The 72,089-nt window shown below is 41.3% G+C and overlaps 1 protein-coding gene across 1 annotated transcript; it reads left to right on the top strand.

Annotated features, from left to right (window-relative positions):
• Positions 1 to 33,694: 33,694 nt before the first annotated feature.
• LOC138869784 (uncharacterized) lies at positions 33,695 to 49,949 on the top strand. Its single transcript, XM_070147455.1, has 5 exons — positions 33,695 to 34,324; positions 34,430 to 34,480; positions 34,607 to 34,706; positions 34,821 to 35,045; positions 49,705 to 49,949. Exons 1-5 carry the CDS (start codon positions 33,695 to 33,697, stop codon positions 49,947 to 49,949), a joined length of 1,251 nt encoding a protein of 416 aa, XP_070003556.1.
• The last annotated feature ends 22,140 nt before the right edge of the window (positions 49,950 to 72,089 follow it).

The raw sequence follows: 72,089 nt of genomic DNA, 5'->3' as shown, positions 1-72,089 counted from the left end.
ATATTATTTTTGTTCCCTTGCCGGGATGTCTTGTAATTTTGTGATGACTTGTATCGGGTGGTATGCCTACCACAATATATAATGAAATGGGAGCAGGCGGTACGCCTACTACAAGATCGATGAAATGGGAGCGGGTGGTATGCCTACCACGAGATATAATGAAATGGGAGCGGGTGGTACGCCTACCAAAAGATTGATGAAATGGGAGCGGATGGTACGCCTACCACAAGATATATTGAAATGGGAGCGGGTGGTACGCCTACCACAAGATATGAGAAATGGGAACGGGTTGCACGCCTGCAACAAGATGAAACTGAAAGTGAAAGTTACCTTATTTCTTTATCCGTGTTAGAAGTTAAATTGTAGTTTCCTTATTATTCTTTGATATTCTGTTTTATCTGCTACCCCGAAGCATGTTCCCTTTTCCCAACTTGAATTGCTTATTACCTGTTTACTTTTTCTGCCATATATTATATAACTGCACAGGTTTATCTGGAGTCTGGTCCTAGCCTCATCACTACCTCGCCGGGGTTAGGCCAGACACTTACCAACACATGGGGTCGGTTGTACTAATACTACACTCTGCACTCTATGCAGATATCAGAGTAGCTTTTGGTCAGCAGCAGTAGCTCGGGAGCCAGCCTTCAGTCCACCAAGACACCGAGGTAGCCTCGTAGGCGTTCGCAGGCCCGACGTCTCCTCTATCTTATTTCATATTCTCTTATCTCATGTATTCGAGACAAACAGTGCTATATTTCTTTCAAACGATTGTATTTAGTACTCTTAGTAGTCCGTGGATATTGTGACACCAGGTTCTGGTTAGAGGCACGTGATGGTCTTTGAGATATTTTCATTTTCTACTTATTTAAGACTTTCGCTAAATTTTATATTTCGCTGTTATTTAACGGTTTATTTCCTTGTTATTATAATTGGTAAGAAGTTTTAAAATAAAGGAGTTAATGATTTCTAAGTTCATGGCTTGCCTAGTTTCTACGAGTAGGCGCCATCATGACTCCCGAGGATGGGAAATATGGGTCGTGACAAGTTGGTATCAGAGCTCTAGGTTACATAGGTCTCACAATTCAAGGACAAACCAGTAGAGTCTGAGGGATCGGTACGGAGACGTCTGTATTTATCCCCCAGAGGCTACAGAGTTAGGAAAATTTCACATTTGTTCTTTCCTGTTGTGCGGTTTTGTTTCTCAATATTGATTGCCTTCCTACTCTGTTCTTTCACAGATGGCGAGAACACGCACTTTCTCATCTACCGCTCAGTAGCTCGAGCCCCCAGTAGCAGCTCCTACGAGGGGCAGAAGGTGAGGCCGAGGCCGTGCTAGAGGCCGAGGTAGGGGCAAAACTCAGCCCCGAGTAGCAGCACCAAAGCGGAGCCTCAGGTTGATTTTGACGAGGAGGTTCTGGCCCCAGCGGTTTCGGTGGGCCCAACTCAAGTACCGAAAGGGTATATTGTTACCCCAGTCCTTCAAGATGCTCTTGTCCGATTAGTGGGCCTCATGGAGAGTGTCACCTGAGCGGGCTTGCTTCCTGTAGCACCAGCCGTCTCTCAGGCTGGAGGAGGGGCCCAAACTCCTGCTACTCGCACTCTGGAGCAGGTAGCTCCTCAAATTCAGACTCCAGTGGTTCAGCCAGTTGGAGTAGTTCAGCCGAGTGTAGTAGCTCAGACCGGTGATGGAGTGGCTATTTCTGCCAATGCTTTGTGGAGGCTGATAGGCTCACCAAGCTCTTCACTACTACTTTCAGTGGTGCTTCTTCTAAGGATCCCTAGAATTTTCTATACAGTTGCCACGAGGTTCTCAGGAACATGGGTATTGTTGAGACCAATGGGGTCGATTTTGCTACATTTCGCTTGTCTGGATCCGCCAAGACTTGGTGGAGGGATTATTGCTTAGCTAGGCCAGCCGGTTTGCCAGCCTTGACTTGAGAGTAGTTTTCAGTGTTGTTTCTAGAGAAGTTTCTCCCCATTACTCAGAGAGAGGCCTATCAGAGGCAGTTTGAGCGCCTCCAGCAAGGTTCCATGACTGTTACCCAGTATGAGACCAAGTTCATTGATTTAGCTCGCCATGCTCTTGTCATACTTCCTACCGAGAGAGAGAGAGGGTGAGGAGGTTTATTGATGGTCTGATTCTGCCGATTCGTCTTCAGATGGCTAGGGAGACTGGGAGTGAGATCACCTTTCAGGAGGCAGTCAATGTGGCCCGCAGAGTTGAGATGGTTCTGTTGTAGGGAGGTGGTCATGGGTCGGATAAGAGGCCCCGTCATTCAGGCAGATTCAGTGGTACCTCGTCTGGAGGTAGAGATTTATATGGTAGAGGCCATCCTCCTAGGCCCTTTCAGTCAGCTCTTCAGATTTCTCACAGTGCTTCAGGTAGCCGTGGTCCTCCGATGCGGTATTCTGATCAGCAGTCCTTCAGTACACCACCAACACCTATCAGTGCACCACCGCTTCAGAGTTTCTAGGGTCGTCAACCCCAGCAGCTGAGGTCTTGTTTTACTTGTGGCGACACGAGGCACATTGCTAGGTATTGCCCTCGAGCTTTAAGCAGTTCTTCGCATCAGGGTTCTCGTGCTATGGTTCAGGCACCAGGTGTTCCACAGGCCACCCAGCCAGCTAGGGGTGGGGGTAGAGGTGCTAGAGGTGGAGGTAAAGGTCCTAGAGGTGGAGCTCAAGCCGCCAGAGGTGGAGGCCAGCCAGCAGCAGGCCATCCCAGAGAGGTAGTTCAGGGTGGTGGGGCCCAGCCCCGATGTTACGCCCTTCCATCCAGGCCCGAGGATGAGGCTTCAGATGCAGTCATTATAGGTATTATTCTAGTTTGTGATAGAGATGCTTCGGTGCTATTTGATCCAGGATCTACGTACTCGTATGTGTCGTCTTATTTTGTACCGTATCTGATCATGCCTAGTGATTTATTAAGTGATCATGTTTATGTGTCTATATCGGTGGGTAATTCTATTGTGGTTGATCGAGTCCATCGTTCTTGTATTGTGGTGATCGGGGGTATTCAGACTCGTGTAGACTTGTTGCTTTTAGACATGGTTGATTTCGATGTTATATTGGGGATGGACTGGTTATCACCTTACCATGCTATCTTGGATTGCCACGCTAAGACTGTGACCTTAGCTTTACCGGGTATGCCTCGTTTAGAGTGGAGAGGAACTCCTGGTCATTTTACCCGTAGTGTTATCTCGTATGTGAAGGCTCGGTGTATGGTCGAGAAGGGGTGTTTGGCCTATTTGGCGTATGTTCGCAATTCTAGTGCTGAGGTTCCCTCTATTTATTCTGTACTTGTTGTTCACGAGTTTCCTGAGGTATTCCCTTCAAACCTGCCAGGGATGCCACCCGACAGAGATATTGACTTCTGCATTGATTTGGCTCCGGGCACTCAGCCCATTTCTATCCTGCTGTATCGCATGGCCCCGCCAGAGTTGAAAGAGTTGAAGGAGCAGTTGCAAGACTTGCTTAAGAAGGGTTTCATTAGACCCAATGTTTCGCCGTGGGGTGCGCCGGTGTTGTTTGTTAAGAAAAAGGATGGGTCAATGAGAATGTGTATCGATTACCGGCAGTTGAACAAGGTTACAATCAAGAATAAGTATCCATTGTCGAGGATTGATGATTTATTCGGTCAGCTTCAGGGTGCCAAGGTATTTTCAAAGATAGACTTGAGATCTGGCTACCATCAGTTGAGGATTAGGGCCTCCGATGTCCCTAATACGGCTTTCCGCACTTGGTACAGGCATTATGAGTTCTTGGTTATGTCGTTCGGGTTGACAAATGCCCCAACAGCCTTTATGGATTTGATGAACCGAGTGTTCAGGCCTTATTTGGACTTGTTCGTGACCATCTTCATTGATGATATTTTGATATATTTCCGTAGCCAGGAGGAGAACGAGTAGCATCTCAAAGTGATTCTTCAGACTCTGAAGGATAGTCAGTTATATGCTAAGTTCTCAAAATGTGAGTTCTGGTTGAGTTCAGTTGCATTCCTGGGTCATGTTGTGTCAGCAGAGGGTATTCAGGTTGATCCGAAGAAGATTGAGGCAGTCAAGAACTGGCCTAGACCAGCACCAGCTACAGAGATTCAAAGTTTCTTGGATTGGCAGGCTACTATCGTCGGTTCGTGGAGGGGTTTTCATCTATTGCAGCCCCGATGACTAGGTTGACCCAGAAGGGTGCCTAGTTCAGATGGTCGGACGAGTGTGAGGCGAGCTTTCAGAAGCTCAAGACAGCTCTGACTACGGAACCGGTGTTGGTTTTTCCCACAGGTTCAGGGCCTTATACAGTTTATTATGATGCATCTCGTATTGGGCTTGGTGAAGTGTTGATGTAGATGGCAAGGTCATTGCCTATGCTTCGAGGTAGTTGAAGATTCATGAGAAGAACTATCCGGTTCATGATTTAGAGTTGGCAGCCATTGTTCGTGCATTGAAGATTTGGAGGCACTATCTGTATGGCGTGGCGTGTGAGGTGTTCACGGATCATAAGAGTCTTCAATATTTGTTCAAGCAAAAGGAGTTGAATTTGAGGCAGAGGAGGTAGTTGGAGTTGTTGAAAGATTATGACATCACTATCTTATATCACCCAGGAAAGGCCAATGTGGTGGCCGAATTCTAGAGTAGGAAGTTAGCCAGTATGGGCAGTCTTGCTTATATTCCGGTCGGTGAGAGACCGCTTGCCTTGGATGTTCAGGCTTTGGCCAATCGGTTTGTGAGGTTGGATATTTCTGAGCCTAGTCGTGTATTAGCTTGCACGGTCACTCTTATTCTTTATTGGAGCGTATCCGTGATCGATAGTATGATGATTCTCATTTGTGTGTCCTTAAAGACATGGTGCAGCGTGGAGGTGCCAAGCAGGTTACCTTAGGTGATGATGGAGTTCTGAGATTGCAGGGTCGAGTTTGTGTGCCTAATATGGATGGGCTTCGAGAGTTGATTTTAGTAGAGGCCCATAGTTCCAGGTGCTCTATTCATCCAGGCGCCGTGAAGATGTATCAGGATTTGCGGCAGCATTATTGGTGGCATAGAATGAAGAAGGATATTGTTGTATATGTGGCTCGGTGTTTAAATTGCCAGCAGGTTAAGTATGAGCATCAAAGGCCTGGTGGATTGTTTCAGAGGATTGAGCTTCCCGAGTGGAAGTGGGAGTGGATCACTATGGATTTCGTTGTTGGGCTCCCGCAGACTCAGAGGAAGTTCGACGCAGTATGGGTCATTGTTGATAGGCTGACCAAGTCAGCGCATTTCATTCCTGTGGCAGTCTCCTATTCATCCGAGAGGTTAGCTGAGATCTATATCCGGGAGATTATTCGTCTTCATGGTGTGCCTGTGTCTATCATTTCGGACCGAGGTACGCAGTTTACCTCGCGTTTCTGGAGAGTAGTTCAATGAAGGTTGGGCACTCAGGTGGAGTTGAGTACAACATTTCATCCCCAGACGGACGGCCAGTCCGAGCAGACTATTCAGATTCTGGAGGATATGCTCCAAGCTTGTGTCATTGATTTTGGAGGCTCGTGGGATCAGTTTTTGCTTTTAACAGAGTTTGCCTACAACAACAGCTACCAGTCGAGCATCCAGATGACTCCTTATGAGGCTTTGTATGGTAGGCGATGTCGATCTCCGATTGGATGGTTTGAGCCGGGGGAGGCTCGGTTGTTGGGTACGGATCTGGTTCAGGAGGCCTTGGACAAGGTCAGAATCATTCAGGATGGGCTTCGTACAGCTCAGTCGAGGCAAAAGAGTTATACAGACCGCAAGGTTCGAGATGTGGCTTTCATAGTTGGTGAGCGAGTATTGCTTCGAGTGTCGCCTATGAAGGGTGTGATGAGATTTGGGAAGAAGGGCAAGCTTAGCCCTAGGTTCATCGGCCCGTTTGAGATTCTTGATCGAGTGGGAGAGGTAGCTTATAGAATTGCATTGCCACCGAGCTTATCAGTCGTGCATCCAGTGTTTCATGTGTCCATGCTTCAGAAGTATCACGGCGATCCATCCCACGTGTTAGATTTCAGCACTGTCCAGTTGGACAAGGACTTGTCTTATGAGGAGGAGTCGGTGGCTATTCTAGACCGACAGGTTCATCAGTTGAGGTCGAAGAGTTTCCCTTCTATTCGTGTTTAGTGGAGAGGTCAGCCTCCTGAGGCATCGACCTGGGAGTCCGAGTCCAATATACGGAGCCGTTATCCCCATCTTTTCCCCGACTCAAGTACTTCCTTCTTCTGTCCGTTCAAGGACGAACGGTTGTTTTAGAGGTGGAGAATGTGATGACCCAAAGGATCATCACATGCTTTAATTGAATTCTGTGCTTCCAAGGCCTTGAAAACCTCATTTAGAGCTGCCTCGGTTGGCGTACGTAGTCCAGGCACGTAGCTGGAAAGCTTAAATATGAAATTCTGTGAAAAATGATGAAATTTGAGTTTAAAATGAATAAATTTGACTTCGGTCAACATTTTGGGTAAATGGACCCGGACCCGTGATTTGACAGTCCCAGAGGGTCCGTAGGAAAATATGGGACTTGGGCGTATGCCCGGAATCGAATTCCAGGTCCCAAGCCCGAGAAATGAATTTTTAAGTAAAATTGTTTTCTGAAAATATTTAAGGAATTTTGAAATGAAATCTGATTAGAAAGCGATGGTATCGGGCCCGTATTTTGGTTCCGGGGCCCGGTACAGATCTTATATATGGTTTAAGTCATTTCTGTAAAGTTTGGTTGAAAACAGAGTCCGTTTGACGTGATTCTGACCTAAATTGCTAAAGTTGATGTTTTACGAAGTTTGAGAAAAATCCTTTGATTTTGAGGTTTGATTCATTGTTTTTGAGGTTATTTTGGTGAATTGATCACACGGATAAGTTTGTATTAAGTTGTTGAGTTAGTACGTATGTTTTGTTAGGAGCCCCGAGGGCTCAGTTTGTTTCGGAAAGTTTTGGACTTAAGAAAAATTGCAGAAACAGCTGATCTAGTGTACTGATATTTTCTTCTTCGCGTTCGCGGGAGAGCCCACGCGAACGCGATGCATTAATTGTTCCTGAAGGAATTTCCTTCTACGCTAACGCGTATCTCAGGTCGCGAACACGAGGCACGTATCCCTTCGCAAAAGCGGTCCTGGACACGCGAACGCGAAGGCCAATCGAGCGTGGGCAGTGGTTGGGCAATTGTCTTATGTTAACGCGACCCTTTGGACGTGAACGCGAGGGCTCGAGGAGATGACTCTCCGCGAACGCGAGTCCATTCACGCAAACGCGAAGGTCTATAGGCCTGACCCATTGCAAACGCGAAGGGTCTGTCGCGAACGTGAAGGGCATTTTCGCCCAGTGATTTAAAAAGGCCAAAAACAGAACACTTTCAGGATTTTATAAAAATTTCACAAACCTCTTCTTCTCCAAAGCTCTTAGGCGATTTTTGAAGCTTCTCTTCACCATAATCTCTTGGGTAAGTAATCTTTAACTTGTTTTATTCATTTTCCATCAACACCCACTAGATTTTTAGGCCTAAAACATGTAATTAAGGGTAGAAATTAGGGATTTGGGTAGAGTTAGGGTTTTTTTTTATTTGTGATTTAGACCTCGTTTTGCGGTCAGATTTGAAAACAACTTATACATTCGGGCTCGTGGGCGAATGAGTGATCGGGTTTTGGTCCGAACCTCGTGTTTTGACCAAGCGGGCCCAGGGTCAATTTTTGAAATTTTGGGAAGAATGATTGGAAAGTTATAATTGAACATTGGAATTGGATTATTAGCACTTATTGATGATATTGAGTCAATTATGTATAGATTAGATTGGGTTGGAGCCGAATTTGAGAGGAAAAGCGGTATTCGAGGCTTGAGTTGGCCGTAAAAGTTCGACGTAAGTGTTCGGTCTAACCTCAGCTCGAGGGATTAGGAGTTGAGACCTATTTGCTACTTGCTTCTTGTTGAGTGCGACGTATAGGCATGGTGATGAGTATCTATACATTCCTGTCGAGCATGACCGTGAGTCTTAAATTTGAACGTTGTTTTGCTATTAGATGGCACTTCGGATGCTTTAATTAATGATCTTCTATATTGAGTAAAGATTGATTTTATCCTCGTAGATCTTAGTTATGATTGAGTATTGTCACTAATTGAGCTGAGTACAAAATGAGTTAGGATTTGGTTATAGCTGATTCTCCCTTGCCGGGATGACAGTTTCAATATTGTTGTTCCCTTGCCGGGAAGTTATTATATTATTTTTGTTCCCTTGCCGGGATTTCTTGTAATTTTGTGATGAAATGTAAATGGGAGCGGCCGGTACGCCTACCACAAGATATAATGAAATGGGAGCGGGTGGTACGCCTACCATAAGATCGATGAAATGGGAGCGGGTGGTACGCCTACCACGAGATATAATAAAATGGGAGCGGGTGGTACGCCTACCACAAGATCGATGAAATGGGAGCGGGTGGTACGCCTACCACGAGATATAATGAAATGGTAGCGCGTGGTACGCCTACCACAAGATATAATGAAATGGGAGCGGGTGGTACGCCTACTACAAGATATAATGAAATGGGAGCGGGTGGTACGCCTACCACAAGATTTGAGAAGTGGGATCGGGTTGCACGCCTGCAACAAGATATAACTGAAAGTGAAAGTTGCCTTATTTCTTTTATCCGTGTTAGAAGTTAAATTGTAGTTTCCTTATTATTCTTTGATATTCTATTTTATCTACTACCTCGAAGCATGTTCCCCTTTCCCAACTTGAATTGCTTATTACCTATTTACTTTTTCCGCCATATATTATATAACTGCACAGGTTTATCTGGAGTCTGGTCCTAGCCTCGTCACTACCTCGCCGGGGTTAGGCCAGACACTTACCAACACATGGGGTCGGTTGTGCTGTTACTACACTCTGCACTCTATGCAGATACGGAGTAGGTTTTGGTCAGCAGCAGTAGCTCGGTAGACAGCCTTCAATCCACCGAGACACCGAGGTAGCCTTGGAGGCGTCCGCAGGCCCGATGTCTCCTCTATCTTATTTCATATTCTGTTATCTCATGTATTCGAAACAAACAATGCTATATTTCTTTCAAACGGTTGTATTTAGTACTCTTAGTAGTCCGTGGATATTGTGACACCAGGTTCTGGTTAGAGGCACGTGATGGTCTTTGAGACATTTTCGTTTTCTACTTATTTAAGACTTCTGCTAAATTTCATATTCCGCTATTATTTAACGGTTTATTTCCTTGTTATTATAATTAGTAAGAAGTTTTAAAATAAAGGAGTTAATAATTTCTAATTTCATGGCTTGCCTAGGTTCTACGAGTAGGCGTCATCACGACTCCCGAGGGTGGGAAATCTGGGTCGTGACACATTATCCCGAGGATCTCTTAGAACCCTCAATATATATCAGGGATCTCTTGGTATCCCAAGGATCTCTCGGTATCCTCAATATATGCTAGGGATCTCTTGGTATCCTCAATATACGTGTCAGGGATCTCTCAGTATCCCGCACCTTAGTTCAAATCATAAATACGTACAAGGGATCTCCCGGGATGTCGTCCCGTAGTCCCAAAGTAAAACACACAGCGGCAACACAAGAATACTCAATTAAGCTCAATTTCGTATCAAGTAAGCACAAAATTCTAATCTAACATGCTTCACCTAATTCAATTAAGGCAGTTTAAGCAAATAAACAGTTAAGTCAATTAGACATGCTTTTTCTAAGCTAATAACAGTTTTAAATTACAAGTAAAATGAATCAGGAAAAAGGAACACAATGGGGATTACTTAAAGAAAACTGGATTTTCAACAATTAGCTCAAGTACGCACTCGTCACCTTACGTACAAGGTATTTCAAATATCAAATATATTGAATCCTAGGGGAAGGTCCCCCACACAAGGTTAGACAAGCCACTTACCTCGAACCGACTCAATAATCAATCCGAAATCACGCTCTTGCCACGAGTACTCGACTCGAAATGGCCCAAATCTATTCAATTCAATTACATAACGTAAGTAACACTTCAAGTAACTGATTCTACAAAGAAATTCTAAGCTAATATGCGAAATTAGGTAAAATAACCAAAATGCCCCTCGGGTCCACGTCTCGGAATCGGGTAAAATTTATATTTTTAGAATCCTCATACTCTCACGAGTTCATGCATGCCAGAATTATCCAAATCTAAGGTCAAATTCCCAACCAAAAGTCAAATTTTAGGTTTAAGAACTTTCTTCCAACTTTTCCCCAATTTTCATCCCCAATCCGAAATTAAATGATGAAACCAACTATATATTGATGGAATATAACTAGAAAGGGTTAAAGAATCGTTACCCAATGATTTCCTTTTCAATTTTCCTCTCAAAATCGCCCTCTCCCGAGCTCCAAATCGCTTTTCCAATTTTTGAAACTAAACCTTCGAAATTACATATTTCTGCCCAGCTATTTCCGTATCTGCGATCAAGGGACCTGTGACTTTTCACTTAAAGGTCATGTTCCGCATCTGCGACTCCCAATCCGCAGATGCGGTACCGCTTCTGTGGAAGTACCACCGCTTCTGCGGTTCCTGAAGAAATTCCCAAGTTCCGCTTCTGCGACCACTGAGCCGCTTCTGCGGCGCCGCACCTGCGGAACCCAAACCGCAGGTGCAGTTATGACAGAACCAGCAGCTGAAGCTGCAACTCTAACTCCAAAATCTTTCCATCAACCATATGAATTCATCCCGAGGCCTCCAGGACCTCAACCAAAGGCACCAACAAGTCACAAACCACTACCCAAACTTGTACCAATCCTTAAAATACCTAAAACAATATCAAAACCTCGAATTGACCATGGATTCAAGCCTAAGAACTCCAAAATTTTCAAAATACGCTTTCAATCAAAAAGTCTATCAAACCTCGCCCGAATGACTTTAAATTTTGCACACACATCACATTCAACACTACGAAGCTACTCCAACTTCCGGAATTCCATTCCGACCCTCGAATCAAAATCTCACTATCGGACCGGAAACTTCAAAAATTCAACTTTCGGCATTTCAAGCCTAATTTAGCTACGGACCTCCAAAACACAATCCGAGTACGCCCCTAAGCCCGAAATAACCCAACGGAGCTAATGGAACCATCAGATTTCCATTCTGAGGCTGTCTTCACACTGTTCCGACTACTGTCAACTTTCCAACACTTAAGCTCTCATTTAGAGACTAAGTATCCCCCAAAACTCTCCGAAACCCAAAATCGAACATCTCGATAAATCAAAATAGCAGAAATAAACTCGGGGAAAACAGTTAATAGGGGATCAGGACGTTAATTCTTAAGACGACCGGCCGGGTCATCACATCCTCCTACACTTAAACATTCGTTCGTCCTCGAACGAGCATAGAGACATACCTGAAGTAGTGAAAAGATGAGGGTAACGACTGCGTATATCCTGCACGGTCTCCCAGGTCGCCTCCTCGACCGGCTGGCCCCGCCATTAAACCTTAACTGATGCAATGTTCTTTGACCTTAGCTTTCTAACTTGTCTGTCCAATATTTTCACTGGCTCCTCAACATAAGATAGATCATTATCCAACTGGACTGAACTGAAATCCAACACGTGCGATGGATCACCGTGATACCTCCAGAGCATAGAAACATGAAATACCAGATGAACTCCTGCCAAGCTGGGAGGTAAAGCAAGCTCATAAGCAACCTCCCCAACACGCATCAATATCTCGAAAGGGCTAATAAACCTCGGACTCAACTTCCCTTTCTTCCCAAATCTCATAACGCCCTTCATAGGCGAAACCCGAAGCAGAACCCGCTCTCCAACCATATAGGAAACATCACGAACCTTCCGGTCCGCGTAACTCTTCTATCTGGACTGGGCTGTACGGAGTCTATCCTGAATCACCTTAACCTTCTCCAAGGCATCCTGAACTAAGTCTATGCTCAATAATCTAGCCTTACCCGGCTCAAACCAACCCACCGGTGATCTACACTACCTACCATATAAAGCCTCATACGGTGCCATCTGAATGCTGGACTGATAGCTGTTGTTGTAAGCAAACTTCGCCAATGGCAAGAACTAATCCCAAGACCCTCCAAACTTAGTCACACAAGCACGAAGCATATCCTCAAGAATTTAAATAGTACGCTCGGACTGTCCGTCCATCTGAGGGTGAAATGTTGTGCTCAACTCCACCCGAGTATCCAACTTATGTTGAACGGCTCTCCAGAACCGTGATGTGAACTGTGTACCTCTATTTAAAATGATGGAAACCGGAATACCATGCAGACGAACAATCTCCCGGATATAGATCTCCGCCAACCGCTTCGAGGAATAAGTAGTACACACAGGAATAAAGTGAGCAGACTTGGTTAGTCGATCCACAATCACCCAAATAACATCGAACTTTCTCAAAGTCCGTGGGAGCCCAACTACAAAGTCCATGGTGATCCACTCCCACCTCCACTACGGAATCTCTATCTACTGAAGCAACCCACCCGGTCTCTGGTGCTCATACTTCACCTGCTGACAGTTAAGGCACCGAGCTACAAATCCAACTACATCTTTCTTCATCCGCCTCCACCAATAGTGCTGCCTCGAATCCTGATACATCTTCGCAGCACTCGGATGGCTGGAATACCGCGAACTATGGGCCTCCTCTAGAATCAACTCTCGAAGCCCATCAACATTGGGTACACAAATCCGACCCTGCATCCTCAATACCCCGTCATCACCAATAGTCACATCCCTGGCATCACCGTGCTGAACTTTGTCCTTGAGGACAAGCAAATGAGGGTCATCATACTGTCGCTAGCTGATACGATCAAATAAGGAAGACTGAGAAACCACGCAAGCTAGAACCTGACTAGGCTCCGAAAGATCCAATCTCACAAACTGGCTGGCTAAGGCCTGAATATCCATCGCCATAGGCCTCTCCGATGCTAGTAAATAAGCCAAACTCCCCAAACTCTCCGCCCGGTGACTCAAAGCATCGGCCACCACATTGGCCTTGCCCGGGTGATATAAAATAGTGATGTCATAGTCCTTCAGCAACTCTAACCACCTCCTCTGGCGCAAATTTAGATCCTTTTGCTTGAACAAGTGCTGCAAGCTCTGATAGTCAGTATAAATCTCACAGGGAACCCCGTATAAATAATGGTGCCAGATCTTTAGGGCGTGAACAATGGCAGCTAACTCAAGGTCATGAATAGGGTAGTTCTTCTCATGTATCTTCAATTGTCTGGATGCGTAGGCAATCACCCTACTGTCCTACATCAACACCGCGTCGAGGCCAATCCTCGAGGCATCATAATAGACCGTATAAGACCTCGAACCTGTAGGCAATATCAAAACTGGGGTTGTAGTCAAAGCTGTTTTGAGCTTCTAAAAGCTTGCCTCACACTCCACCGTCCACTGAAACGGAGCACCCTTCTAGGTCAACCTGGTCATAGGGGCTGCAATCGATGAAAACCCCCCCAAAAACCGACGGTAGTAACCCGCCAAGCCAAGGAAACTACGGATCTCGGTAGCTGAGGATGGTCTGGGCCAATTATGCACGGCGTCTATCTTCTTCGAATCCACCTGAATACCCTCACTCGATACCACGTGGCCTAAGAATGCCACTGAATCCAACCAAAACTCACATTTCGAGAACTTAGCATATAACTTCTTCTCTCTCAGTGTTTGAAGCACAGTCCTCAGGTGCTGCTCATGATCTTTCCGACTTCGGGATTACACCAGAATATCATCAATAAAGACAATGACGAACGAGTCAAGATACGGCCAAAACACACTGTGCATCAAATGCATAAAGGCTACTGGGGCATTGGTCAGCCCAAATGACATAACAAGGAACTCGTAATGACCATATCGAGTCCTGAAAGTAGTCTTCGGGATATCTGGCTCCCGAATCCTCAACTGATGGTAACTTGAGTGCAAATCGATCTTAGAAAACACTCATGCACCCTGAAGTTGGTCAAATAGATCATCAATACGAGGCAAAGGATAATGGTTCTTCACTGTAACCTTGTTCAACTGGCGATAATCAATACACATATGCATAGAACCATCCTTTTTCTTTACAAACAAGACCGGAGCACCCCAAGGTGATACACTAGGCCGAATAAAACCCTTATCAAGTAATTCCTGTAACTGATCCTTCAACTCCTTCAACTCAGGAGGAGCCATACGATACGGAGGAATAAAAATGGGCTGAGTGTCTGGCAACAAATCAATTCCAAAATTAATATCTCTATCAGGCGGCATGCCTGGAAGATCATCTAGAAACACATCAGGAAAATCCTGTACTACTGGAACTGAATCAACCGAAGGGGTATCAATACTGACATCTCTCACATAGGCTAAATACGCGTCACACCCCTTCTCAACCATATGATGAGCTTTAAGAAAAGAAATAACTCTACTGAGAGTGTGATCTAAAGTACCCCTCCACTCAACATGCGGTACACCTGGCATAGCCAGCGTCACAATTTTGGCATGACAATCAAGAATAGCATAATGGGGCGACAACCAGTCCATGCCCAAGATAATGTCAAAATCTACCATGATGAGCAACAATAAATGGGCTCTGGTCTCAAAACCACTAAGAGCAACCAAACACGACCGATAAATACGGTCTACAACAAGAGAATCTCACACAGGAGTAGAAACATAAACAGGGAAACTCAAAGAATCTCGAGATACACCCAAATGCGGAGAAAAATAAGAAGACACATAAGAATAAGTGGAGCCTGGATTGAATAGAATTGATGCATCTCTATCACAAACTAGTATAATACCTGTGATGACAGAATCGAAGGCAACAACCTCGGTACGGGTAGGAAGGGCATAGTATCGGGCCTGGCCTCCCCCTCTAGGGCGATCTCTACCTCCCCAACCTCCACCTTTAGCTGGTTGAGAAGGTGGGGTAGCAACTGGAACTATAACCATAGTCTGAGAACTCTACGGGGCACGCTGTGGCTGAGAAGTCTGTGAAGGTGCACTCCTCCCAAGTCTAGGGCAATCCCTCACCATATGGCGTGTGTCACCGTACTCAAAACAAGCTCTAGGAGGATGTGGTGGTTGTGAGTGGCTCGGGCTAGGTCTGCTGGACTGACCTCTGAAAGCACCCCGTGCAGGAGGCGCGCTAGATACCGGTAGTGCATAATAAGGCTCCTGAGGCCTAGGAGGAGCTGGGATACCACTGGCTGCTGGAAGAGCTAAATGAACAGGGTGACTCATATAACCCCTACCACGACGACCTGCTGCTGGGGCACGGGCACCAGAGAAATGGCCCGACTCTCGAGTCCTCTTGGCCTCCTTCTCTTCTTTCTCCCTAGCATGCATACCCTCAATCCTCCAAGCAATGTTCACCACCTGCTGATAAGAAATATCCATCTCCAACTCACGAGCCATGATAGACCTGATGCTCGGAATAAGGCCCTCAATAAACCGGTGAACCCTCTCGCGAACAGTAGAAACCAAGGCTGGTGCATGCCTAGCCAAACTGGTGTAACGGACAATATACTCTGAGACAGTCATAGTACCCTGGCGCAAATGCTCAAACTTTGCGCGCCATGCGTCCCTAAGGCTTTGAAGAACATACTCTCTCAGGAACAAATCTGAAAACTGAGTCCAAGTCAGTGAAGCAGCCCCATCCGGACTGTCTAACTCATAGGTGCGCCACCACTCATAGGCGGCTCCTCGAAGCTGGAAAGTAGTGAAGGAAACCCCGGTCGATCCTGATATACCTATGGTGTAGAGAATGCAGTAACTCTCCTCTAGAAATCCTAGAGCATCCTCCGATTCTAGACCACTGAATATAGGAGGCTTCTACCTCTTGAACCTCTCAAGCCTTAGCTTCTCCTCCTCGAAAGCCACTGCCCTGTCCTCGGGTTGAACTGGCACTGCAGGCGGTACAGGAATAAGCTTAGGAATCTGCTCAACATGCACTCGCTGCTCAGGAGTACGGGTGGCGGGAGTCTGTGTTCCTCCCCCGACCTGAGATGTAGCTGCAGCAAGGGGAAGCAACCCTGCCTGAGCCAGAGTGGTGTACATGCTCATGAACTGTGCCAGAGCCTCCTGAAGAGCTGGAGTAGTAGTAGCAGTAGTCGTGTCAGGTGCTTGGACTCCGGCTGGAACTGCTGGTGGTACCTCGGCGGCAGCTCGCACAGGTGCTCTGGCTGCACCACGTGCACGTCCTCAGCCTCTACCTCGGCCCCGGCCTCTGATGGCTGCAGTAGGGCGCACAGGTGGCTGATCATCTCGGGTAGCACGTGTCCTCACCATCTGTGAGAGAATACAAGATAGAAGTTTAGAATTGTGATGTCAAAAATATCGCACGACAAGGAAATCAAATGAAGTGAAATTTTCCTAATAGTTACATAGCCTCTCGTAGATAAGTACAGACATCTCCATACCGATTAGCGAGACTCTAATAAACTGGCTTGTGATCCATGACTTCTATGAACCTAGAGCTCTGATACCAAATTGTTACGACCCCAATTCGCCCTCCGTGAACTGTCGTGATGGCACCTAGTCTCTACAACTTAGTAAGCCTAACAAATGCGGAAAATAACAGATAACTTGCGGAAATAGTAATTTAAAAGCCAAAAATAACCGGATGAAACAAAGTATATAGAATGTCGCTCGGTATATACAACACAACTTCTCGGATTCTAACACGCTATCCCAAAACCCAAAAATTCATGGATAACACAAGCCTTTGAATATCTAACAGTCTAACTCTAGAATATCTAATAAGAAAGAAATACAAAAGGGCAATGTTTAACAGCTAGAGTAGAAAGGGACTCCTCGATCTGCGGACGCGGCAGATGTACCTCGAAGTCTCTCGAGCAGTCTCCTCGCCTCACGAGTAGTAGGGCTGAGTCGCAATACCTGGATCTACACATGAAAAACATGCGTAGAAGGGGCATGAGTACACCACATCAGTACTCAGTAAGTGCCAAGCCTAACCTCGGTCGTGTAGTGACGAGAAAGGTCAGGGCCCTACTGAGATAAAATAAAGAATATAAGACATGATATTATAAGGTAAGCAGTACAGTTGAAAACTAACGATAAGAATTTAATACAGGAAATCAAGGAATTTAATAACTAAAACAGAGGCAAAAACAATCACAAGGAAATAATTAGGGATCTCTCAGTATCCCGAGAATCTCTTAGTACCCTCAATATATATCAGGGATCACTTGGTATCCCGAGGATCTCTCGGTATCCTCAATATGTGCTAGGGATCTCTTGGTATCCCGGGGATCTCTTGGTATCCTCAATATACATGCCAGGGATCTCTCGGTATCCCGCACCTTAGTTCAAATCATAAATATGTACAGGGGATTTCCCGGGATGTCGTCCCGTAGTCCCAAAGTAAAACACACAACGACAACGCAAGAATACTCAATTAAGCTCAATTTCGTATCAAGTAAGCAAGAAATTCTAATCTAACATGCTTCACCTAATTCAATTAAGGCGGTTTAAGCAAATAAACAGTTAAGTCAATTAGATAGGCTTTTTCTAAGCTAACAACAGTTTTAAATTACAAGTAAAATGAATCAAGAAAAAGGAACACAGTGGGGATTACTCAAAAGAAAACCGAATTTTCAACAATTATCTCAAGTACGCACTTGTCACCTCACGTACAAGGCATTTCAAATATCAAATATACTGAATCCTAGGGGAAGGTCCCCCACACAAGATTAGACAAGCCACTTACCTCGAACCGACTCAATAATCAATTTGAAACCACGCTCTTGCCACGAGTACTCAACTCCAAATGACCCAAATCTATTCAATTCAATTACATAACATAAATAACACTTCAAGTAACTGATTTTACAAAGAAATTCTAAGCTAATACGCGAAATTAGGTAAAATGACCAAAATGCCCCTTAGGCCCACATCTCAGAATCGGGTAAAATTTATATTTTTAGAATCCTCATACTCTCACAAGTTCATGCATACCAGAATTATCCAAATCTAAGGTCAAATTCCTAATCAAAAGTCGAATTTTAGGTCTAAGAACTTTCTTCCAACTTTTCCCCAATTTTCATCCCCAATCTGAAATTAAATGATGAAACCAACTATAGATTGATGGAATATAACTAGAAAAGGTTAAAGAATTGTTACCCATTGTCTCCCTTGCCGGGATGTTATTATTTACGATATTGTCTCCCTTGCCTGGATGTTGTTGTTATGTTCTTGTTCCCTTGTTGGGATTCTTTCGTGATTGATATTGATTTGTAAATGAGAGCGGGTGGCATGCTGCCACAGATATATTTGAAAGGGGAGCGGGTTGCACACCTACAACAAGATATATGAAATGAGAGCGGGTTGCATGCCTACAACGAGATATATGAAATGGGAGTGGGTTGCAAGCCTGCAACGAGATATATGAAATGGGAGCAGGTTGCATGCCTGCAACAAGATATATGAAATGGGATCGGGTTGCACGCATGCAACAAGAAAGAGATGAAAGTGAATACTGTGTTTGTTTTCCTCATTATTGTTAGCAACTAAATTATGGTTTCTTTACATTCCTCTTTGGTATTTTGTTTTTATTTGATGCTCCCCGTAGCATGCTTTTCCCTCCCTATCTTTAACTGTGAATATCTACTTTTATTTTCTGCTGTATATAATTTAACTACACAGGTTTATTTGGTAGTCTGGTCCTAGGCTCGTCACTACTTCGCCGAGGTTAGGCTAGCCACTTACCAGCACATGGGGTCGGTTGTGCTGATACTACACTCTGCACGGTGTGCAAATACTTGTACTGGAGCGTTTGGACTATAGTGAGGTTGCTGCCTTCAGTCTAATAGGCGACCCGAGGTAGTCCTGCAAGCGTCCGCGGGCCTTGGCATCTCCTTCTATCATTTCTTTTTCTATTTTTACTTATTCAGAGACAGATTCGTGTATTTCTATTCAGACTTTATTTGTAGTAATCTTAGACAGTCTGTGAAATTGTGACACCAAATTCTGGGTAGAGTTGTATTTAGACTTCCGCAGTTTTGTATTAAGTTAAATTGTAAGATTTCGCCTTCCACTTTGTTATGAATATTATTATTTCTGCTGTTTGATATGTTGTTTTGAAATGATAAAGGCCTAAAGACTTGAAAAGGCTAATTAAAACGAAATAGTTGGCTTGCCTAGCTTTCTCTAGTATGCGCCATTACGACTCCCATAGGTGGGAAATCCGGGTCGTGACAAGTTGATGTCAGATCTCTAGGTTACATAGGTCTCACAATTCACGGACAAGCTTAGTAGAGTCTGAGGGATCGGTACGGAGACATCTATATTTATCCCCCAAAGGCTACAGAGTTAGGAAAAACTTCACATCTATTCTTTCCTGTCGTGCGGTTTGGTTTCTCAATGCTAATTGAATTTCTACTCTGTTCTTTCGTAGATGACGAGAACACGCGCTTCCTCATCCACTGACCAGCAGTCCGAGCCCCAAGCAGCAAATCCCACGAGGAGCAGAGGGCGAGGCCGAGGCCGAGATAGGGGCAGAACTCAGCCCAGAGCAGCAGCACCAACGGCGGAGCCTCAGATTTAGTTTGATGATGAGGTTCCGGCCCGGGCAGTTCTGGTGGGCCCAACTCAGGTCCTAGAGGGGTTCATTGCTACCCTAGTACTCCAGGATGCTCTGGTCCGTCTAGTGGGCCTTATGGAGAGTGTCACCCGGGCAGGCTTGCTTCCTGTAGCACCAGCCGTCTCTCAGGCTGGAAGAGGAGCCTAGACTCCTGCTACCCGCACTCCAGAGCAGATGGCTCCCCAGTTCCAAACTCCAGTAGCTCAGCCAGTTGGAGCAGTTTAGCTGGGTATGGTAGCTCAGACCAGTGATGGAGCAGCTATGTCTGCTAATGCCTTGTGGATATTGGGCAGGTTTATCAAGCTCTTCACCACCACTTTCAGCGGTGCATCTTCTGAGGATCCCCAAGATTATTTAGACAGCTGTCATGAGGTTCTCAGGAACCTGGGGATAGTGGAGACCAATGGGGTAGACTTTGCTACTTTTCGCTTATCTGGATCCGCCAAGACTTGGTGGAGAGATTATTGTTTGGCTAGACCAGTTGGGTCACCAGCTTTGACTTGGGATCAGTTCTCTCAGCTATTTCTGGAGAAGTTCTTCCTATCACTCAGCGAGAGGACTATAGGAGGCAGTTTGAGCGTCTCCAATAGGGTTCTATGACTGTTACTCAGTGCAAGACCAGATTTATTGACTTGGCCCGTCATGCTCTTCTTATACTTCCCATTGAGAGAGAGAAAGTGAGGAGGTTCATTGAGGGACTCATTCAGCCTATTCGATTGCAGATGGCTAAGGAGATGGGGAGTGAGATTTCTTTTCAGGAGGAGGCCAATATGGCCAGGAGAGTTGAGATGGTTCTATCACAGGGGGGTGGTCAGGGGTCTGACAAGAGGCCTCGTCATTCGGGCAGGTTCAGTGGTACCTCATCTGGAGGCAGGGATTCTTTTAGTAGGGGCCATCCTCCTAGGACGTTTCAATCAGAACTTCAGGCTTCTCATGATTCCCCAGGTAGCCATGATTCTCACATACAGTATTCTGATCAGCAGTCCTATAGTGCATCACCAGCTTCTATCAGTGCACCTCCACTTTAGAGTTTTCAGGGTCGTCAGCCCCATCAGTCTAGGGCTTATTTTACTTGTGGTGACACGAGGCATATTGCTAGATTTTTCCCTCGAGCACCGAGCAATTCTCAGCACCAGGGTTCCCATGCCATGGTTCAGGCACCGAGTGTTCCACAGCCCGCTCAGCTAGCTAAAGGTGGAGGTAGAGGTATTAGAGGTAGAGGTAGAGGTGTTATAGGTGGAGCTCAGGCCACTAGAGGTGGAGGCCATCCAGCAGGGTCATCCCAGAGATGTAGTTCAGAGTGGTAGGGCCCAGCCCCGATGTTATGCTCTTCCAGCCAGGCCTGAGGCTGAGGCTTCCAATGCAGTTATCACATGTATTGTTCTGGTTTGTAGTAGAGATGCTTCAGTTCTATTTGATCCAGGGTCTACATACTCCTATGTGTCATCTTATTTTGTACCATATCTGGTCATGCCTAGTGATTCTTTGAGTGCTCCTATATATGTGTCTACATCGGTCGGTGATTCTATTATGGTAGATCGTGTCCATCATTCATGTATAGTTGTGATTGGGGGTCTTGAGACTCGTGTAGATCTGTTACTTCTGGATATGGTTGATTTTGATGTCATATTGGGGATGGACTGGTTCGCTATCTTGGATTGTCATGCCAAGACTGTGACCTTAGCCTTGTCGGGTTTGCCTCGTTTAGAGTGGAAAAGGACTCCTGGTCATTCTACCCGTAGTGTTATCTCATATATAAAGGCTCGGTGTATGGTCGAGAAGGGGTGTTTGGCCTATTTGGCAAATGTTCGTGATTTTAGTGATGAAGTTCCTTCTATGGATTATGTGCCTGTTGTTCGTGAGTTTCCTGAGGTTTTTCCTTTAGACCTGCCGGGTATGCCACCGGACAGGGATATTGACTTCTGCATTGATTTGGCTCCGGGCACCCAGACCATTTCTATTCCGCCGTATCGTGTGGCCCCGCCTTAGTTGAAAGAATTGAAGGAACAGTTGCAAGACTTGCTTGATAAAGGCTTCATTAGACCTAGTATCTCGCCTTGGGGTGCGCCGATGTTGTTTGTTAAGAAAAAGGACGGATCGATAAGAATGTGTATAGATTACCGACAATTGAACAAGGTTACAATCAAGAAGAAATATCCATTGCCGAGGATTGATGATTTGTTTGATCAGCTTCAGGGTGCCAAGGTATTTTCAAAGATTGACTTGAGATCTGGCTACCATCAATTGAGGATTAGGACATCCGATGTCCTTAAGATAGCTTTCTGCACTCGATACGGGCATTATGAGTTCTTGGTGATGTCATTCGGGTTGACAAATGCCCCAACAACTTTTATGGATTTGATGAACTGAGTGTTCAAGCCTTACTTGGATTTGTTCGTGATAGTCTTCATTGATGAGTGATCTATTCCCGCCGTCGGGAGGAGCATGAGCAACATCTGAGAGTGGTTCTTCAGACTTTGAGAGATAGTCAGTTGTATGCTAAGTTTTTGAAGTGTGAGTTCTGGTTGAGTTCAGTTGCATTCTTGGGTCATATTGTATCAGCAGAGGGTATTCAGGTAGATCTGAAGAAGATAGAGGCATTCAAGAACTAGCCTACACCCACATCAGCTATAGAGATCTGGAGTTTCTTGGGTTTGGCAGGCTATTATCGTCGGTTTATGGAGGGGTTTTCATCTATTGTAGCCCCGATGACCAAGTTGACCTAGAAGGGTGCCCAGTTCAGGTGGTCGGACGAGTGTGAGGCGAGCTTTCAGAAGCTCAAGACAGCTTTGACTACGGTGCCAGTGTTGGTTTTGCCCACAGGTTCAGGGCCATATACAGTTTATTGTAATGCATCTCGTATTGGACTTGGTGCGGTGTGGATTCAGGATGGCAAGGTCATTGCTTATGCTTCACTTCAGTTGTAGATTCATGAGAAGAACTATCCGGTCCATGATTTGGAGTTAGCAGCCATTGTTCACGCATTAAAGATTTGGAGGCATTATCTACGTGGCGTGTCATGTGAGGTGTTGACGGATCACAAGAGTTTGCAATACTTGTTCAAGTAGAAGGAGCTAAATTTGAGGAAGAGAAGGTGGTTGGAGTTATTGAAAGACTATGATATCACCATCTTATATCATTCGGGAAAGGCCAATGTGGTGGCCGATGCTTTGAATAGGAAGTCAGCCAGTATGGGAAGTCTTGCATATATTCCGGTCGGTGAGAGACCGCATGCTTTGGATGTTCAGACATTGGCCAATCAGTTCGTGAGGTTGGATGTTTCTGAGCCCAGCCAGGAGTTAGCTTGAGCAGTCACTCATTCTTCTTTATTGGAGCGTATCCGAGATCGGTAGTATGATGATCCTCATTTGTGTGTCCTTAGGGACACGGTGCTGCACGATGGTGCCAAGCAGGTTACATTAGGTGATGATGGAGTTTTGAAGCTGCAGGGTAGAGTTTGTGTGCCTAATGTGAATGGACTCCGAGAGTTGATTTTAGAGGAGGCCCATAGTTCCTGGTACTCTATTCATCCGGGCACCACTAAGGTGTATCAGGATTTGCGGCAGCATTATTGGTGGAGGAGGATGAAGAAGGATATTGTTGCATATGTGGCTCGATGATTGAATTGTCAGCAGGTTAAATACAAGCATTAGAGACCTAGTGGTTTGTTCTAGAAGATTGAGATTTCCTGAGTGGAAGTGTGAGCGTATCACTATGGACTTTGTTGTTGGACTCCCACGGACTCAGAGGAAGTTCGATGCAGTGTGGGTTATTGTTGATAGGCTGACCAAGTCAGCACATTTCATTCCTATGACAGTCTCCTATTCTTCCGAGATGTTAGTTGTGATCTATATCCGGGAGATTGTTCATCTTCATGGTGTGCCCGTGTTTATCATTTCGGATCGAGGTACGCAGTTTACCTCACATTTCTAGAGAGCAGTTCAGCGTGAGTTGGGCACATGGGTCGAGCTGAGCACAACATTTCATCCTCAAACGGATGGGCAGTCCGAGCGCACTATTCAGATTTTGGAGGATATGCTCCGAGCTTGTGTTATTGACTTAGGAGGCTTGTGGGATCCGTTTTTGCCTTTAGAGGAGTTTTGCCTACAACAACAGTCACCAGTCGAGCATCCAGATGGCTCCTTATGAGGCTTTATATAGTAGGCGGTGTCAGTCGCCGGTTGGATGGTTTAAGCCGGGAGAGGCTCGGTTGTTGTGTACGGACCACTGCAGGATGCCTTGGACAAGGTCAGGATCATTCAGGATAGGCTTCGTACAGCTTAGTCCAGGCAAAAGAGTTATGCCGACCGTAAGGTTCGTGATATGGCATTCATGGTCGGTGAGTGAGTGTTGCTTTGGGTGTCGCCTATGAAAGGCGTGATGAAATTTGGAAAGAAGGGCAAGCATAGCCCTAGGTTCATTGGCCCGTTTGAGGTTCTTGATTGAGTGGGAGAGGTGGCTTACAAACTTGCATTGTCGTTGAGCTTATCAGCCGTGCATCTAGTGTTTCATGTGTCCATGCTTCGGAAGTATCACGGCGATCCATCCCACGTGTTAGACTTCAGCACTATCTAGTTGGACAAGGACTTGTCTTATGAGTAGGAGACGATATCTATTTTAGACCGGTAGGTTTGTCAGTTGAGATCGAAGAGTTTCCCTTCTGTTCATGTTCAGTGGAGAGGTTAGCCTGTTGAGGCATCGATCTGGGAGTCCAAGTTCGATATGCGGAGCCGTTATCCCCATCTTTTCTCCGACTCAGGTACTTCCTTCTTATGTCTGTTCGAGGATGAACGATTGTTTTAGAGGTGGAGAATGTGATGACCCAAAAGGTCATCACTTGTTTTAGAAATAAATTCTGTGTTTTGAGGCCTTAAAACCTCCCTTTCGTCTCACCTCGATTTTGCTCTTAAAATGAATTTAAGTTGACTTCGGTCCCGAAGGGTCCGTAGGAAAACATGGGACTTGGGTATATGCCCGGAATCAAATTCCGAGGTCCCAAGCCCGAGGAATAAATTTTTGAAGAAAATTGTTTAACTGAAAATTTAAGAGTTTTCAGAAATTTAAATATGTTTGAATGTGATGGTATCGGGACCGCATTTTGGTTCCAGAGCCCGGTATAGTTCTTATATGTGATTTAAGTTGAGCCTGTAAAATTTGGTAAGAAACGGACTTGAAATGACGTGAATCGGACCCTCGGTTGTGAAATTTGAAACTTAAGTGTTCTTGAGATTTTCCTTTGATTTTGATGCTAAATTCGTTGTTAAAGGTATTAATTTGTTGATTTGATAGCATGAATAAGTCCATATGATGTTTTTGGGTTAGGATGCATGTATGGTTTGGAGCCCTGAGGGCTCGGGTGAGTTTCACATGGGTTTCAGGATGTTTTTATACTTAGAAAAGTTGCAGGTTTTTAGTTTCTGGTATTCTGGAGTTTTGTTCTTCGCATTCGCGGAAGGACTCTCGCGAACGCGAAGGGTAAGTCAGGCTAAAGGACAATTCCTTCTACACGAAAGCGAGAAACAGGACGCGAACACGAAGCACTGGGGGTGCTACCCTTCACGAATGCGGACCTGCTATCGCGAACGCGAAGGCCTTTTGGCCGGGACAGGGGAAAGGGATTTTTGTTCTATGCGAACGCAGCCACTGGCCTGCGAACGCAATGGCTTGAGGAGATGAAGCTCCGCGAACGCGAGGGCTTGAAGAGCTGAAGCTCCGCGAACACGAGCCACTAAACGCGAACGCAAAGAAAGCCTGTCCAGTGAATTAAAAACAGTAGCAAATCGGGATGAGTTCATAACTTCATATTTTCAAAACTAGAGAGCATTGAGGCGATTTTCAAAGAACAAGTTCTTGCCCAAAGCATTGTTATATGATTCTAAACCTTTTTCTTTCGATTTCCCATTGCATTTCATCAATTTTCATCCAAAAAGCTAGGGTTTTTATGGTAGAAATTAGGAATTTGGGTAGAGTCAGGGTTTTTTGAAAAATTGGAATTTAGACCTCGTTTTGGGGTCGGTTTTTGAAACTAATTGCATATTTAGACTCGTGGGTGAATGGGTGATCGGGTTTTGGTCCGAACCTCGAGTTTCGACCAAGCGGGCCCGGGGTCGATTTTTGACTTTTTGGGGAAAATGATAGAAAACCTATAATTAAGCATTGTGTATGAATTCTTTAGCATTTATTGATGTTGTTAAATTAATTTGGGCTAGATACAAGTAATAGATACAAGTAATTTGGAGGCGAATTCTAAAGGAAAAGCGGTGTTTGAGGCTTGAGTTGGCCGTGGAAGTTTGAAGTAAGTGTTTGGCCTAACCTTAGCTTGAGGGATTAAGAGTTGTGTCTTATTTGCTATGTGTTAATTATGGAGTACGACGTATAGGCATGGTGACAAGTATCTATACGTCGGTGTCAAGCATGCTCGTAGGTCTAGTGTTGTAATTGTTGTGACTCCGTTGAGATATATTCATGCTTAACATGTTGATTATCATTGTTGCTTCCCTTGTCGGGATGTTATTGTTTATGATATTGTCTCCCTTGCCGGGATGTTATTGTTTATGATATTGTCTCCCTTGCCGGGATGTTGTTGTTATGTTCTTGTTCCCTTGCCAGGATTCTTTCGTGATTGATGTTGATTTGTAAATAGAAGCGGGTGGCACGCCGCCACGAAAATATTTAAAAGGGGAAAGGGTTGCATCCCTACAACAAGATATATGAAATAGGAGCGGGTTGCATGCCTGCAACGAGATATATAATTGGGAGCGGGTTGCGCGCCTGCAACAGTATATAGGAAATGGGAGCGGGTTGCACTCCTGGAATGAGATATATGAAATGGGAGCGGATTGCATGCCTGCAACAAGATACACAAAATGGGAGCGGTGTCGCGCCCCCTTTTTCTCCCTCCCTTTTTACGGGGAGGAAAAGGTCTGGGCTTTCGACATTTATTGGGGTGATACTCATTTCCCTTTGGGAATTGGGTATTTTGAAGAGTCGCCACCAAATGAATTATGGTGCGTTAGGGCATCTAGAGCGATTAACTCTTGGATTGGTTTGCATTACCAGAGATTTAGGATAAGGGCTCGAAATAACCTCGAGGGGAAGGTGTTAGGCACCCTCTTGGTCCACAACTGTGGGTCCCGACCGAACTTATACGAATTAGTACATTAAAAAATAAGTATTTGAAACAAATAAATGCAAGTAAAGCACGTTGGATGTTTTATAACTCAAATAATAAGACAAATATTTCGAACAAGTTGTGTATATATAGAAAAGTAAAGCAAAAGGATTTTTAGAAAGTAGGGGCCCTAGGTTGGTTAGCCTATAGGATCACCCTACGCAATGTCTTGTAAACACTCCTCAATGAGGGGCTACACGTGACATTAGCGCGCAGTCATCATATCCCGTTCTACCCAAGTCCCTCCCCTTGGTCATAGCCTAAAGCTTTCTAATAACCTTGACAATGTCCTACACGTGCACTACCCGTCCCTTCCTTGTGGTCCTAGAGGTATTTTAGGACCTCTAAAGCTGGGCAGTTCTAGAAAACCCCTATGGTGCTTAAAAGGAGAAAATTCTAGGTGATATGCAAGAACAATTTAGGACTGCATATAAAGCAAGTTAAAGGCTCACAGTTACCTCCTCAAGCATATCACATAAGTGCACGTCTTCAAACAACAGTCAAACACTTAAGAAAACAAACCCTAGAACATGATATCTAAGTAAGCAGAGGTTATAAAGTACTGAATTAGGCCAATATGTGAAGGATCCTATTTAACTTGCCTTCTAATTAGACCTATTAAATCTGAACAACTTCACGTAGTAGAAATACAGTTTCGGTGTTGCAGAATTTAAACTCGCCCTATAGGCTTTCTTAAACGCTGAATAGTGGTGTCCCAAGAGCATAATAACTATGTTTGATATAGTAAAACAGTGGGCAGATTTTAAAACAGACTCTTGAATTCCTATGGGCATGCTTTCTAATAGTAAATTAGGGCATTACACGAAAGAATTCATTTAAGGAAAACAAACCACTGATTAGACCAGTTTTGAAGTAAACTACATGAATTGAATTGACTTATTTAAACTAAATTGATTTTAGATTTATAGGCAGAATTTCTGATGTTGTTCCCTATAAGCATGACATCTAGTTGTTAAGAGCTGATGTTAGAAGCTTCTAGGCATGAAAACAAATGTAATTACCCATTATAATAGAAGTCGAACTGGATCACATTCTATAGACATGGTATCTACTAGTGAAGTTGATTTTAAAACCTATAGACATGATTTCTATTATCGAAACCACTTGAAACCTATAGACATGATTTCTAACATGGTAAGGCAAACATAGTAAATATAAAATCCTATAGGCATGTTCTACCCATATTACCCCACAAATATGTAACTACCCACCCCCTTCTCACTAATCACCCCAATATTCGTTTATGAATTATTACAAACCAGATGAATGAATTACATAAATAGATAAAGGAAAAATAAGAAGTTACACTATAGGGAGCCTAAAACAGGCTCAAGTGATTTCCCAAACCTCCAATAGCCTCAAATGCCAATTTCATAGACAATATCATTGTCTAGGGTGCGTCAAAGTTCCCTAAGGATCTCAAGGATCCCGGGCAGTGACTTTGTAACCAAATTGAGTAAGTGCAGTGTGGAAGGGCCAGCCTCAATGTGCTAGAGTTCAGAGGGATCTCAAAAGGATCCCAATGCAGTACACACACTGGAGGGGGCAAAACCTAGGGACTTTGGAGTAGAGTGAGAGTGCTTGACATAGTTTGCAAGGGGTTTTAGTAGGAAAACACTGTTAAAAGAGATTTGCTTGAAATAGTTTTGTAAAAACAACATAGGGAGTTATTAGATAAGACAATTTTAAAAATGGTAAGGTGATCAACAATCAACAAACCAAATATAGAACCAAAAGAGGTTCATCAGCACTTCAATACATGGAATCAAACAGGTACACACATTCACTCAGGGGTAGTGGGGATTTGGGGTAAGTATAGGGCACATAGTAAGCACAAATGCACATGGGTACAGAATTAGAGAAGACTTGAAAGGGGTTCAAGGGATTTTAAGGTAAATCATGTACTTCAGAGTTAATACAGAATCAAATAGACTTAGGATAGCCAACTACTTTACACAGGAAGGTGCATGCCAGAAATCAGAGAAACATAGTCACATTGGTATATACTAGAAAGGGATTCATGAGCAGGCTAATTCTAATGGTGTATATTCAGAAGCATGAAGTAAAGAAGATAGTGAAGTAGACATGTTAGTTGCAGGTTGAACAACAAAACCATAGATAGAAGCATATTAGAAACATGACAAATTGAAGTAGTAGGAGAAGCATATTGTTTTGGGACTTGAATTGAAATTAGAACATACCAGTAAAAAGATAGTAAACACAAAGTGAAAGAGAACCCAATAGTTAGCCTTGGCTTGCAGCCGGCTAACTTAGAACAGTAGTAAGTAACACAAAAGAGAGCAGAAAGCTTTGAGTGTGAGAGAGAGAGAGTTTTGAACCAATGTGTTCGTGTGTTGTGTTAATGAAAGAGCAGGATACTTATAGTTTGAAAACAAGTAGAAAACAAGGCAAGAATCAAAGTTCAGCAATAATTATGGAACCATGTACTAATTAGAATCAAATCAATGCAGGTACTCCCTTAATTAAGGGGTAATTAATCAACGGTAAAGAGTAGGACATGTTTAAGGAAAGAAAATCAAGTAAGGCATTAGGTACAAAATAGACAATTAGGGCTAAATACACAAGGAAACAGTTAGTAAAGAATCAACAAATAACACGGTTAACCAAATAAGGTAAGAAAACTGCATAAGGTTGCAGAATATGGAAATAATCGAGAATAAGCATATAGCAAATCAGTGAATCAAGGACTCGAAATAATACTGATTTAAGGAGAATAACATAAGTTCCCATGAATAAGCAAATAAGCCAAGTTTAAACAGGAAGAATCGAAGGTCTAAAGGAAACTTTTCAAATCAAGCCAAGAAATAGAGAACTCAGAATCAATCAAAGAGAGAGTCATGAGTTAGTGTTTAGCATATAAATAAAGTAAGACAAGGATAACCAGAGGTCGACACATAACTCTAGCAAGCACGAAAGTTAAACAATATTGATTCGATGAGAGAGAGGCAAGTCTTGAACAGTCAATATGAACACAAGCACATAGAATCGATGCAAGTTAGGCTAAGAAACTCAATAGAAACATATTCAAGGCAAGATGGTCACAGAAACTCAAAAAACGAGAATCGGTCAGTCATGCTGATACACAAAACCAAACGAAGAAACCTAGAAAATTAGGGCTTTCAACATAGACGAGTTAAAAATGTAATAAAATCATAGAATCAGTCAAAATGTGCAAGAAATAGAAGTTTAAACACAAAGAATTGGTTAAACAAGGTTTTAAAAGAAGTTTCAAAAACCCTAATTTCAGAAGAAGATGAAAAACACTTGAAACCACATGATTTTTGTAAATAACCTCAATGATAGTGTAAAACATTCAAGAAACAAACTCAAATCGTCCTAGAGATCTAGGAGGTATAGAAAAGAAATTAGGGTTTCGAAAGAACCCATATAGAGACGAAGAAACCTGTCCAGAAACCCATGGATCGTAGCAAATACAGCATGATTTTGCTTGAAATCACACTGGAGTGGCCAAAAACAGGCAGTAGATGAACCCTAGATGTAAGTCGGCATGGCCCCGGGCCCTTAAAGACCTTAGAGAAGGAAAGCATGGCATGAGAGGAGCCATTGTAGGCTTAAGAGACGATGAGAGGTCACCGAAGATGGCCGGAGATGGGAGGTCGGCGGTTGAAGATTAGGGTTAGGTTGAGAGTGTTTGAGAGCAGAGAGGATCTTAGGGCGGCGGTGTGTAGAGAAATGGTTAGGGTTAGGGGTCGTTTAGAATTAAAAAAGGAAAGAATGAACGAGGACCGTTGATCTTTTAGATCAACGGCCAGGATCTGATGGGTTTTGGGTTGGGTAGGTGTAATTAGGGCCTGGGTCAGGTATTTTAATCCGAAATTGGGTTGGGGTATTGGGTTTAATTGAGGATAAAATTGAAATATAATTTGGCTAAGTTTTAAATAGCCAATTTAACCCTATATAATTTATAATAAATAATAGATCATTTCTAAAAAATAATTTCGTGTACTAAAATGATTTAAAATAGATATTTAACATTTTAAAAATGTAGAAGATCATTTTATGCATATAAAACATAATTGTACATTAATAAAGCTAATATTGTAATTATATGCAAATTGGCTTAAAAATATAAATGCAATTATAAAAAATGCACAAAAAATATTTAAGCAATATTTTGGCATAAATATAGGATTTAGATGATTAAATTATTACAACAATAATTTGAAGGATAATTATTGGAAAATTTATAAGTGAAAAAGGAAGAAATAAATCAATTTAAAACCTTTTAAAATTATAGAAAAATTATAAAGACCTTGTGCATGCTTATATGTGCATATATATGCTATTTTGAAAGTATTTATGTATATTAAAAATATATAGGAAAAAATTGGGTATCAACAAGCGGGTTGCACGCCTGCAACAAGATATATGAAATGAGAGCGGGTTGCACGCCTGCAACGAGATATATGAAATGGGATCGGGTTGCACGCCTGCAACAAGAAAGAAATGAAAGTGAATACTGTGTTTGTTTTTCTCATTATTGTTGGCAACTAAATTATGGTTTCTTTACATTCCTCTTTGGTATTTGTTGTTATCTGATACTCCCCGTAGCATGCTTTCCCCTCCCCATCTTTAACTATGAATATCTGCTTTTATTTTTCATTATATATAATTTAACTGCACATGTTTATTTGGTTGTTTGGTCCTAGCCTCGTCACTACTTCGCCGAGGTTAGGCTAAGCACTTACCAGCACATGGGGTCGGTTGTGCTGATACTACACTCTACACTGTGTGTAGATACCGGTACCGGAGCGTTTGGCCGCAGTGAGGTTGCTGCCTTCAGTCCAATAGGCGACCCGAGGTAGTCCTGCAGGCGTCCGCGGGCGTTGGCGTCTCCTTCTATTATTTCTTTTTCTGTTTTTACTTATTTAGAAATAGATTCGTGTATTTCTATTCAGACTTTATTTGTAGTAATCTTAGACAGTCTGTGAAATTGTAACACTAAATTCTGGATAGAGTAGTATTTAGACTTTCGCAGTTTTGTATTAAGTTAAATTGTCAGATTTCACCTTACACTTTATTATTGATATTATTATGTTCGCTATTTGATATGTTTTTTTGAAATTATAAAGACCTAAAGTGATAGCATCCTAGCAAACTCAAATCTATTCAAGGACAAGGATGAAGCTTTGGAATCTCAAAGAGGGCCTTTAACAAGATCTCAAGCTAAAAAACTGCAAAACAAGGTCATTGGACTTCAGGAGCGATCAAAGAAGTTGTTAGTTGAGAGGAAGATCTTACGGATAAAGTATACGAGTTATCTAGGTGTTATAATTATTTTATGGCCCAAATTCATATCCAAGAAGAGGCGGATTAGATCCCAAGAAACATCCTCTGAAGAAAGTCCAAATCAGGCCACTGTTGGACAATTTTGGCATCTAAAATATGTCCAAACTTGCAGCCCATGAAGTCCTACATACAACCACATTTTTAATAGCATAACGGACTTACTTGATGTCCAAGAAGGGTAAAATAGGCGTGCTACATGTTGAGTGCAAGTTGGTGCCAAGTTGCTTGCAAATTTCCTTCAATATTTTCAAGATTTCCATGCATCTATCCAAGATTGTTTTGAGACTTATTCCCATATATTTTAGGACTATATTTATTGATTTCCTAGTTAGTTAAGGTTATGTTTCCTTTTCCTAAGATTTTTGGAATCACTTTTCAAGAATGACTTGGTTTTTGCTTCCTAGTATTTCTCTTTTCCTAAGGTAGTTGGACTTGTTGTCCAAAGTAGTTTAGGACTTTATTTCCTTATTTTTTTAGCCTTAATTTCGTCACCCCCTCCTACCTATATAAGGGGTATCTTCTTTATTTTTAGACTCAAATTATTCAGATTATTATCAACAAAAATTGTGAGATTTTTTTTGCACTCTTATGTATGGCTACTCTTGGATTTATTCTTCAACCTTTAAGACTCAACTTAAGGTGATAAGATTAAACTCTTTAGAAATCTTAGATCACTTCTAGGTGTTCAAGAAAGGTGATAAGTTTAGGCTTATTGTTGTTCTTGTTATTGTAAAGGGTCGGGTTTCACAATCTATCTCTTGTTTTTAATTTTCTACCAAAGGCGATTAGTTCTTTGTTAGCTAATTGTTGTTGTTAGGATTCGATTTCAAGAATAGACTTCTTGAATTCAAGATACCCTTTCTTGAATTCAATATATCTTTAATTTTCCGTCCTTTTTCGTTTCTTTATTTTCTTTTAGCTTCCGCACGTTTTTTGACTTTCTTGTTTTTCTTTAGTAATTATTGAATCCCCTATCGTGTTGTTATCAAGTGGTACCAGAGCATAGACTAATCCAGATTTCAATCTTGATAATCTTGGGAGGTTCTTGAGCAACAACAAAAAAAACTCCAAAAACAAAAACAAAAAAAAACAAAAATTAGCCCCAAAAAAGGTGTTATTGCTCATTATTATTTTTAGAATTCAAGTATTATTTGGTTTCCAAGTCAAGAAAGGAAATAAGAAGAGGGTATCCTTGTTCTTGAAGATTAAGAAAATTTCTTTCCTTATTCTTGTGGATTTGGGGTTTTCTAAAATTCTTTCGTTTTTTTCTACTAACCAATTCCTATTCTTCCTAGATTTGGTCATTCACTTTTCTTTCTTTTTCTAACTCCATATTCTTATCACTAAGGGTTGTGACTAAGTAGGTTTATTAATAAATCTAAAGATTAACGACCAAGAGTTGCATTGAGTGGAAAAAGGCAAGAGAGGTGAGAATATTAGAAGGAAAAAGCAATATTTGAGAGAGACATAATTCTTCTAATCTTTGTTCAAGAAGATTCAAACAGGTAGTTATTGTGAAAGGAGGCGAGCTATGACTCAACAACTTGAAAAGTCGAACTTACAGTATATCGCATGGAAGAAAGACAATGATAAAGTTATTTTTTCAAACAAGAGCTAAAGTGATGTCTGCAATTTGTGCCCTTAGAATTGACAAAGAGTTTGGCTATAACTCAATTAGCACTTATATGGTTGAGAAATTGAACTTGCCTTATGTTGAGCATATTGAACCCTACATGTTTGGAGGAGTAAAAGTAGATAAAAGAGTGTTATTACTATTCTCTATTGGAAGGTATGAGGATGCAATCTGGTGTGATGTGATTCCCATGAATAATTATCATGTCTTGTTGGGAAAACCATGGTATGTTTACAGAAGAGCTTCATATAACATAGGAAAAAATAGATACTCTTTTGAGATTAACGGGAAGAAACTCATTCTTGGACCTTTGACTCTCTCACAAATTTGTGAAGATGAAAAGATTGTTAAAGAGAATATGGAAAAATATGAGAGAGAAAAGAATGAGAGGAGTAAGAGAGTGCATGTCGACATCCCAAGAGAGAAAAAAGGAGAGGTTGTGTTGAGTGAAGAGAATGGGATGTCAAGTGAGAAAAAGAGTGAGCTTGAGGGAAAAGAAAAGAGGAAAGGCAATGAGATAACAAAAGTATGTGAGGTAGAGAGAGAAAAATATGAGGGTTTGAGTGAAGAAAAAGAAGAAAACTTTAGTGAGAGAAAAGAGGCTAAGGGTGAGGAAAAAGTTAGTCTTGAGATAAAAGTCAAAGAGAGTGTAAGTAAAAAAATATGTTCTTTACTTCCTAACCCATTAACTCTTTCTTGTTTTAGTTCTTATGTTTTTGTGCAGCCACATGTTGAAAGACCTTCTAAAAGGATAGGTGAGGCGCAAGAGATAGTGGTAAAGCATCCCATTGGATTCCAACATGAATTAGGCGAAATCAATTCTTGTTGGATGGTGGAAGATAAAAGCTTGATTAATTTATTTGTTGTTGAACCTTTTGACTATTTTGATCCTTATTTACAGGTTTATGACATGGAGTTGCCTAAATGCATTGCTAAGTTGGAGCCATTGCATAAAAGAATACAAGGTGAAGATGTTCCATTGGTAAACAAGTCCAAGTATGGTATGTATAATTGGTTTATTCGAATTCTTGGCCTTTCTAGGAAACCCAAGGTATTTTTAGAGGTAATGAACTATACTCTAATTTCTTATGTTAGTGACTTTATAATTTTTGTAGATGATGATATTTTGATGCATATCAAGTCATTAACTGTAATATCTAAGTTCAAGTGCAAGAGTAATTTGCTTCCTTTTGAAATTGAGTATGACATAGATGATTATGCATTCCAACTTGGTGGAAAGAGGCATGAAATTTATCAGAAGAGACTTTATAATGAGTTAAATATTCATTATTCTCTTATTCAAGTGCCTAATGAGTTTTCATGTGATAAATTGCTAGAATGTAAGTTTTGTTATTTGATGGGAAATCATTCCTCTAGTCATGTTGATTGTGAACCTGTAAAAGTGCTTGCTTCCAGTAAAGAGGATATGCATGATTATTGTGACATTAGTCATCAAATACTCTTTCATGAACCTATCTATGACTCTTTCTGTGACGATTTGAGCAATTATGTAGAATCCATTGATATTGCGAATATTATTGGGGAAAGTTATAATCATGAGCTTGAATATATTGAAATTTTTATTTTGGAATTTATGGGTTCTTTGTCACGACCCAAACTGAAGGGCCGCGACGGGCACCCGGTGCCTTACTCAACCGAGTACCAACGTAACATATCTTTCTTATCATGTTATCATGAGTAAATGAGCTAGAAAACTCGTCCTGAGATAACAAGAATAAAACATAAGGGAATAGTCAACATATGAAGACCCAACATGATATACAAACTAATATATGTGACATACGGGCCTATAAGGCCGACATGACCATTAGTAAACTCGAAACATAGGCCGACAAGGCCATACAATTATCCATACACCTGACATATGTCTACAAGCCTCTAAGAGTACATAAAATCATAAAGGTCGGGACAGGGCCCCGCCATATCAATCAATACATATCCAAAGCATACTGACCAAATAGGCAACTCCGGAGCAAGTGGAGTGCACCAACACCTTCGCTGAGCTGATAGCCTACTAGGAGGACTGTCAACCTATCAATCGAGACCTGCGGGCATGAAATGCAGCGTCCCCAGGCAAAAGGGATGTCAGTACGAATAAAGTACCAAGTATGTTAGGCAGGAAAGCTTAAACAACAACAGTAATGTAAAGAGAGAGATAGAGGAGATACAACCTGTAACATCTGAGTGCCTCTGGGGGTTACTGATATGAAATGCATAATACATATATATACATAAACTTTTTAAAAACATTCGCCTCTGTGGGAATCATCATCATCATATCGTACCCGGCCTCAAAGAGGACTCGGTAAAAGCGTACCCGACCATCATAAGGTTAGGTAGAATCGTACCTGTCCACGTGGAGCTCGGTAAACCCAACTGATCAGTGGTTGCACAATAGGTGCCATACCCGGTCGACTATAGAGCGGCTCGGTAGAGTAAAATAGATACTATATATAATGCATGCTAGACTCATGGAATCACCTTCTAAACCTTTCGGAGTGACTTAAGAGCACTATGGACATCCATACCCTCAATATGAACCTTAGTAGGATTCAAGGATCATACACACTTGCTTAGAATAATTTTATAAGGAAAGAACAACATGGACAACCTTAGTTGCTAGGAGTAGATCCGTTATGAAGTAGCGTATTCATTTCACTTTAGATCATGCCAAAAGAAAGAAGAAAGTGCCTTAACATACCTTAAACCCGTTGAGTCCTTAATCACTTCCAAGCAACTCTTCAAACAAGTCAACTCAATCTATCATAGTATAAGGAGATTCAAAATCAGTGCTGAGCAAAGGCTAAGTCTATAACTTAAGCTAGTAGCTCGTTTACGTAAATTTTGGCAGCATCTCCCTTGTAACAAGGGCCTCCTCCAATACCATATACAAACAACAATGACCAGAGCAATCCATCAATACATAATTATCAATATCAAGACACCATATAACAACAACAAGTCACAACTACATTACGACGAGCGGCAAGCTCCGATTGGAATCCGTATACCCCTTATCAATCCTTATAGACTTCTTACTTCAACATAAAAGTATCATTAACTTGATAATGAAGTCATTAATCAATGATTCCAGCCTTATACCATATATTTATAACAACGAAAATAATCCACAACTTCAACTATCCCCAACTAGCAACTTTATTCACTAGTTCATGTCTAGCCCATCCATTTAACTTAATCAATATCAAGATAACCTTAGGCACAAGCAAGAACACAATATACATACCTCCTACAGTAACTTCAAGTCAAAATCCAAGTTATATTCATTTTACAACAACCCTTAATAGCAATACAACACCATAGAAGTGACTTAAGCTAATCCAAGTATTATCTTGTAGTTTATCATCCTAACAACTTAACCAACATACAAGAAAGATTAAGAACAATTAGTAGGCTGTTATACTCACCTTATACAGCAGCAACAACTTGGAATTTCATCCAAATACAGCCCACAACAATCCTCAATGACAACACAACCTCAAAGAGGTGTTGTTCTTCACTAGAACTAAGTTTTGATGTTGAAATATGGTGTAATCACTTTGGAATCACTTCAAACCCTTGTGGTATATGTTTAGGAGGGTTAGGAGAAGTTTGGAGACGAATATTAGTTGAAAAATGAGCAAAAATAGGCGTCCAAATCGTTTATAAATTGAAGTAGGTCAACCACCGCCTAAGTGGGTCCCATTGGGAGCTGCTTGCGCGGTCTCGCGAAAATGCAAATATCTCTCTACTCCGATATCGTATTGACAAACGGTTTAATGCGTTAGAAGGTAGACTCGTAGGCCTTCAATTAGTAGGTAGAACACCCCATTATTCCAAGTATATTTGGAGAAATGCTCAGATACATTTGACCTAAATTTCAGCAAATTTATGAATGTAACTTGTGATGACCTTTGTCAACTCTTGTTCCACAACTTGCTTGCCTTCAAAATGTAGAAAATGAATATCATACGACTAAAATAACTCATAGAATAACCTCCTTATCATGTTAGGAACCCTAGTCTCACCCCAAAGTACATGTTATAACATTCCAAACTTGTCGACTTTTGATGAAACTTATTTTCTTCAATTGGTTTAGCTTCTAAGATTTCCAACCCTCTTGGTACTCGTTATTCATTATCTTAAATATCTGTAACCTCCAAGGTAACATGATTAACTTACTTTATTTTCTTCCAAATATAATCTCATTTCCGAGCTTACATCAATGACTTACGACGTACTCTCATGTATGAAAACTTGGGGTGTAACATCATTCCCCCCTTTGGAACATTCGTCCTCGAATGTTGACTAATGCGCTTATCAGTTTCATAAACTATGGCTCTTACGAATACTTTAATGCTCATCTTTCCATCTAAGCAACTGTTTTGTGAATAAATCCAAATGCTTGGGCATTCCCCCCTTTTAGGCCTCTTTGTCACGCCATGACATGTGGTCGGAATTCTTCCAACATCGTAACATTTGCTACCTTATGTCATGCAGTATGTACGACTGTGTCCTTGTATGAGCGCCTAGCGACTCGTCTTCTCTTTTTCCTCCATCTTTTAGCCAATCTCTAAGCCTCACTTTATGAACATATACAGAATTATGACAAGCTGTCCCTCTAGGCATCTATAGGTGTACTGATGTCTTTCGCTTGGTACTTTATCGAACTTAAGACTATTTCTATCTCTTGTTTCATAGCCTTGTATATCTATCCTTATGGATTTACTACATCTAGGTAGGTTATACTATACCATAAAACTTACTTCGGTTTATTATTACCGAGGTTTGCTACCCAACTCCAGGTTACTCTCTCGCTGCTTATCCTATATGTATAAATCTAAGTCCTTTAGTGCTTCCTCATTATTATTCATCTAAGAATAACAAACAAATCTCATCTCGAACTTTGGAACTTGTACCCATCTATTGTTTATTCACCTTAATGTTGATCTATAATCTATCACTGATAACTTGCAACCTCTTACGTAATACACTGTCACTAGGGCTCACATCTTATCGGGGAACATATGAAGTGATTTTCCTGATCCACCTAGGGATAATACTATACTTCAATAACCGTATTTCATTGCATCCCAACGCGATTCATCTTATGGGGGTATTCTAATCCCGTGCAATTAATGAAATCCCTTTCTCGTTCAATCGTTACTCAATCAAAGGCCTAAATATCATCCTCTTATCTATCACAATTAGACCCTTATTCTACTGCCAGGGCAGCATTCCATCTCTTCTAAATGCACTTAGTCTCAGACTCCTCTGTGTTTATTCAGGCTGTACCGAGCTTTTTATTACATATGGAAATCATCAGCTCCCTTGTCTTGATGGGTTTAATCCCGAGGACATACATATTCTCGTCACCTTCTCGCTCACCTTTTCATATCCTTAGTCCTATCTACCTAAAACCTTGTTGCTCTACAATACTTTACCTTAGGACCTACACCGATCTATTTATACTACTCGCAACCTTCCTTTAACTTGCTAGCACCATAAATTTCCTTTTGTGCCTTCTCAGTTGTCCTTAAATGTAAGCAATTACTTTTGCTGGTCGTTCTATCACTTGTTGCATGAATACTTGGCTTGTCATTTTGCCCACGAATACTATAATTTCCTGTACCTCATATGATCTCAAACATCACCTTTGATGGCTTTTTTTACCATTCATTAGCCATGATAGGTGCCACTTTCTTATGGAGTGTATACAATATTGTAGTGAGACTGTTGTTACAGGATCATTTACTCTTTAGCTCACTATGCTTAGGTGGAAACCTTCTTCCTTATTTCCTCAGCTAGTCTTTCATTATAGTACTTAGGGAGACCTTCTGGCTCTTGTAAAGTTGCGAGCTTGATATATCGTACACCCGAAGGTAATTTTCGTTATTCTTACTCGCCTATAATAATCCTTAGTTACATAAATTTATGCCTTTGTGCTCGTAGGGTTACTTCTAAGCTCAAATTTTTATTGTCTCCTTAGTGGCACTCTCTCTTATTTTCATAAACCTTAAAAATGGTACCTTTAACTGCCTCAACTCCTATCTGAAATTTTTTTCAAATGATTGTGATCTCGTATCTGCGAGACTGAATTCACTATGCTACGATTCACTACATTTATCTTGCATGATCTATTGATTTATCTATGACCTCTTGTCTATCCATTACTGGGCTCTTCCTGAATCAACTACTAATTACTCGTTGGTCCATTCTCATATATATATATATATATTCTGCATAATCCCTCTTGGGATATATCCTTTGTCTTAACTTATCTCTCGCCACTAGCTCCTGATGTATCAAGTGTCCATTCACACTTATTTATCAATAACATCCTGGCCGAAAACTTTTACTGCCTCTCTCCGGTGTCGTGCTTGTATAATGTTCTGGAGTCGCAACATATCTGCAGGAACTGAATAAATGCAACATCATCCCTTTCTCCTTTTTACCACATTCTTTCTTTACCATTACATAGTTAACTAAACCGCTTAACTCTGACTTAATATCATATCACACCATATTCCCCTCTTTAGGGGAGTACTAAGATTTAGTACTACGACGATCTACCTATAGTTGTTTTACCTTTTCATATTTGGCGTTTTTTCACATTATCAATGAACCTTAATCACCTTATGGTAACCTTCTGTACCAAGGATAAATAAATTTCTTATGCACGAAGGTGACACCTACTGTAACTGACACACTTAGTCCCTTAAGATTAACTTTTCTCAGAGTGCTTGCTTTAGGTAAGCGACTTCCTAAATGGCCTTTAAAGGTTATTCGTCTGTTGTCTATTCTAGTATTGTTGGAGCACGATCTTTGAAATTCTCACGATGTCGACCATTATCAAATCCTCCGGTCCCTAATTCATGTTCGGTTTTATCTTGTTCACTAGCCCATACTGATTTTTATTACTCTGGGGTCTAACCTTTCCTCCTGGTAATCACATTGAAGTCACCATCTCATTTCTCGAAATAAGAATATGACTTTATGGCTTATACTCTTTTATTGCATTAAGGCTTGTCACCTCTTGTATTTTCCTTCACTTGACTATAGACTCTGTCATCGTGTCATATTTTGATTTACTGTTATAACCCCTATATCACATCTTACTCATGATGCTTCATTTATTTTCTTCTTATTCTCCGGATAATATTTTTTTTGTTTATCACTTTATTCTGAAAACTTCAACAAAAAGTTCTTTCCCTATAAGCTCCCTTAGCTTCATCTCACTGGCTCTTGGGAATGCCTAACATTCTTTTTTTTCCTCGGGGCTAGAGTCATACTAAGGTAAATATTTGTCCCTTCTAGGATCCCACTGCCTATCTTCTGAAATTTCTGAATATTCCAGTATTCGTATCTGATTGTACTACTCTAGAGTTCACCATCTGGGTGTCTTAGAAGGAGATCTATTACCACATTTGCACCATCTTTCGGAAACGTTAGTTAATGATAACAACCTATCCACAATTTTTGGGTTACTCTAACTCCAACTGGATCCTGATATCCCATCTTTCTCTTAAATAATATCTGTTAGCTCCCATAGAACATAACTGAGATGGGTGTGGCCAATTGTACTTACCTCTGTCATTGATGAAGGTACCAAAATGCTTATATTTCTCTGCCTGATTTGAAAATATTGATAATCTTCATTATCTGGGTGCCTCGTACCCCTCTTCACCTTACTTCTTTTACTTGTTAAAACTTGTATCTAGCTTCTGAATTCCTCATAGATTTTCACCATATTCGTGAATAGATATCCGTGCCTTAAGGCTCCTTATTAAGAAGCATACACATCTTAGTACACACATAATCTGTTGAAGACCTCACATTTACTAATCATAAGCATGATGTGAAATCGAGTTCCTCTGACTCAACTCTTCCACATCCACATGCAATCTCTTACCAACAGTCTTTGTGGATGTAGGTATCGTTGTATTACGACTAAAGTCGAATTTAGGAGTTTGAATTCTTACAACTGAGCTCTACTGCACGATCTAGAGTAAGAAGAAAGAGTGACAGACCTAAATGCCCTGTAGCCTCCTGCTTATAAGTGTGGTGCACAACACACCCATAAACAAGACTCTACTAGACACGGCTTGTAGACTCCCTAGGACAGAACTGCTCTGATACCACTTCTGTCACGACCCAAACCGAAGGGCCGCGACGGGCACCCGGTGCCTTACTCAACCGAGTACCAACGTAACATATCTTTCTTAACATGTTATCATGAGTAAATGAGCCAGAAAACCCGTCATGAGATAACAAGAATAAAACATAAGGGAATACTCAACATATGAAGACCCAACATGATATACAAACTAATATATGTGACATACGGGCCTATAAGGCCGACATGACCATTAGTAAACTCGAAACATAGGCCGACAAGGCCATACGATTATCCATACACCTGACATCTGTCTACAAGCCTCTAAGAGTACATAAAATCATAAAGGTCGGGACAGGGCCCCGCCATACCAATCAATACATATCCAAAGCATACTGACCAAATAGGCAACTCCGGAGCAAGTGGAGTGCACCAACACCTTCGCTGAGCTGATAGCCTACTAGGAGGACTGTCAACCTATCAATCGAGACCTGCGGGCATGAAATGCAGCGTCCCCAGGCAAAAGGGATGTCAGTACGAATAAAGTACCGATTATGTTAGGCAGGAAAGCTTACAAGAACAGTAATGTAAAGAGAGAGATAGAGGAGATACAACCTGTAACATCTGAGTGCCTCTGGGGTTACTGATATGAAATGCATAATACATATATATACATAAACTTTTTAAAAACATTTGCCTCTGTGGGAATCATCATCATCATATCGTACCCGGCCTCAAAGAGGACTCGATAAAAGCGTACCCAACCATCATAAGGTTCAGTAGAATCGTACCCGGCCACGTGGAACTCGGTAAACCCAATTGATCAGTGGTTGCACAATAGGTGTCGTACCCGGCCGACTATAGAGCGGCTCGGTAGAGTAAAATAGATACTATATATAATGCATGCTAGACTCATGGAATCACCTTCTAAACCTTTTGGAGTGACTTAAGAGCACTATGGACATCCATACCCTCAATATGAACCTTAGTAGGATTCAAGGATCATACACACTTGCTTAGAATAATTTTATAAGGAAAGAACAACATGGACAACCTTAGTTGCTAGGAGTAGATCCGTTATGAAGTAGCGTATTCATTTCACTTTAGATCATGCCAAAAGAAAGAAGAAAGTGCCTTAACATACCTTAAACCCGTTGAGTCCTTAATCACTTCCAAGCAACTCTTCAAACAAGTCAACTCAATCTATCATAGTATAAGGAGATTCAAAATCAGTGCTGAGCAAAGGCTAAGTCTATAACTTAAGCTAGTAGCTCGTTTACGTAAATTTTGGCAGCATCTCCCTTGTAACAAGGGACTCCTCCAATGCCATATACAAACAACAATGATCAGAGCAATCCATCAATACATAATTATCAATATCAAGACACCATACAACAACAAGTCACAACTACATTACGACGAGCGGCAAACTCCGATTGGAATCCGTATACCCCTTATCAATCCTTATAGACTTCTTACTTCAACATAAAAGTATCATTAACTTGATAATGAAGTCATTAATCAATGATTCCAGCCTTATACCATATATTTATAACAACGAAAATAATCCACAACTTCAACTATCCCCAACTAGCAACTTTATTCACTAGTTCATGTCTAGCCCATCCATTTAACTTAATCAATATCAAGATAACCTTAGGCACAAGCAAGAACACAATATACATACCTCCTACAGTAACTTCAAGTCAAAATCCAAGTTATATTCATTTTACAACAACCCTTAATAGCAATACAACACCATAGAAGTGACTTAAGCTAATCCAAGTATTATCTTGTAGTTTATCATCCTAACAACTTAACCAACATACAATAAAGATTAAGCACAATTAGTAGGCTGTTATACTCACCTTAGACAGCAGCAACAACTTGGAATTTCATCCAAATACAGCCCACAACAATCCTCAATGACAACACAACCTCAAAGAGGTGTTGTTCTTCACTAGAACTAAGTTTTGATGTTGAAATATGGTGTAATCACTTTGGAATCACTTCAAACCCTTGTGGTATATGTTTAGGAGGGTTAGGAGAAGTTTGGAGACGAATATTAGTTGAAAAATGAGCAAAAATAGGCGTCCAAATCGTTTATAAATTGAAGTAGGTCAACCACCGCCTAAGTGGGTCCCATTGGGAGCTGCTTGCGCGGTCTCGCAAATATCTTTCTACTCCGATGTCGTATTGACGAACGGTTTAATGCGCTAGAAAGTAGACTCGTAGAACTTCAATTTGGTAGGTAGAACACCCCATGATTCCAAGTATATTTGGATAAATGCTCAGATACATTTGACCTAAATTTCAGCAAATTTATGAATGTAACTTGTGATGACCTTTGCCAACTCTTGTTCCACAACTTGCTTGCCTTCAAAATGTAGAAAATGAATATCATACGACTAAAATAACTCATAGAATAACCTCCTTATCATGTTAAGAACCCTAGTCTCACCCCAAAGTACATGTTATAACATTCCAAACTTGTCGACTTTTGACGAAACTTATTTTCTTCAATTGGTTTAGCTTCTAAGATTTCCAACCCTCTTGGTACTCGTTATTCATGATCTTAAATATTTTTAACCTCCAAGGTAACATGATTAACTTACTTTATTTTCTTACAAATATAATCTCATTTCCGAGCTTACATCAATAACTTACGACGTACTCTCACGTATGAAAACTTGGGGTGTAACATTCTTATAACCTTCTTGTGAATTTATGTGCTTCTTTGAATAGCTTATATGTAGAAGAATCCATAAAATTTGTAATCGATACTTGGCTATATCATAAAAGTATCTTATTTGATACATGTAGTAGAGATACTTGTTTTAAATGGACGCGTGATCAATCTTTTGTAATTTCATTGTCATGCACATTTGTTTGACTATCTTAAGAGAGGTTTTTATGGGACAAATCTAAGTAGTCATAAATTTTATTGGGATGATGATGTCCATATACTTTATAAAGGAGTATTTACACCTATTAGGCTTAATTGGGTTAAGTGGACACATGGTCACTATCTTGTTTTAGTTTTACCATTTTTCATATTAGTGGATGCCATTTACTAGTGTCTGTCTTCGTTTTCTTGCAAGGTCAAAATTCAAGGATGAATCTTCTTCAAGAAGAGGGGAATTATATCATCCCAGGAAGTTCAAATCTATTCAAGGACAAGGATGAAGCTTTGAAATTTCAAAGAGGGCCTTTAACAAGATCTCAAGCTAAAAAGCTACAAAACAAGGTCATTGGACTTCAAGAGCGATCAAAGAAATTGTTAGTTGAGAGGAAGAGATTTAGGATAAAGTATATGAGTTATATAGGTGTTATAATTATTTTATGGCCCAAGTTCATGTCCAAGAAGAGGTGGATTAGATCCCAAGAAATATCCTCTGAAGAAAGTCCAAATCAGGTCACCGTTGGACAATTTTGGCATCTAAAATGTGTCCAAACTTGCAGCCCATGAAGTCCAACATAAAACCACATTTTTAATAGCATAAAAAGGACTTACTTGATGTCCAAGAAGGGTAAAATAGGTGTGCTACATGTTGAGTGCAAGTTGGTGCCAAGTTGCTTGCAAATATCCTTCAAGATTTCCAAGATTCTATCCAAGATTGGTTTGAGACTTATTCCCATATATTTTAGGACTATATTTATTGCTTTCCTAGTTAGTTAAGATTATGTTTCCTTTTCCTAATATTTTTGGAATTACTTTCCAAGAATGACTTGGTTTTTGCTTCCTAGTATTTTTCTTTTCCTAAGGTAGTTGGACTTATTGTCCAAAGTAGTTTAGGACTTTATTTCCTTATTTTTTTAGTATTAATTTAGTGACCCCCTCCTACCTATATAAGGGGTATCTTCTTTATTTTTAGACTCAGATTATTATCAACAAAAATTGTGAGAGTTTTCTTGCACTTTTGTGTGTGGCTACTCTTGGATTTATTCTTCAACCTTTAAGACTCAACTTAAAGTGGTAAGATTAAAATCTTTCAAAATCTTAAATCACTTCTAGGTATTCAAGAAAGGTGATAAATTTAGGCTTATTGTTGTTCTTGTTATTCTAAAGGGTCGGGTTTCAGAATCTATCTCTTGTTTTTAATTCTCTACCAAAGTCGATTAGATCTTTGTTAGCTAATTTTTGTTGTTAGGATTCAATTTCAAGAATAGACTTCTTGAATCCAAGAAACCCTTTCTTGAATTCAATCTATCTTTAATTTTCCGCCCTTTTTCGTTTCTTTATTTTCTTTTAGCTTCGCACGTTTCTTGACTTTCTTGTTTTCCTTGGCGTCTCCTTCTATCATTTCTTTTTCTATTTTTACTTATTCAGAGACAAATTCGTGTATTTCTATTCAGACTTTATTTGTAGTAATCTTAGACAGTCTCTGAAATTGTGACACCAAATTCTGGGTAGAGTTGTATTTAGACTTCCGCAACTTTGTATTAAGTTAAATTCTAAGATTTCGCCTTCCGCTTTGTTATTGATATTATTATTTCTCTTGTTTGATATGTTGTTTTGAAATTATAAAGACCTAAAGACTTGACAAGGGTAATTAAAACGGAATAGTTGGCTTGCCTAGCTTTCTCTAGTAGGCGCCATCACGACTCCCGAGGGTGGAAAATTCGGGTCGTGATAAGTTGGTATTAGAGCTCTAGGTTACATAGGTCTCACAATTCACGGACAAGCTTAGTAGAGTCTGAGGGATCGGTATAGAGACTTTAGTATTAATCCCTTAGAGGCTACAGAGTTAGGAAAAACTTCACATCTATTCTTTCTTATCGTGCGGTTTGGTTTCTCAATGCTAATTGAATTTCTACTCTGTTCTTTCACAGATGGCGAGAACACGCACTTCCTCATCCATTGACCAGAAGCCCGAGCCCCCAACAGCATCTCCTACGAGGGGCAAATGGCGAGGCCAAGGCCGTGCTAGAGGCCGAGGCAGGGGTAGAGCTCAGCCCAGAGCAGCAGCACCAGCGGCGGAGCCTCCGGTTGAGTTTGATGATGAGGTTCCAGCCCAGGCCGTACCGGTGGGCCCAACTCAGGTCCTAGAGGGTTTTATTGCTATACCAGTACTCCAAGATGCTCTGCTCCGTCTAGTGGGCCTTATGGAGAGTGTCACCTGGGCAGGCTTGCTTCCTGTAGCACCAGCCGTCTATTAGGCTGGAGGAGGAGCCCAGACTCCTGCTACCCAAACTCCGGAGTAGATGGCTCCCCAGTTCCAGACTCCAGTAGCTCAGCCAGTTGGAGTAGTTAAGCCGGGTATGGTAGCTCAGACTGGTGATGGAGCAGCTATGTCTGCTAATGCCTTGTGGAGATTGGACAGGTTTACCAAGCTCTTCACCGCCACTTTTAGCGGTGCATCTTCTGAGGATCCCCAGGATTATTTAGACAGTTGTCATGAGGTTCTCAGGAACATGGGGATAGTGGAGACCAATGGGGTCTACTTTGCTACTTTTTGCTTGTCTGGATTCGCCAAGACTTGGTGGAGAGATTATTGTTTGGCTAGTCCAGTTGGGTCACCAGCTTTGACTTGGGATTAGTTCTCTTAGCTCTTTCTGGAGAAGTTTCTTCCTATCACTCAGAGGGAGGACTATAGGAGGCAGTTTGAGCATCTCTAGTAGGGTTCTATGACTATTACTCAGTACGAGTCCAGATTTATTGACTTGGCCCATCATGCTCTTCTTATACTTCCCACTGAGAAAGACAGAGTGAGGAGGTTCATTGAGGGACTCATTTAGCCTATTCGATTGCAGATGGCTAAGGAGATAGGGAGTGAGATTTCTTTTCAGGAGGCGGTTAATGTGGCCAGGAGAATTGAGATGGTTCTATCGCAGGGGGGTGGTCAGGGGTCTAACAAGAGGTTTCGTCATTCCGGCAGGTTCAGTGGTGCCTCATCTGGAGGTAGGGATTTTTTTGGTAGGGTCCATCCTCCCAGGCTGTTTCAGTCAACACTTCAGGCTTCTCATGGTGCCCCAAGTGGTCGTGGTTCTCACATGCAGTATTCTGATCAGCAGTCCTATAGTGCATCGCCAGCTCCTATCAGTGCACCTCCGCTTCAGAGTTTTTAGGGTCGTCAATCCCTAGCAGTCGAGGTCTTGTTTTACTTGTGGTGACATGAGGCATATTGCTAGATTTTGCCCTCGAGCACTGAGCAGTTCTCAGCACCAGGGTTCTCACACCATGGTTCAGGCACCGAGTGTTCCACAACCCGCTCAGCCAGCTAGAGGTGGAGGTAGAGGTGCTAGAGGTGGAGATAAAGGTGTTAGAGGTGGAGCCCAGGTCGCTAGAGGTGGAGGCCAGCCAGCAGGAGGTCGTCCCAGAGATGTAGTTCAGAGTGGTCAGGCCCAGCCCTGATGTTATGCTCTTCCATCTAGGCTTAAGGCTGAGGCTTCCGATACAGTTATCACAGGTACTATTTTGGTTTGTAGTAGAGATGCTTCAGTTCTATTTGATCCAGGGTCTACATACTCCTATGTGTCATCCTATTTTGCGTCGTATCTGGTCATGCCTAGTGATTCTTTGAGTGTTCCTGTATATGTGTCTACACCAATGGGTGATTCTATTGTTGTAGATCGTGTCCATCGTTCATGTATAGTTGTGATTGGGGGTCTTCAGACTCGTGTAGATTTGTTACTTCTGGATATGGTTGATTTTGATGTCATATTGGGGATAGACTAGTTCGCTATCTTGGACTGTCATGCCAAGACCAGGACTTTAGCCTTGCCGGGTTTGCCTCGTTTAGTGTGGAGAGGGACTCCTGGTCATTCTACCCGTAGTGTTATCTCATATATGAAGGCTCGGCGTATGGTTGAGAAGGGGTGTTTGGCCTATTTGGCATATATTCGTGATTCTAGTGCTGAGGTTCCTTCTATGGATTCTGTGCCTCTTGTTCGTGAGTTTCCTGAGGTATTTCCTTCAGACCTGCCGGGTATGCCACCCAACAGGGATATTGACTTCTGCATTGATTTGGATCTGGGCACTCAGCCCATTTCTATTCCGCTGTATTGTATGGCCCCGCCTGAGTTGAAAGAATTGAAGGAGAAGTTGCAAGACTTGCTTGATAAAGGCTTCACTAGACCTAGTATCTCGCCTTGGGGTGCGCCAGTGTTGTTTGTTAAGAAGAAGGACAGATCAATGAAAATGTGTATAGATTAACAACATTTGAACAAGGTTACAATCAAGAAGTAATATCCATTGCCGAGGATTGATGATTTGTTTGATCAGCTTCAGGGTGCCAAGGTATTTTCAAAGATTGATTTGAGATCTGGCTACCATCAGTTGAGGATTAAGGCATCCGATGTCCCTATGACAGCTTTTCGCACTCGGTATGAGCATTATGAGTTCTTGGTGATGTCATTCGGGTTGACAAATGCCCCAGCAGCTTTTATGGATTTGATAAACTGAGTGTTCAAGCCTTACTTGGATTCATTCGTGATAGTCTTCGTTGATGATATTTTGAACTCTTCCCGCAGCCGGGAGGAGCATGAGCAGCATCTGAGAGTGGTTCTTCAGACTTTGAGAAATAGTCAGTTGTGTGCTAAGTTTTCGAAGTTTGAGTTCTTGTTGAGTTCGGTTGCATTTTTTGGTCATGTTGTAATAGCATAGGGTATTCAGGTAGATCCGAAGAAGATAGAGGCAGTCAAGAACTAGCCTAGACCTGCATTATCTACAGAGATCTAGAGTTTCTTAGGTTTGGCAGGCTATTATCATCGGTTTGTGGAGGGGTTTTCATCTATTGCAGCCCTGATGACTAGGTTGAGCCAGAAGGGTGCCCAGTTCAGGTGATTAGATGAGTGTGAGGTGAGCTTTCAAAAGCTCAAGACAGCTTTGACTATGTCACTAGTGTTGGTTTTACCTACAGGTTCAGGGCCATATACAGTTTATTGTGATGCATCTCGTATTGGACTTGGTGCGGTATTGATGCAGGTTGGCAAGGTCATTGCTTATGCTTCATTTCAATTGAAATTTAATGAGAAGAACTATCCGGTCCATTATTTAGAGTTAGCATCCATTGTACACGCATTGAAGATTTGGAGGCATTATCCATGTGGTGTGTCCTGTGAGGTGTTCACGGATCACAAGAGTTTGCAATACTTGTTCAAGTAGAAGGAGCTAAATTTGAGGCAGAGAAGGTGGTAGGAGTTATTGAAAGACTATGATATCACCATCTTATATCATCCAAGAAAGGCCAATGTGGTGGCCGATGCTTTGAGTAGGAAGTCAATCAGTATGGGCAGTCTTGTGTATATTCCGGTCGGTGGGAGATCGCTTGCTTTGGATGTCCAGGCGTTGGCTAATCAGTTTGTGAAGTTGGATGTTTCTGAGCCCAGCCGGGTGTTAGCTTGCGCAGTCACTCGTTCTTCTCTATTGGAGCATATCCGAGATCGGCAGTATGATGATCCTCATTTGTGTGTCCTTAGGGACACGGTGCTGTACGGTGGTGCCACGCAGGCTATATTAGGTGATGATGGAGTTTTGAGGCTGTAGGGTCCAGTTTGTGTGCCTAATGTGGATGGACTCCGAGAGTTGATTTTAGAGGAGGCCCATAGTTCCCGGTACTCTATTCATCCAGGCGCCGCTAAGATGTATCAGGATTTGCGACAACATTATTGGTGGAGGAGGATAAATAAGGATATTGTTGCATATGTGGCTCGGTGTTTGAATTGTCAGCAAGTTAAGTACGAGCATCAGAGACCTGGTGGTTTGTTCCAAAAGATTGAGATTTCCTGAGTGGAAGTGGGAGCGTATCACTATGGAGTTTGTTGTTGGACTCCCATGGACTCAAAGGAAGTTCGATGCCGTGTGGGTTATTGTTGATAGGCTGACCAAGTCAGAACAGTTCATTCTTGTGGCAGTCTCCTATTCTTCCGAGAGGTTAGCTGAGATCTATATCCGGGAGATTGTTCGTCTTCATGGTGTGCCCATGTTTATCATTTCGGACCGAGGTACGCAGTTTACCTCACATTTCTGTAGAGCAGTTCAGCGTGAGTTGGGCACACGGGTCGAGTTGAGCACAATATTGCATCCTCAGACGGACGGGCAATCCGAGCGCACTATTAAGATTTTGGAGGATATGCTCCGAGCTTGTGTTATTGACTTTGGAGGCTTGTGGGATCAGTTCTTCCCTTAAGCGGAGTTTGCCTACAACAACAGTTAGCAGTCAAGCTTACGGATGGCTCCGTATGAGGCTTTATATAGTAGGCGGTGTCGGTCGCCGGTTGGATTATTTGAGCCGGGAGAGGCTCTATTGTTGGGTACGAACCTAGTGCAGGATGCCTTGGACAAGGTTAGGATCATTCAGGATAGGCTTCGTACAGCTTAGTCCAGGAAAACGAGTTATGTCGACCATAAGGTTCGTGATGTGGCATTTATGGTCGATGAGCAGGTGTTGCTTCGGGTATCACTTATGAAAGGCGTGATGAGATTTGGAAAGAAGGGCAAGCTTAGCCCTAAGTTCATTGGCCCGTTTGAGATTCTTGATCGAGTGGGAGAGGTCGCTTACAGACTTGCGTTGTCGCCTAGCTTATCAGTTGTGCGTCCAGTGTTTCATGTGTCCACACTTCAGAAGTATCACGACGATCCATCCCACGTGTTAGACTTCGGCACTGTCCAGTTGGACAAGGACTTGTCTTATGAGGAGGAGCCGGTAGTTATTCTAGACCGGCAAGTTTGTCAATTGAGATCTAAGAGTTTCTCTTTTGTTCGTGTTTAGTGGAGAGGTCAACCTATTGAGGCATCGACCTGGGAGTCCGAGTCCGATATGCAAAGCCGTTATCCCCATCTTTTCTCTGACTCAGGTACTTCCTTCTTATCTTCTATCGAGGACGAACGATTATTTTAGAGGCGGAGAATGTGATGACCCAAAAGGTCATCACTTGTTTTAGAAATAAATTCTGTATTTCGAGGCCTTAAAACCTCCCTTTTGCTCACCTCGATTTACGTGCACAATCTGGGCATGTATCCGGAAAGTCATCATGTGAAAATCTGTGAAAAGTGATAAATTTTGCTCTTAAAATGAATTTAAGTTGACTACGGTCAACAATTTGGTTAAAAGGACCCGGACCCGTGATTTGATGGTCCCAAAGGGTCCGTAGGAAAATATGGGACTTGGACATATGCCCGGAATCGAATTCCGAGGTCCCAAGCCCGAGAATGAATTTTTGAAGAAAATTGTTTAACTGAAATTTTAAGTGTTTTCAGAAATTTAAATATGTTTTAATGTGACGGTATCAGGCCCGTATTTTGGTTTCGGATCCCGGTACAGGTCTTATATGTGATTTAAGTTGAGCCTGTAAAATTTGGTAAGAAACTGACTTCAAATGACGTGAATCGGACCTCGGTTGTGAAATTTGAAACTTAAGTGTTCTTGAGATTTTCCTTTGATTTACATGCTAAATTCGTTGTTAAAGGTGTTAATTTGGCGATTTGATCGCACGAATAAGTTCATGTGATGTTTTTGGGTTAGCATGTGCCACGCCCCCTTTTTCCCTCCACGGAGAGAAGTCCGGGTTTCGACGTTCATAGGGGAAATAACTCGTTTCCTTTTGGGAATTGGGTATTTGAAGAGTCGCCACCTAACGGATTATGGTGCGTTTGGGCACCCACAGCGATTAACTCTTGGATCGGTTTGTATTACCAGAGATTTAGGGTAAGGGCTCGAAATAACCTTGAGGGAAAGGTGTTAGGCACCCCTCTCGGTCCACAACGGTGGGTCCCGACCGAACTTATACTTATGAACTAGTCCATTAACAAATAAATAGTTTTAAACACATAATTACTAATAAGACCAGTTTTCGGACATTACATGACTCAAATAATGAGACAAAGGAAAGGATTAAACAAATTGTACACACATGGAAAGTAAAGGGAATTTGGGAAGGAGGGGTCCTAGGCTGGTTAACCTACAGGATCACCCCACGCAATGTCCGGTAAACACTCCTCAATGAGGGGCTACACGTGACATTAGCGCATAGTCATCATATCCATATCCACCCTTCCCACCCCTTAGCGGTTATTAAGTGAATGTTATTTAGCGATCTCTATGTGTGCTGTTACCCGTCCCTTCTTAATGGTCCTGGAGAAAATTAGGACCTCTACCTATAGGAAGTTCTAGATAGACCCCTAAGGTTTAAAGGAGAAAATACTAAGGCGACAAGTAAGAACACATAGGACTTTAGCAAATAAAAGCAGAAGGAGCAAATAAGAGGCTCAGGTTTACCTCAGCAGATAATGCATGTAAACAACATGACTCAAATACAAACAAAGGCAGTATTATTAAACAGGATCCTAAGACATGATGTCTAGGTGAGTATTAGAACACAGGAGACATGCAAATATTTTATTTTAAAACTTAGAAGCAGGGGCCTAATCAGTTTGCCTACTGATTTTAAGCATGTTAACTATTAAGCAGTAAACACAAAGAGGCAGTTTCCAGTTTTATAAGAAATTTGATTACCTAAGGCTTGCCTAGGCATGGGATAATGCATAATTGTTACCAGAACTATTAAAACATGGTAGGAGATATTTTACCTAAAGTATGTTGTTCTAAGTTTTACAAGATACATAATTATTACCAGTTTTACTTAAACAGGATAATTAGACGTGAGACTGTTTTATATACTTTTCATGCATCAGTAGTTTAACTAGGTGTGACTGAGCAAGTATGAACGAGATCCTAAACATGGTATCTAATATGCACATATAAGGTTCGGAATGGTTTATATGCAGAATTCCTAAAGCAGGATTTCTAAATGCACAACAGGTTACAACATGATTTCAAAATATGCATAAGCAACAATTTATTTTAATGTTGTCATTTATCCTAGAAACAGGATTTCTAAGTGATAATAAGGATGTCAAAATGAGATGCTGAAAACAGTATACATGAAACCTAGGAGCATGGTATCTAATGCATGATATGTTTTGCATGTATTGGTCCTAAACATGAATTCTAATGCACATACAGAAAAATATAAACCTAAAGCATGTTTTCTACCCTTTGATAACATGTATAGCTACCCTCCCCTTTTTCACTAGCCAACCCCAATATTCGTTTACAATGAATATTACAAACTAATATTGAATGAATTACATTAATAGATAAAGAAAAATAAGAAGTTACGCTATAGGGAGCCTGCAAGTAGGCCCAGATTTCCAAAACTTCAACTGCTCAGATTGTTTCATAGCCTTTCTCAATATCCGGGTGTGTTAGAGTTCCTTAAGGACCTCAAGGGATCCCGGGCAGTGCTCACACCCAGATTTCACAACCATATTTGAGTAAGTGTAGTGTGGAAGGGCCAGCTCTAATACATCAAAGTTCAGAGGGATCTCATAGGGATCCCTAAGCAGTCACACATTAGAGGGGCAGAAAGAATAGAGTGAGAGTGCATGACATAGTTTTGAAAAAAACGTTTAAGTAGGAAAACAATTTGAAAAGATACTTTAAAATAGTTTTTGTAAAACAACATAGGAGTTGTTCAATAAGACAGTTTTGAAAAGAGTAGGGCAATTGGAAATTGGGGACAGGTAAAGCACATAATGGTAAACACATAGCAGGAAGAAGTCTTTGGAATTGGTACAGGTATGCTCAGAAACACTGATTAGACATAGTCACAGAATCAACAATCTTAAGGGGTTCAGTATAGGATCAACATAATTTAAAATCAATCCCAGAATCATACAAGTTTAGGAGTGCAGACTACTTTACAAGGAGATTCATACTAAAAACCATATAGAGCAAGATCACATGGAGACAAACTACATAGAGGGGGGTAACATGTTCATACTGATCCTAAGGAAGGGGAGTACATAACATGCTAATAATGTAAACATATCAACTACAGGTTTCACAGCAAAACCATAAGTAACAGCAGACTAGAAACAAGATGAATTGAAGTAATAAAAGGACCATATTATTTTTGGAACTTGAATTGAAATCAGAACATACCAGTAAAGAAGGTAGTAAACACAAAGTGATGAGCAAGAGAGTGGAGTAATCAGCCTTGGCTTGCAGCTGGCTGACTTAGAACAATAGCAAGTAACCAGAGAAAAGAGAGCAGGAGAGAGTTTTTGTGGGTGAGAGAGAGTTTTGAACCAATGTGTTCGTGTCCTTGTGCTAATGAAAGAGCAAGGTACTTATAGTTTGAAAAAAGGTAGAAAATAAGGCAAGAATCATAGTTTAGTAGTAATTATGGAACTATGTACTAATTAAAATCAAATCAGTATAAGTACTTCCTTTAATTAAGGAATTAAATTTAAAAGGTAACAAGCAAATACTAAAAAAGGAAGGAAATCACATAAGGCCGAATATAACAAATAAGGAAATATTTTTAGCAAAGTACAAGTAGACAACATGTAATAGAGACTAGGTTTTGCAGATTCTAATCAAGGAAAATACTTAAGAATCAGTTGACAACATGCTCGACCATAGATTAAGGTAAGAAAATATCTTAGAATATCACAAGAAATTAGTGAAGGATCAGTCACAGAGATTCAAAGATTCAAAAATAGCAAATGGAACTAATTTAGGAGAAATTGACACAAATTTATGAGAACAAGCGGAATAAACACATAATAGGAGAGAATCAGAAACCCTAATAAGCCAAATAGGGTAAAATCATACAAAATTAGGGATTCACATAGAGCATAGCATGAATTAATAGAATAAACATGACATAGGCGGAAGAAGTAAAAGTCAGAGACACTATTGAACAAAATAGGGTAAAACCACATAGAATCATAAGGCTCATGAGAAACAAGCACATATACAGATTAAGCGAACATATTATCACAAAACAGACTCAGAATCCAGAATTAAAACCAAGAAACTTAAGGTTTTCAACATGATAACTCAGATAAAAAGAGAAAACTCAAATAAACGTTTAAACATAGTGAAAATCATATATTAATACTAAAATCAGAAGGAAAAGCCATTTTGAAAGGGGTTAAGAAACCCTAGTTTGAAGATGAAGAGTCGTTTTAGAAAAATTGGAAAATCTTTAAGGAAAACAGCAAAATAACTCGGAATATGCCTAGATCTATTAAAGATCTAAGAAATCTTGAGCTATTAGTTAGGGTTTCAGAGAGATAACCCAAAGAGAAAGAGAATCGGCCTAGAAACCACAGGTTCTAGCCGGAGATGGCAGGATCTTACTCAGACAGGCTAAGATTGGCCTGAGAATGACATGAAAAACCATGGGGGTGAGTTGAACCGCCTCTGGTTCCTTAGAGGGCCTCAAGGCAGCGTAACTCGGTGTAGGAAGGAGCCATTGGGGCTGGGATGGTGGTGAGACCACCATAGTTACCGGCAAGTCGACGGCTGGTGAGAGCTTTAGGTTTTAGCCGAGAGAATATGATAGGTGAAGGGAGAGTGTAACGGCGGAATGAGAGAGAAATGAGGGGGAAGGGGGTAGTTTCTAGGGTTAATTAAGGAAAGGGGAGATCTGGACTGTTGATTAAAATTGATCAACGATCCAGATTAGATAAGGGATTAGGTCGGGTAGGATAAGGGATTGGGTCGGGTAGGATAAGGTATTAGGCCTGGGTTATTTGGGCCTTTTTAATTGGGTTGGGGTCTGATTTTATTAGGCTATAATTGAAATGAAAGTGGCTATTTGTTAAATACCCAATGTAAATTAATAATTTACAAAATAGTTGTTAATTATAAAAATGAATTTCATGCATAGAAAATAATTTTAAAATATTTATTTAGTATTTGAAAAATACACATGATTAATTTCTGGATGAAAATAGTACAAAATCATATGATTGGGCTATAATTGCAAAGTTATTACAATTATAGCCAAAAGGTGCCAATTTGGCTAATTATGAAATAATTTAGTCTTAATAGGACCAGAAATAATACATTACATCAAGAAATGCTTTTGAAATCATTTGTGAGGTAATTTTGTAATTATTTCTTGGAAATAAAATGCTGGATAAATTAATAAAAATATAGAAAAATTGTGGAAAAATATCCATTGCTAATCAATGCATGATTTTGAAGACATATATGCAATTTGAAATATTTTTTGGGAAAATTGGGTATCAACAGCTGCCCCTCTTTACCCGAAAAGGGTGAAAGAGTTTATCGGGTAAAGATATGATGGCCAATTTTGACTGGGCAAAACGGTTCGAGATTAGGCCGCACCCTAGCTTCTGATCTGCCTACATATCCCTGGTTTTACAAGAATTAGGCCGTATGTAGTTCCGGATCCATCGACGAAGTATACCGGTAAAGTCATTACAGTAACAGACGCAACATCTAGGGCTGGATGAATGAACGATTTTATGGAAGAGGTTGGGTTTAATATGGTCGGGAGAACTGGAGTGGGATCGCTCCTGTTGGGATAGTCGTTGCTCGCTGGGTTACCTGCAAATAGAAGCAATACAAGTGTATATTGTGCATAAGTTTAAACATGATGCAAGTTCCCGTTGGACTATGAATGTTGTCTTTGGACGGTTAAGGATGACGTCCTTAGACCATGATGTCTTGGGCCATGAATTGCTTGATGAGAGATTCGTAGGCCATGAAATGATGTTCTCGGGCCATGAAGATGGTGCCTCCGAACTATGACGCCTTTGAATAATGATATGCAAAATTGAAGGATCCTCAGGCCATGGCATGGTGTCTTCCGGCTATGAGGATGATGCCTTTTAGACTATGACGCCTTCGGATAGATTGGCAATATTTCAGCCCATGATATGCAGTAATGATGTTAACAAGACAAAGCTTAGTCTTGTGAAATGAAGGGCATAGCTTAGCACGATTGAAAAGCAAGTAGATAGTACTAGAAATAGAGCAATATTTGTGCGAAGAGGAACATCGCTTAGTCCCATGCAGATGGGGAGGCAAGGATTAGCCTCATGCAAAATAAGGAGGCAGGGATTAGCCTCATGCAGATATGGAGGCAGGGATTAGCCTCATGCAGGTATGGATGCAAGGATTAGCCTCGTGCAAATATGGAGGCAGGGATTAGCCTTATGCGGATATGGATGCAAGGATTATCCTCATGCAAATATGGAGGCAGGGACTAGCCTCATGCAGATATGGAGGCAAAGATTAACCTCATGCAAATATGGAGGCAAGGATTAGCCTCATGTAGGTATGGAGGCAGGGATTAACCTCATGCAGGTATGAAGGCAAGGATTAGCCTCATGCAGATATGGAGGCAGGGATTAGCCTCATGCAGATATGGAGGCAGGGATTAGTCTCATGCAGATATAAAGGCAGGGATTAGCCTCATGCAAATATGGAGGCAGGGATTAGCCTCATGCAGATATGGAGGCAGGGATTAGCCTCATGCAAATATGGAGGCAAGGATTAGCCTCATGCGAGTATGCGAGGCAAGGATTAGCCTCATGCAAATATGGAGGCAAAGATTAGCCTCATGCAAGTATGGAGGCAGGGATTAGCCTCATGCAGGTAGTGGAGGCAGGGATTAGCCTCATGCAAGTATGGAGGCAAGGATTAGCCTTATGCAAGGAGCGAGTAGCAAATAAGAGTAGTGTATGTCTTAGCTGGAGATACATTCGGTGTCTGATGTCCTGATTGATAGCGAATTTGTTACGTGTATGTATTTGCGGATGTTATTGCCATGTCAGATATGCCTGCGTTCAAAGAAAAATTGTAAGTTTTGTGGGGGGGTGGGGGTAGGGTAGGTTGGTTCGTGCTTCGTCTGCCGGCCTTGCTTTGCTCCACCCTGAAAGCCCCTTTTGAGTTCCCCTAGGTAATACATGACTGTTATGGGAATAGAGTTTTTCGAAAAATACGCAATTGTTCATAAAAATAGAGTTGTTTCAGAAATATATTGATACATTTAGATGAACTAGTGACTGTAACACGTCTCAAAGGCATTACAGCTCTCTTATGTCGGAATTTTGAGGGCCCTCCTCAAAATTCTGCTCCAGTTTAGTAGATGATCCTTCGGCTATTTGCGGATAATAGGCCTTGCTGAACCTTATTCGGAATTTTGAGAATCCTTCTCAAAATTCTGCCTCAGTTTCTTAACTGATTACTGACCGTCTGACACATGTTGGCCTTGGCTGGACTTGCTCCGGAATTTTGAGGGCCCTCCTCAAAATTCTGCCCCAATTTCTAATCTTGGGGAAATGAAAATTTTATTATGATATGACCGAACCCATAAGGTTGCCTACGTGTCTCCTCTAAAACAGGAATCAGTTCAAGCGTAGTTCAATTACATCATAAGAGAAAAATGTAAATAATCTAAGCATAGTGTCTCTTGACTGCATTTGAATTGATTGGTTTTGGCCGAATTTCTCCATCCATTTCTGCAAGTATGACTGCTCTTCCTGTCAGCACCCTGTGAACCATGTATGGACCTTGCCAGTTGGGAGAGAATTTCCCTTTGGCTTCATCTTGATGTGGGAAGATCTTCTTCAGCACCAACTGACCTGGTGCGAATTGCCGTGGTTAGACCCTTTTATTGACAGCTCTGGACATTCTGTTCTGATAAAGTTGGCCATGACACACTGCGTTCATCCTTTTTCCATCGATGAGGGCCAATTGTTCATAGCGACTTCTTATCCACTCTACGTCGCTGAGTTCAGCTTCTTGTATGATTCTTAAAGAATGAATCTCTACCTTGGCTGGAATGACAACCTCAGTACCATAAACCAACATGTAGGGAGTTCCCCGGTTGATGTGCGAACTGTAGTGCAGTATCCCAATAAAGCAAAATGTAGCTTTTCGTGCCACTGTTTGTGATTCTCTACCATCTTCGTTAGTATCTTCTTGATGTTTTTGTTGGCGGCTTATATGGCTCCATTCATCTGAGGTCTGTAGGCTGTGGAATTCTTGTACTTGATTTTAAAAGTTTCACGCATAGCTTTCATCAGATCACTATTGAGATTGGTGGCATTAACAGTAACAATGGATTCGGGAACACCGAATCAGCAAACAATTCGATCTTTGACAAAATCTGCGATGACTTTCTTGATTACAGCTTTGTAAGATGTAGCCTCTACCCATTTTGTGAAGTAATCAATGGCTACCAGAATAAACCTGTGCCCATTTGAAGTAGTTGGCTTGATTGGACCAATGACATCCATTCCCCAGGCGACGAATGGCCAAGGTGAGCTTGTTGCATTAAGCTCGCTTGGTAGTACTTTTATCATATCGGCATGCACTTGGCATTTGGTAGCATTTGCGGACGTACTGGATGCAATCTGTCCCCATGGTCATCTAAAAGTAACCGGCCCTAAGTATCTTCTTATCCAAGAAAAAATGATTCATGTGTGGTCCATAGGTCCAGCATGTACGTCCTCAAGTAGTTTAGAAGCTTCTTTTGCATCGACACACTTAGCAATCCCAAATCAGGAGTTCTTCTGTACAAATTTCCTCCGATGTGGAAGAAGTGATTGGATAATCTACGGAGTGTGCGTTTCTGAGTGTGGTTCACATGCTCTAGATAGTCTCCTTTCGCCAAATACTCCTTGATGTCATGGAACCAAGGTATTCCATCTGTTTCTTCTTCAACATGGGCGCAATATGCCGGCTGATTATGAATTCTCACCGGGATAGGATCAATGTAATTCTTATCTGAATGCTATATCATGGATGGCAAAGTGGCCAATGCATCGGCAAACTCATTGTGAATTTTGGGCACATGTCAAAATTCTTTCTTCATGAACCTCTTTCTCAATTCCTACACATGGTGCAGATATGGCAATATCTTGGAATTCTTGGTGGCCCACTCTCCTTGTACCTGGTGCACAAGCAAATCTGAATCACCGATTACTTGCAACTCCTGAATATTCATGTCAACTGCCATGTTGAGCCTAGTATGCATGCTTCATACTCTGCCATGTTGTTGGTGCAGGGAAATATGAGTTTACCAAATACCGGATAAGTTTGACCCATTTTTTATACCAAAACTGCTCCAATGCCCACTCCTCTGAAATTTGCAGCTCCATCAAAGAACATCTTCCAACCGTCGTATGCTTTGATAATGTCTTATCCTACAAAGATACTTCTTCATCAGGAAAATACTTCTTCAAAGGTTCGTATGCTCCTCCCACCGAATTTTCAGCAAGGTGATCTGCCAATGCTTGCCCTTTGACCTCCTTTTGAGTTACGTAGACGATATCGAACTCACTTAATAGTATCTACCATTTGGCCAACTTTCCAGTCGGCATGGGTTTTTGGAATATGTACTTCAGAGGGTCCATCTTGGATTGAGGTATGTAGTGTAGGCACAGAAGTAATGCCTCAACTTCTGGACCGTCCAAGTCAAAGCACAACAAGTACGCTCTAGCAAAGAGTACCATGCTTCGTAAGGTGTGAACTTCTTACTCAAGTAATATATGGCTTGCTCTTTTCCTCTTGTCTCATCATGTTGTCCCAGAACACATCCGAAGGCCCCATCCAACACAGATAGATAGAGTAGAAAAGGCCGTCCTGGTTTCGACGGGACCAGAACTGGTGGTGTGGACAAGTACTCCTTGATCTTGTCAAAAGCTTTCTGACAATCCTTGGTCCAGCTTGTCTCGGCATATTTCCTCATCATCTTGAAAATAGGTTCACATATGACTATGGACTGTGCTATGAAGCAACTGATATAGTTGAGACGTCCTAGGAAGCTCATAACGTCCCTTTTGCTCCTAGGTGGCGGTAACTCCTGAATAACCTTGACTTTGGACGGATCTAAGTCGATCCCTCGATGGCTGACGCCAATAACTTCCTTGCGGGAACCCCGAATGCACACTTTGCGGGGTTCAGCTTCAGATTATACCTCCTTAACCTGTCAAAGAACTTTCTCAAGTCTGTTATGTGATCCACGGCCCTCTTGTAGGTAGCCCCAGCATTCTTTAGACCAAATGACATCATCTTATAGCAGTATACCCCCCCATGGTGTAATAAAGCTGTCTTCTCTGCATCTTCTTCGTCCATCCAGATCTGGTGATAACACGCAAAGCAATCTACAAAGGATTGGAGTTCATGTTTGGCGCAATTATCAATCAGGATGTGTATATTTGGTAGTGGGAAGTCGTCCTTGGGACTTGCTCTATTTAAATCCTGGTAGTCGACACATACTTTGACCTTCCCATCCTTCTTCGGAACTGGCACAATGTTACCAAACCAAGTTGTGTACTCAACCATACGGAGAACTTTGGCTTTGATCTGTTTGGTAACTTCCTCCTTGATTTTCAGGCTCATATCTGGTTTGAACTTTCGGAGTTTCTGCTTGACTGGCGGACACATGGGATTAGTAGGCAACTTGTGAGCCACTATAGACGTGCTCAAGTCGGTCATGTCATCGTATGACCATGCGAAAATATCCTCATACTCTTTTAGAAGCGAATGTACTCTTACTTCTCTGTTGGTGACAAGTGAATGTTGATGCGAGCCTCCTTGACAGTCTCGGCGTTTCCCAAATTTACTGTTTCGGTCTCGTCCAGATTGGACTTAGGTTGATTCTCAAAGTTTTCAACCTCCCTGACAATTTTCTCGAGTATCTCATCTTCTTCATCTAAATCAGTATTCTCATGTTTCATTGCCTCATTACATGTCACAGTCACTGGTTCATTAGGAAAAGTAATAATAACGCCGTAGAAAGGAAAAGTGTAAAGATAGTAGTGAATAATAAAGAGCAAATGCATTTGATCAAAACTGAAAAATCATATGGACAAAGTACGGCTCGATGAATCGAGCATTTATTTTAAAACAAGTAAATCTTAAAACAAAATTACGGGAAATCTTAAATACCTAGAATGGCTATAGAAGTAGAATCTGCCAATGATTTGCAATACTTGTGGCGTGTCATGTGAGGTGTTCACGGATCACAAGAGTTTGCAATACTTGTTCAAGCAGAAGGACCTAAATTTTAGGCAGAGAAGGTGGTTGGAGTTATTGAAAGACTATGATATCACCATCTTATATCATCGGGGAAAGGCCAATATGGTGGCTGATGGTTTGAGTAGGAAGTCAGCCAGTATGGGCAGTCTTGTGTATATTTCGGTCGGTGAGAGACCGCTTACTTTGGATGTTCAGGCGTTGGCCAATCAGTTCGTGAGGTTGGATGTTTCTGAGCCTAGCTGGGTGTTAGCTTGCGCAGTTGCTCATTTTTCTTTATTGGAGCATATCCGAGATCGGCAGTATGATGATCCTCATTTGTGTGTCCTTAGGGACACGGTGCTACACGGTGGTGCCAAGCATGTTACATTAGGTGATGATGGAGTTTTGAGGCTGCAGGGTCGAGTTTGTATGCCTAATGTGGATGGATTCCGAGAGTTAATTTTAGATGAGGCTCATAGTTCCCAGTACTCTATTCATCCGAGCGCCGCTAAAATGTATCAGGATTTACGGTAGCATTATTGGTGGAGGAGGATAAAGAAAGATATTGTTGCATATGTGGCTCGGTGTTTGAATTATCAGCAGGTTAAGTACGAGCATCAGAGACCTCGTGGTTTATTCCAGAAGATTGAGATTTCCTGAGTGGAAGTGGGAGCGTATCACTATGGACTTTGTTGTTAGACTCCCACGGACTCAGAGGAAGTTCGATGCAGTGTGAGTTATTATTGATAGGCTGACCAAGTCAGCACATTTCATTCCTGTGGCAATCTCCTATTCTTCCGAAAGGTTAGCTGAGATCTATATCTGGGAGATTGTTCGTCTTCATAGCATGCCCGTGTCTATCATTTCGGACCGAGGCACGCAGTTTACCTCACATTTATGGAGAGCAGTTCAGCATGAGTTGGGCACACGGGTCAAGTTGAGCACAACATTTCATCCTCAGACGGACGGGCAGTCCGAGCAAACTATTCAGATTTTGGAGGATATGCTCCGAGCTTGTGTTATTGACTTTGGAGGCTCGTGGGATCGTTTTTTGCCTTTACCGGAATTTGCCTACAACAAGTCGAGCATCTGGATGGCTCCTTATGAGGCTTTATATAGTAGGCGGTGTCGGTCGCCGGTTGGATGGTTTGAACCGGGAGAGGCTCAGTTATTGGGTACGGACCTAGTGTAAGATGCCTTGGACAAGGTCAGGATCATTCAGGATAGGCTTCGTACAGCTCAGTCTAGGCAAAAGATTTATGCCGAGCATAAAGTTCGTGATGTGAATTGGGCTAATGTTAAAATGCTTGTAGATTTTTTAAAAAGATTTCATGTTGCTACAAATGAATTTTTTGGGCAATATTATCCTACTATTTTGAGCTGTTTAGATCTTGCAAATTTGTTTGCTTATTTTCAGAGGGTGGGAAAATTTATGAAGTAGCTATTGATTCTACGAGAAAGAAATTTAAAAAATATTTTTTCCATATTCCCCCTATTTATGGTACTGCTGCCTTGTTAAATCCTACTATGAAATTAGGTGGTCCTCAATATTGGTATCAATCTATTTATAATGGTTTAGCACTTGCACCTGAGGAGTTGTCTACACTTTCGGATGCACAAGCCTCAATTAAAATAAATGCTCTAACTATTTATAGTGCTTATCAAATTGCACTAGATAATGCTAGACCAGATATTCCAACTCCTTCTTCTTATAGTTCTCAATCATCTAAAAGAACTGCAGGAGTAAGAGCACTTACTGTCTGGACCGAGTTCAGGGGTTCTCAAGGTTGTACCACTAGTGATTGTTCACAACTAAATGAGCTTGAAGTTTATTTGTCATAGGGACTTGAGGAAGTGAATCCCGACGGACCATTTAATCTTTTGGAATGGTGGAAGCACAAAGAAAAATACTTTCCGGTCCTTTCAAGGATGGCCAGATACATTTTAACCATTCAAGCTTCAACAGTGGCATCGGAGAACGCTTTCCGTCAAGCAAGACTACAACTCGGTGATTGTAGACCGTCTATGAGGGAGAGCTTGGAAAAATCAGTACTTTTCAGAGATTGGATCTGTTCGAAATGAAAAAATTTTGGACTTGCTGACTCACAATCAGAGGTAGATGAAGCTTACGAAGAAATGCTAGTTGAACTTGCAGAGGATGGAGCTTCGCCCGGAAGCGGTAATGAACAAGCTTCTTTTCCGCCACCACCTACGGAAATTCCTCCGAACCTTGATGGATTTATGAAATTTGTAAGAGATACCATGTAAAATTAATATGTAACTTGTATTTTGGCACATCTTGATTAGTTTCTTTTTTTCCCTCAATGATGGTATTAGCACCTTGTTATGCTCATTCCATGGGGGGGGGAGATGGAAGCTAAGAAAAATTGGGTCATGTTTTCTTGATGAATAATAAAATTATAACGCATTCCTTTGAATATTTTTTTACAATATTTTGTGTTTTAAATTTGAATTAAAATCTTTTAAGTCGCAATTATATAATATAATTTATAAGAAAATGCCTTAGATAAAAATTTAAACAAACAAATAGCTCTACAAATAAATAGGCCCATATATATAAGCTATATAATTTACAAGAAATTGCCTTACATAAAAAAAAATTAAAAAAATAAAATCCAGGCCCATTTAGAACCGGCCCCGGCCCACATAGCCCGGGACCATTAGTTCACGGTCCCGGTCCCTGTTTGGTTACACCCAAAATCCCATGAAGCCCGGGTCCATTTAAGCCTGGCCCATGAAGCCCGGGTCCGTTTAAGCCCGGCCAGTGAGGCCCATTTAGGCCCAGGCCCCGACCGTTTGCCACCCTTACTCAACACTCTTAAGAGCTTTTCTTCCTGTAATTTAGACAAATGAGAAGAAACAATCATAGATAAAGTGTTAGATTTTCCCAAATATACATAATGAAGATGAGATGGTAAGGGTTTAAGTTCCAGTTTTGGGGCCTGTAAGCACGTGATTTTTGACCCTCCCCGAGATTTTTCACATTTTTAGCGTGAATATGTGAAATTGGGTCTAATATAGCCATTTTAACTATTTTTACTTTATTTCGTTGCAAAAAGAAAAAATCACAAAAAATACATATATAAATTTTAGTTTATGCATTTCTCATAAACGTGGAAAAAATACAAAAATTGTACTTTATTTTGGTACTTTATATAAATTCGAAAATTACAAAAAAAAATATATAGTTCTATTAATGTTTGTAGTCATTATAATTTTGAAAAATACAAAAATATTACTTCATATTTTTGTCTTTATTAAAGAGCGAAAATCACAAAAAAAAATAGTTTTATTAATATTCTATAGTCATTTTAACTTTGAAAAAATACAAAAAAAAACATTACTTCATATTTTATCTTAATATTTAAAAAAACGAAAATTACAAAAATAGTTTTATTAATATTTTGTAGCTATTTTAAATCTTGAAAAAATATTTAAAAAAATAAATAGTTATGTTTGAATACTTGTCTTATTTTTGGTAGTTATTTTTGCTTACATAGGACTAGTTAAGCAACGTTTTCCTATTTCTCGGGTCCGGGCAAAAGAATAATATTCGGGTTCAAACTACCCGGTTTTAGGCCTAATTTCGGACCTAGCCCATAATAAACCGTGTCCAGGACACATGGGGAACCCCACCGCGCGTGGGGAACATAAGCCTCGAACCCCACCACGCGTGGGGCTCATTTTTCTGGGCAGAGACTATACAAATACACGGACAAAACTTTGAAAGAGGGGATTTTGGGGACTTTTGAAAAAAAAGAAAAAAAAATTAAAAAACTGGACTGTAGCCTCGTCTTCTTCTTTCTGAAAGAAAACAAAAACAAAACCTACTGTAAAAGAAGCTCCCACCATCACTTCCCCTGCGTCAAAAACCCACGACGACCCTCCTCCTCGCAGCGTCCAAACCCAAAGACCTCCCCGTCACTTCCCCCACGCTCGACCCCTCCGGTAAACCACCCAGTCGCACCACCACACCCCCCGTCGCCAAAAACCACCACCCACAACGCCATAACCACCATCCAAACGACCACTCCTCCAGTCCGTCGACCTCCATAACCTGCTGCCCAGTTCCGTCGACCACGACCACTCCTCCAGTCCGTCGACCTCCATAACCTGCTGCCCAGTTCCGTCGACCACGACCACTCCTCCATTGCTGCCGCTTCTACTCCCTACGTCCAAACGACCACCTGCTCCGACGACACCATCTCCCTCGTCGTCTCGCAACCAGTCCGTCGACCACTGCCCGACGACCAAACAACCAGCAAACGCCCACCTCCATTAACGCCGGCACCCTCACGTCCAAAACCTTCAACCAACCCACCTGCTCGTCGAACCCCTTCTTCCTCACATCCCAACGTCCCTTCTGCTGCAGCTTCATGCACCAGTTGCTGCGTCGGAGATACAGCAGCAACCAACAATCTTGGGGCGTCGACAGTTGTGGGGTCCAAGCTCTCCGTCGAGGTCGTCTTTGGTTCGTCGAGGTGTTTGTCCGAGGTTTCGTCGTTGTTCCGCGTCCAGTGAGGTCTTGCTTGAATTCCGTCGGGGTCGTGTTCGTCGTCCTGAGTTTGCCGAGGTTCAAAGGTTAGTAAACCTCAAGTATTAGATAAGGAAATGTTACGTTAAATGTTCGAAGATGCAATATAGAAATTGGTATGATAATTTTCTGCTTATGTTTTCATCGTATGCATTTTTGCTCATTTTGCGTTATGTGATTCTTGTTTATTTGATGCCATTTAATTAAGTTTGACTAGTTGTTCTATGACACAAGTTCGACGTTAATCTGTTCGTCCTTTCCTTTGCTTAGGTCATTCGGACAAAATTATTATTAGTACATGCTCTTGCTACGCCCGAAACACTCGTTCACTAAACTCATTTTATTAATTTTTGACAAGTTATGAGATTTTAGTTGTAAAAAAGCCGTAAGGTTTAGTATCGTTAAAGGCGTAAAAATGGCATCCTTTTAAAAATATAAAAATAAAAATAAATAATAAAAAAAAACGAGACAAGCTTCGCCAAAAAATAAAAATGTACAGATTGCGGAGCCCTCATAAAAATATATGCATTAAATACTTAGATTCCGGGTCGGGCCGTTTAGCAAATTTCGCGGCCCTACCAAAAAAATAATAATGCGCTAGTTGCTTTAGGCGCGCCTTTAATAATGTTAACTCCCTAAACTCGGGTGCACATTTATGTGACCCAAATCCAAATCTCAACGAAATCGAAATGTGTCTTTAATCACGGGTACATTGACTGTGACGTGGTATGAGATGCATTTCCATGACGTTGCAAATTCCTTTTAAAAAATAAGAATTAGATGAGCCTCGCCGAATAAAAACACAAATTGCGGGGCCCTCAGTAAATACTTGTTTAAAATTACTTAGAATTCAGGAGGGTCGTTTAGCGAATTTCACGGCCTCCGCAAAATAATAACGCGATAGTCTCTTTAGGCGCGTGTTTAATAATTTACTTTCTTAAGCTCGGGTGTGCATTTCATGCGACCCAAAGCCAAATCTCAAAACATCAAATAAAATGCGTTCCGGATTGTGGGTGCATTTCATGTGACGCAGTCCAAAGACGTGTTTTAAGCGATGTTCACATTCTTGTAAAAACAATAATAATAAAGCGGTTAAAAGTTAAAATTTGCACATAAGTTCATACTTGTATAAAATCAGATAATCAAGCCGAATATAACAATTGAGCGACCGTGCTAGAACCACGGAACTCGGGAATGCCTAACACCTTCTCCCGGGTTAACAGAATTCCTTATCCGGATTTCTGGTACGCAGACTATAATATAGAGTCATTATTTTCCTCGATTCGGGATTAAAATTGGTGACTTGGGACACCCTAAATCTCCCAAGTGGCGACTCTGAAATAATTAAACCAATCCCGTTTCGATTGTCCTTTAATTGGAAAAAACTCCATGCGCCCGTCGGGTGCGGAAAAAGGAGGTGTGACAGCTCTGGCGACTCTGCTGGGGACTTTAGACCCAGAACCACTGGTTCAGGGTTAAGAATTCGAGCTTAAAATAATTGTTATTATTTGGCTTTATCTATTATCTGATTTTTACATGTTTGAGCCTAATGTGTTAAATGCTGCTTTTACCGCTTTGATATTATTTGAACTGTATATAAACTGTGCCGAAACCCATATCCTTTCTGAGTCTTCTAAATCATGAAGAAGGGTGTACTTCGTACGACTTCTTTTCTGTATAGTGTCAAATCCCAATTTAGAACGAGGTTCGGACAAGTTGCTAAGCCGGTGAAGCTTCTGTATTCCCGGTACGCTGCCCCCCTCGGCTCGAGCTGTCCGCTCGGGTAAGCCAGGTCTAGAACAAACACCCAGGTTCTGAACCTAGTATAACAAAGCCACATGCCGGATCCCTAGTAGGAACGTTTATTTGCATCATGTGCATTTGACTTAGGGGACTCAACACAGGGGTTGGGTCCGTCTAGGACAAGCAACCTGAAAATAATAGACCATCTTATGGCATCCTATGTGCTACATGTTGTATTCAGTCAAGGGCGAATGAGTCATTTGGTCATGTCCAGCATGATGTTATTTTAATCAAAGCATGGGGACCATTTGTGGAATCCAAGAAGCCTTGGAATTCCCTATGTCCCCCACGCTTGCTTTTTGGGAAAACACATGGGAACATTTGTGGAATCCAAGAAGTCTTGGAATTCCCATATGTCCCCCACGCTTCATATGTTGGAAAAAGCGCATGGGGAACATTTGCGGAATCCAAGATGTCTTGGAAATCCTTATGTTTCCCATGCCACATTTTGAAAATGACAATAAATATAAAAAAAATAAAAATACATATAAAAACAAGGCATGAATATTCAAAAGATTTTGTATGTTGTCACCATTTTCCACAAATTAGAAAATCGTGAAAAGATGAGGAAATGGCAGTGTAGAGATATAACTACTTATTTTTAGAAAGAAAAAAAACAAATGCCCAAGTAGTGTCGAAACTCTGCCGAAATTTTGAGAATATAAAATAAAAAATATGTCTTATTAGAAAAAAAAGCATTAATAGAAAAGAAAATTGTTTGTCTTGCCATAAAAATGAAAAAAAGAGTCTTGTTTTTAGAATATGTGTTATTTATTTGTTTATGAAAATGACAAAATTAAAATAGTCCAAAAATATTTTCTCCATTATTGGCTTCTCTAGGAAGTCTTTCTAATTGTTTTCAAAAAATAATATAATATAAAATAATAAAAAAAAACAAATCCGAAAATATTTTGATTCTTTTTCAAAATTGAAAAGAAAATTCAAAATCCAAAAAAAAAACATTTTGAGAAGCATTTCTTTTATTAAAAGCAAAAAAAATATTTTCTTCTTCTTTTTTAGAATAAAGAAAAAAAAGCAAATGAAAATTCAAAAAAAATATATCTTAGAAGTGTTTCTTTTAAAAAGAAAATCAATCAAAAAAAAATGCTTCCTTTCTTCTTTTAAAGTTAGTTTATAGCCCGAACTACGCGGGTTTGATTCTCACCGGATGTGAGATACATAGGCAACCCTCATCGGGTCCAACCCCACCTTTTGCTAAAATAGCCAAAAAACAAATAAATAAAAAATATATGTCAAATTTTAATTTTGTCATAAAGAAGTCAGGTGACGCTGTTTTATCAAGACATAGCCGAATGTTCCCGAAAGGGACGCCGGAAGGCTGACTTTGCATAAACAGCCACCTTTGGGTCATTTTGAGATATGGACCCACACAGCCTAAAAATCTTCGTCCCCGAGACGTCGAAAGGCCGTGTTTGCAACACAAGGGTTTTGTCGTAATTTGAAAAAAAAAACAAAGAGTAAACGGTCAGGTGAATGCCATTTGGATGTTTAGTCAAAAAAAATGAAAGAATAAAATAAGCCGAGCCAGCTTCGGCCGCGTCTTAAACCGTTCTTGCCGAAATAGCCTTAGAGTATCTTTCAGTTGTCGAACGGTTATTTTCGTAAAAGAATGGACAAGTTTGTAAAGTGTCAAACTAATCTTCCCCGGCCTCAAAATTCATGTGAAATTTGGAAGGGGCCACATTTGCAAAAAATAACCATTTGGTTGCATTTGTCTAACAGAGAAAGGGAGCTGGAATTTTGGTTTTTGAGTCTACCAATCTTTTGATCAGAACGTGCGGTTTGTTTGATTTTCAAGTTTGCGGGTCATCTTTAAATCCTTGAAACCCAGTTTGTTTTAATATGAAAATTGAAAAATTATTTGTTATTGTTTATCTCTTATTGCTCCGAACTACGCAAGGTCTGATTCATGCGGAGTCATGATACGTAGGCAATCTCCATAAGATTCGACCACAACAAAAAAAGGGAAACGAAAAAGAGGAATGAAAAAAAGGAAAAAGGAAAAGAGAAAGAAAAACAAATGGCAAGCCAGGAATGAGGAATGAGTTTTTATTTTATTTTACTCTATTTTCAAAAAAAAGAGAAAAAGAAAAAATATAAATAAAATAAAATAATAAGCTAGTTAGTTTATAACCCGAACTACGTCGGTTTGATTCTCACCGGATATGAGATACGTAGGCAACCCTCATCGGGTCCAACTCCCTTTTTTTTTCATTTTACCAATAATGATATACCATAAAGCATATATGTACATATACACATGTATATAAATACGTATACTGTTTGTTTTGTTTTCCAAGATTTTCGTTTAGAGTCAAAATAAAGGTTTCTGTTTTCGCCTAAAAGGTCACCTTAATAAATGTGCAGGATGAGCACAGAGCAAAATGAACCATTCTCGGCCCTCAGCGAGGTCCCCCTACAACTCCACATGTGGTGGAATGATTTGGAAGCCAATAGCAAAGAGGTAGTAGGAAGAATATTGGGAGGTTTTGTAAATTTGTTGGGCGTTAGGCCAAGGACAGATATTCTTGAAGCTCTAATACCATTTTGGGACCCAACCCGCAATGTATTCCGTTTTGTTGACTTTGAACTTTCACCAACACTTGAGGAAGTCGCCGGATATGCGGGATTGAATGAGAGGTTAAGAGGGCAATATTTGCTTTCGCCAAGGCCAGTGTCTCCGCATGCGTTTCTGGATCTACTAAGCATCAGTCGGAAGATACAACATGACGATTTATCGAGAGGATGTTGTGATCTCCATTTCTTGTATCAGCGGTACGGAACCCCGCAGGGTTTCGAGGAACCGAGCCTTGGGCTAACTCACAGCGGGAGCAGAAACAAATGGGAAGCAAGACGTACTTTGGCTTTTATCACAGCATTCTTGGGAGTCATGGTCTGTCCAAGGAAGGATAAAAAGATAGAGATAGGTCTGGTAGGTATGGCCGACGTTGCAATCAAAAGAACCAATAGTACTGTGGTTCCTTTGATTTTGTCCGAAATCTACCGGGCTCTGACTATATGCCGAGAAGGAGGCAAGTTCTTCCAAGGTTGCAACCTGTTACTTCAGCTATGG

This window comes from Nicotiana sylvestris, chromosome 1 (assembly GCF_000393655.2).
Source record: "Nicotiana sylvestris chromosome 1, ASM39365v2, whole genome shotgun sequence".
Taxonomy (NCBI): domain Eukaryota; kingdom Viridiplantae; phylum Streptophyta; class Magnoliopsida; order Solanales; family Solanaceae; genus Nicotiana; species Nicotiana sylvestris.
Note: the sequence above shows the minus strand (reverse complement) of the source record. Positions and strands in the feature narration are given on the sequence as shown.

Bases quoted from the DNA above. Each gene is read 5' to 3' on its own strand.
- LOC138869784 (XM_070147455.1), top strand. From the start codon at position 33,695: ATGTCTGCAATTTGTGCCCTTAGAATTGACAAAGAGTTTGGCTATAAC. The intron at 34,707-34,820 runs GTATGTATAATT...TAATTTTTGTAG, and splicing joins GGTAAACAAGTCCAAGTATG to ATGATGATATTTTGATGCAT. The intron at 35,046-49,704 runs GTAAGTTTTGTT...TTTTACCTACAG, and splicing joins ATGTGATAAATTGCTAGAAT to GTTCAGGGCCATATACAGTT.